The sequence below is a fragment of the Pteronotus mesoamericanus genome, unplaced genomic scaffold (genome assembly GCF_021234165.1).
Source record: "Pteronotus mesoamericanus isolate MK-2021 breed Mesoamerican mustached bat unplaced genomic scaffold, CSHL_Meso_final scaffold_21, whole genome shotgun sequence".
NCBI classification, from domain to species: Eukaryota; Metazoa; Chordata; class Mammalia; order Chiroptera; family Mormoopidae; genus Pteronotus; species Pteronotus mesoamericanus.
In genome coordinates, this window is record NW_026555310.1 from 30,117,873 (window position 1) to 30,189,961 (window position 72,089).

At 34.8% G+C, this 72,089-nt stretch overlaps 2 protein-coding genes and 2 pseudogenes across 2 annotated transcripts; 2 read left to right on the forward strand and 2 right to left on the reverse strand.

The window, feature by feature from the left end:
- The first annotated feature begins 4,778 nt into the window (after nt 1-4,778).
- On the forward strand, nt 4,779-14,978 carry LOC129084621 (NKG2-A/NKG2-B type II integral membrane protein-like). Its single transcript, XM_054590822.1, has 5 exons — nt 4,779-4,965; nt 5,335-5,430; nt 5,980-6,033; nt 6,523-6,695; nt 14,871-14,978. The coding sequence occupies exons 1-5, from the start codon at nt 4,779-4,781 to the stop codon at nt 14,976-14,978; spliced, it is 618 nt and encodes a 205-aa protein (XP_054446797.1).
- Nucleotides 14,979-30,269: 15,291 nt separating this feature from the next.
- LOC129084622 (NKG2-A/NKG2-B type II integral membrane protein-like) lies at nt 30,270-34,478 on the forward strand (annotated as a pseudogene).
- Nucleotides 34,475-52,686, reverse strand: LOC129084623 (syntaxin-7-like; annotated as a pseudogene).
- A 4,335-nt stretch (nt 52,687-57,021) lies between these two features.
- On the reverse strand, nt 57,022-57,321 carry LOC129084624 (60S ribosomal protein L29-like). Its single transcript, XM_054590823.1, has one exon. The coding sequence runs from the start codon at nt 57,319-57,321 to the stop codon at nt 57,022-57,024; it is 300 nt and encodes a 99-aa protein (XP_054446798.1).
- Between the last annotated feature and the right edge of the window lie 14,768 nt (nt 57,322-72,089).

Here is a 72,089-nt window from a genome sequence, read left to right on the forward strand (position 1 = left end):
AGTTTTGTGAAAAGCCAGAAGTCACAGGGGGCCAAATATGGGATATAGGGGGACTGAGTCACCTGGGTTATTTGATGTTATGCCAAAATTCTGCAGGATACATGATGCATGGGTGGTCACATTGTCCTGATGAAGCTGCCAATTACCAGTTGCCCATAGCTGCAGCCATTTTGGTTGTATTGTATCTTTCAACTGACAAAGAGCATTGAGGTAGCATTTATTATTAATTGTTTTGCCTGCAGGAGGAGGTGTGCTTGTGATGAACAAAACCTTCCCAAACAGAAAAGGGTTAACATGTTCCTGATCTTCCTGCAATTTTGCCACTACTTCTTTGAGTGTGGAGAAACCGGTGACTTCCATTAGGACGAATGGGCCTTTGTTTCTGGATCATAGCCATAGATCCATGATTTATCTCTGGTTATGACCTTATGAGGTTATCTGGTCCATTGGTAGTGGTGTCAATCAAGTCATTACAAACTGGAGCTCGATATTGCTTCTTCTCTGGTAGCAGAAGCCATGGAAAGAAATTTGCCATTGCTAATTTCTTGCCAAAATCCAACATCAAATTATCAGACACACTAGTTTTTGGGACCCCCAGATTAGCTTCCAGCTCTTGCACTGTCAGTCATCAATCTTTGTTGTTTGCAGGCCACACATATTCAAATGTTTATAGGCGTTCTGCTTGTTTCAGGCCTTCGAGAACATGGATCACTTTCAACAGATTCTTGACCATCTTTGAACTGTTTGTGCCACATGTTTTTTATGCTGCACTCATTGCATCATCCCCAAAGCCTTCTGAATCATTCAAATAGTTTCTCCGGAAGAATGTTGACGCTTAATGCAAAATTCCATGCAGATTCATTGCTCTATTTGCTTAGTCATCTTGAATGAGATGGCCACACGGTACACATATTCACTCAGCAGCATCTACTGCCTCCACTGACTAGAAGAGCAAAGTCACTACTGATCACAAATATACATTCCAGTCCATTCTCCTTGCCTGTCTGGTCACGTGATGTTGTGCAAACCATTCTCATTATGTTAACAATGGCTGGACTCTTTTTGGACACACCTGGTCTTATATAAGTATAGGCACATGATTTTTTTAAAGTCACATTGAGGCAAAAGGGTAGGTAATTACTATTATTATTTTTCAATAAATCACTCAAAGTTATACCTACTTCCTGTCTGATTGGCAAAAAATATATATTTTTTGGTGTGCCACAGGATTTTAGTAATTAGTTTATGTGTGCCATGAGATGAAAAAGGTTGAAAATCATTGGTCTATCTGATAACCTAGACATCTACAATGTGATTTATTGGTGGGCAACATATAAAGCATGAATATGCTATATATTTTTTATTTTATTTTCATTTTATCTGTATGAGAAGATGGATGTTAGCTGAAGTTATTGTGGTAATCATTTTACAATATATGTAAATTAAACGTCATGCAGTAAATTTTGTATCTTTTGACTATCATGTGTCATTTAATTTGTTTTTCAAAGTCAACATCTTCCACCCTTCCTATTTTTTAATAAGGAAAAATATCAATTGATCAATTGATTGATTTATCTTTTTATTGTTCAAGTACAGTTGTCTCCATTTTACCCGCACTGCTCTCCCCTGCCCCACCCACCCCCACCTCACACACTCAATCTTACCCCTTTTTGGCTTTGTCCATGAGTCTTTCATACAAGTTCCTTGATGACCCTTCCCCTTCTTTCCCCTTTTATCTCCCTTCCCACCCTTCTGGTTACTGTCAGTTTGTTCTTTATCTCAATGTCTCTGGTTATATTTTATTTTGTTGATTAGATTCCACTTTTGGGTGAGATCATATGCTATTTGCCATTCACCTCCTGGCTTAGTTCACTTAGCATAATTCTCTCTAGTTCCATCCATGCTTTCATGAAGGGTAGGAGATCTTTTTTTTCTGCTGTGCAGTATTCCCTTGTGTAAATGTACCATAGTGTTTTTGATCCATTCATTTACTAATGGGCACTTAGGTTGCTTCCCCACTAGACTAATTACCTTTGTTTTCCAGTTACATAGTAACACTTGTGCATTTGTCATTTACAACAAATATTCATATTAAATTATAGACAGTTATGATTTGAAAAATGAATCAACAATAATTTAATAATTTATCCTCTGCCAAAGTGATATAGTTCAATATTGTTTAATTTTTTATCCTTCACAGAGATATTATTTTTACAAAGAGAAATCTAAATAACATTTAATAACAATAAAATGAATAAGAAACTTTAAGAATTAACGCAGAGCAATTAAGAAGATAATTTGGGGATTAGTGATTGTTATGACAAGTGCCATAGAGGTGAAAATATAGTAATTTTTCAGACTATTGTGACAGATATCATTAAATACCTATTGTTTATGGAATTATTACTGTAGAATTGTTTTCATTGTAATAGAAATGTCATAAAGAGAGTATAAGGAAAAGAAGTATATAATGCCAAGATTAAATAATCCGATATAGGAGCAGAATTTAAACATCTAAGATATTCTTAACCAGGCCGAAGATTTAAGAGTTTGAGATTGAGATGAGAGTAATGCAGCATGGTGGTCAAGTCTTCTGTCTCTTGATATCTCTTAGATTAAGAAAACAATTTCTCAGATGCATTAGCCAATGGACGACCTGAATGACACATTACCAGCCCAAAGAATCCTATATTGTGGAGGTGTGTGATGAGATATACAGTCTTCAAAACCCAAGTGTAAGAATTTCCTGTTCAACTTTAAGTGACACATTAATGAGAAATCTGTTTTTTCCACCCATGCTTCACTGAGCCTTCACAAGACAGTCTGTGAAGACCACAGATATTGTTGTTTACAAGAGTGAGCTGGTCTCTCACTAAAGGATGCTGGGCTCTGGTCTACAGAAGGTATGTGTCTCTACTCTCCTCTCTCTGTCTTAGCCCATCTCATGTAGTGGGATATTACAATGCTAGATGTGACGCAAATGAGGCATGATTAATGTACAGTCAAGTCAAAGATAACATTGGTATCTTTATTTATAAGTTAGGGTAAAATATCAAGAATAAAATATGAAATATATTGGAGAATACCTTGAACTAATCAAAGTTTTGCCTGTGGAAAATTACTCAAGTGCATACATATATGCATAATTGAGTGTGTCAATTAAAACTATTTCAAGTAAAATCCTGTAAGAATCAAGAGAAGGAAAAGTTATTTTTTTGAGTTTATAATACATATAGATATAATTACATATTATTTTATATTTAGCCCTGTTTTTAAAAAGAGATTTTTAAAATGAATTATTTGAACTCATTGGAGGTCAAATATTACATTTAATACACTTAATTAGATCAAATATAAGTAGTTGGCTTTAATAAAAATCAGGATGAAATACTCCCATAAAATTCTAATTAAGCTTAATTATAAACAATCAAAAGACTTTTTTTAAAATTGAGCAACCATTGCTAGAAAACATACCACACTGATAAAGAGACTCCATCTAATGAATTAAGCCACAGCATTTAACTGATATGAATCAGAAATAACATGATATGCAAACAATTATTTGATTTCCATATGAGTAGGCACTCATTTTGTATTCTTTTTAAGCATCACCTAACATATTCTGATTTGTTTGCATATACTGCTATCATCTGCCCATTTAATAAAAAAAAAGAAATAACATGATAAATGTGTTCAAATAATAATTAGCATAACTAAAATATTACTGAGAGCTTATAAAAACAAATGAAATATTGAATGTTTTACATATATAATACCTAGATATTTTTATTCCCTCTTTATATTAGTAAACTAAATGGCTAGACACTAAGTCGCATTGGAAAGGTCTTACATTGCAAATTTCAAAGCCAGAATTAATTCTAGAATTCACTGGCCACACAGCTCATTGAAGAAATTATTATATTACATTACTTAATTAATTACTATTGCTTACACAACTGAAAGTTACCTCAATGACTTTAATATCTGTAGGAACTTTTCAGAAGTTTGAAATGACAGTGTTTTAATATAAATGATCTACACATTATTTAATCATATTATGGTTTTATATCTTTGCTCTAAATTGCCAATTTCTTGTGTAACATAAGTATTTTAGAAATGTTATTGTTGTTTTGTCAATACTGTTTAGGTTTTGAATGAGTTTAGTGTGAGTAAGTTTTTTCAACATATGAAAAATTTTTTGTTTGTAATATTTTACCATTCAAAATAAAAGAACATTAGATAACAACATATCCTCTTTAATAAATAAATGTATGTCACTAAATAATATTAATTTAGTTCAGAATATTACAATATATATGCCAACACAACTAGTGCCCCATCTTTAGAGCACTCAGTCTTTAATCAGTATTCAATTTCAAATTTATCCTAAATATTGTGTCTCTATATTCTAATACAGCATTTTATTTTTAGCACAAGCATACTAATGGTGTTATATATTTCTGTGGAATGTGACTTTAAATAAATGAGGACACTATGATTTATGAAGATGTTTATTCCTCAGTAATTTATTGGTTTTAATTACTCAAATAATAAATTATCAAATGTAGAATATCTTAAAAAGTGTGTACATGAGGCACTTGTTTAAAGATCTAAGAAATTTATAACCAGAACATTAGATTCTTCACCTGGGGAAAAAACCCAATACTCACCCTTACCCTGCCCAGTTTTTCTTTAAGTGATTTCTTCACTGCATGTACCATTTATTCATAAGCACACATACTGTAGAGCACAGTCTCAGACACCGCTCAGCTGCAGAGATGAGTGACCAAAGAGTAACCTACGCAGAACTGAATCTAGTTAAGGACTCAAAGAGACAGCAAATGAAACCAAAGGGCACCAAAGGCTCCATTCTGGGACCCAAACAGGAGATAACCTATGCAGAATTAAATCTTCAAAATGTTTCTAGGGATCTTCAAGGGAATGACAAGAATGGCCACTGCAAAGGTAACACTTTCAATAGACACACAGTATAACTGTTCTAGGATGTGCAACTGGGTGCAGAAATGTAGAAAAGAATTGGGAATACACATTTTTTTTTATGTTAAGGATTAGATCTTGAAGATGGAATAAGATATTCTAAGGTGAAAGCTGAAGACTAATTATATTCAGGCATTTCTGTAAGTTGTGGTCTTAGTCCACTAACTCATACAGCATTATATTTAGTGAAAATGCAATTATATATTCTGAAAGGAAAATTACAGTGGTAGATATTGGCTCTGGGTCCAAGTTTACATATATGTTCCTCTGTGTATAAGCTCTTCAAACAATTGTCCCATCTTTCCTTTCTCAGTGTTTGCATTTCCCTCCCTGCAGCAACCGTGTCTCCTCCAGAGAAGCTCATTGCTGGGATCCTAGGGGTCGTCTGCCTTGTCCTGTTGTCCACTTTGGTAGTGATAGCTGTTATTCACTGTAAGTCAATTATTGTAAGATTTTATGAAACTTTTTACTTGTATGTTTATCAGTGCCCCCAAACACTTCATAATATTTAGAATAGAAGTTTCATTTTAAGCTTTGTTTTTAGACTAAGTACAAAATTTTTTATTCTGAATTTGTCCAAAGTATAAATATCAGAATAATTTTAGGAAGTAATTTATAAATATATATATATATATTTACACATATATATACACACACATATATACCCCATGTATTCATATATATTTGTATTATAATTTCAAGCATTCTTAAGGATACTTTATTGAGAAATACAAATTAATTTTTCATATGGTTAATCCAAATACTGTAAGACTTGGTGGTTTTGTTCTCAAGGCTTTTGAAAGCCTTTTGAACATTTTCCCCCAAGTTATCATTACTTCATTAGTTTTTCTTGGTAAAATCAATTTTATTCCATATTATTTTAATCCTAGACAATATACCACATTTCAAATTAAGAAACAAAAGTGTAACGATTTATTTAGATCAACATTATTTTTTGTAACAATTACTTGTTTTTTCTAGTTAATATAACACTGGTGCAGAATAATTCTTCTTCAGTCACAGAGATCCAGAAAGGTATGTAATTATTTTCTACATTCTGATATTAGTAGCCCATGCTTTGTCTCTAACATACTCAAATTTATAGCTTTTTGACAGGGGGAACAAAAACTATACTGGATAATGAACTTACATAAATAATGAGTACAGAAAAATGTTTTTCTTATGAAAAATGTAAAGAAATACTGATTTAAAATCATTATACCCATTGTTGCTAATTGCCTCAAAGATAACTGTCGTTTTCTAAAACTGTGATTTCATTCATTGACATTCAGGACATATAGAAGGTGGATATTTTTGTTTGTGTGTTTGCTTCATACAGGCACATAAATTAAGGAATGAGAAGCTGACCCTTCTCTATGACTGTGTTTGAGCGTATATGAGTGCATCTTGCTTTATGTGTACCAGTCTGTGAGGGTTTGCATATATGCTGTGCACTAATGCGTCTGTGTCTATGCAAAGGTCAAAATTAATTTTCACTTTTAAATGCACATTGTTCTTGGATAATAATACAAAATCTTTCTTCAGCATATCATTGTGGTCATTGTCCACCAGAGTGGTTAATGTATTCCAACAATTGCTACTACATCAGTACTGAAAAAAAGACATGGAATGAGAGCTGGATGGCCTGTGCTGCTAAGAACTCTAGCCTGCTCTATGTAGATGATAAAGGAGAAATGGTAAGATTTTTAATATTTCTAACATTTATTTAAAATATCATTTTATATTTTAAATATAATTCATTCACATTTTATATATATTTGCAGTTTATTTAAAGAATATTAATATTTAATTTGACTCTAAAATATTTTATTTCTATTTTATGCCATTAATGTGCATTATATCATTTCAGGTCTTAATTTTCCTAGACAACAATACTTCTATAAATGCTTTTTATAGCTTCTAAGAATGCTTTTTTTTGTAAAATAACCTTGCTACTTAATTTTGCCATACATCATGGAAACTAAAGACACCATGTCTGTGTATATTACAAATAAAAAGACCTATGTAACTTCAAGTGAGATCATGAAATAGATGTTTCCAGTCCATTCCTGTGCACTCTCTAATAAGTTCTCCCCTCTCCTCACTTAACCACTATTCTGATATTTTAGATAACAAATTATCTTTGCTTAATTTTGATTTTTATATAGTGAGAATCATTCAGTATAATTTTGTCTCCTTTAACTCACAAATGATATTTTTAAAATTTATCCATATTATTGCATTAACCTGTAGTTTGTTAATTTTTACTGCTATATAGTATATACAGAATATTTAATCTATTCTACTCAGAATGTAGATGATGTCTTTTAATATGTGGGTATTATGAATAATTATTTAGCAAAGATCCTTGTGTATGTTTTTTCAAATATTATATTGTATTTAAAATAATTTATAATATATACCAGTAATATATATTATATTTATATGCTACAAATGTTATATTGATAATAATATAATAATTTATAAACACAGATTTGTATCTCAAGGTTACAAATGCATGTATATGTCAAATTTTTAAAACTATCCCAGCATTTTTTGGTTTATTGTGTAAGTACACATTTTATTTAATAGTTCCATGATCCAAAACTTAGTACTGTTGGGAATTTTAATGCCATCCCTTCTGATCATTATATAAAAGTATCATTATGACATTAATAGGAATTTTTCTGGTTACTGATAAATAGAACACATATTTCAGAGCATTAATCATTATGAAAGTCTCCATCGTGGGAATGAGAAGTGCCTCTTGACCATTTCCCTCACATGTTACCTGTTTTCCTCCTTAGAAGATGTTAAATTTTGGATCTGAGCTACTTTTTGAATCTGTAAGCTGCAAATGGCTTTTTTGGCTATCAATTTATATTTTTGTTCTCATACTGGAGTCTTTTAATGACCTGAATTTATTAATGTTACCTAGTCTAATATCTCATTTTGGTGTTTGGAATTATTTTGGAATTATTTCAGGAGTTAGTCAAAGTTCATGAAAATAATCTTTCATCTTTTTTAAAGAAAAAAGATTTATTTTTTTTTATTGATTGACTTTTATGTTTAGGTTTATAATACTTTGAGACTTTATATTGTTTGATGCTGTGTTTGTGATGCTGCGTGACAGAAGTGAAGTTTATACTTTCCTACACCATTATCAAGTTGGTGCAGCATAATGTATGTCAGATGATCTCTTCTGCATAAACAACTTTATATACATGAGTCGGTATATTTTAACATAAAATTTAGAACGTTCATTCATTGTGTCTCAAAAATTTTTCTGACTTTGTCTTTCTTTCTTAGTCACAGACAATAATTACAGCTATGTCAGTTTTACTGATAAATTTCTAAAGGCCTCTGAAGCTCCATTAATTTTTCCCTCTTTTTCTCTCTACCCTCAAGAATTAATTATTTCTGTTATTCATCTTAATTTCATCAATTCTTTCTCCTACATCTTAAGTGTAATGTAAGTGTATTGAATTTTTTAATGTAGGTAATGTATTTTTCAACTAAGAATTTTTTATTCATTCATACAGTTTTTATTTTTCTAATTGTTCTGTCACTGTCATCATATTTTCATACGGTTATTTGAACTTAGTTTTCTTAAGTAATTTTCAAGGAAATACATATTTATAGTAATTACTATAAAATGTTTTGATAATAAATCCAAAATCTTATCAGTAAAATTTAGATTCTATTGAGTGATTTTTCCTCCTGATTATGGAAGATATTTTTTCAGTTTCTTTGCATAATTTTTTTAAAAATTTAAGTAAATATTTTTGATAATACATCCTTCTTAGATATTTTTTGTAACTTCAGTAAAATATTAGAGTAGAATATTGTCTTTTGAAGTGTGATCACTCAATTTTCAAAAGTCTCATTATTTTATTTTAAGCCTGGCTTACTAGGGATTCCCCCTGCATATGCATAGCTCAGTTGACAACCAATGATTTTTTTAAATGTATTCAGATACCTCAAGTCCCTATAGCTTCCTCCCGCTGTTGTTTGATGTATTTGTGTGTGTGTTTAAGAGAGTGCTCATAACTTTAAAATCAGTACTCAAATCACATTTGGTTTTTATTTTTTACTGGACCATCGGTACTTCTTCTACACATGTGCACATTTTTTCCATCATTCAAGCATGTGTGGAGAGCCAGTTACATCTCCCGTCAAGGCACATATATAAAAAGCAACCAGTAAAGGTATAAATAAGTGGAACAACATATTGATTGCTCTCTCACTCTCTCTCTCTTACTCTCTCAAATCAATAAAAACAAAATAAAAACAAAACAAAATAAAAAAACAAATTGATTTAAAAAGGCAAGTGAGTTAATGGACAAACATCTAATTATTTTTCAATGAAGAGTGGTAAAAAATGGTTATCTGTGTATGAAAATAAAGAACAGCTTAAAAGCTTGTACGTTTTAAAACTTTTATCTTAATTTGTTTTCTAAACTGTCAGTTATAAAACCATCAAAAAATGAAAAGCACAACATAGAGAATATCACAAACAGTATTCTAGTAACCATGCACGGTGTCAGATGGACCCCAGACACAGTGTCATGGCCACCTTCAAGGAGTACAAACGGCCAAAAAAATGCTGAATGTCAACTGTAGCAAATAATTTCTTTAAAAGTTGTTCTTCAAACTGAATTCTCACAAGATATCAATGTGACATTTTTTCTGAGGCAATATTATTAGTGTCCAATATCATATTCATTGTTTTGGTATTTTAAATATTTTCATCGTGTTCAGTTAGAGTTCTCTATTCTCCCCATTACTTATTACTTTCCCCTACATTCAATCCTTCAACTTGTTGTCCTTGTCTATGGGTCCATTGTACATGTTACTTGACCCTTCCCCTTCTTTACACAAAAACCCCCTCCCCCATCCCCTCTTGTCACTGAAGTTTGTTCTTTATTTCCATGTCCCTGGTTCTGCATTACTTGCTTATTTGTTCTGTTGGTTAGGTTCCCCTTATAGGTGAGATCATATGATATTTGTCTTTCATCGCCTGGCTTAGTTCACTTAGCATAATGCTCTACAGTTCCATCCATGCTGTCATGAACTATAGGAATTCCTTCTTTCTGTTGTGTAGTATTCTATTGTGTAAATGTACAATAGTTTTTCCATACATTCATATACAGATGGCATTGAGGCTGCTTCCAGAACTTGGTTATTATAAATTACACTGCTATGAACATTGGGATGCATAAGTTCTTTCGAATTGGTATTTCAGGATTCTCGGGGTGTAATGCCAGCAGTGGAATTGCTGGGTCAAAAAAGAATTTCCACTTTTAGTTTTTTGAGGAAATTCCACACTGTTTTCCACAGTATCTGCACCAGTCTGCATTCCCACCAACAGTGTACTAGGGTTTCTTTTTCTTCACAACCTCACCAACATTTGTTGTTTGTTGATTTAAGATGACCATTCTAACGTGAAGTGACATCTCATTGTGCTTTTAATTTGCATCTCTCTGATGGCTAGTGATGCTGAGCATCCTTTCATATGTCTCTGGGCCCTCTGTATATCTACCTTGGAGAAGTATCTGTTCAGATCCTTTTTTAAATTAGGTTGTTTTTCTTCCGGAAGTGGAGTTGTGTGAGTTCCTTACATATTTTGGAGATCAAACCATTGTTTGAGGTACCATTGGCAAATATATTTTCCCATATGGTTGGTTCCCATTTCATTCTGCTGATGTTTTCTTCAGCCATGTGGAAGCTTTTTAATTAGATGTATTCCCATTTGTTTATTATTTCCTTTATATCTCTTGCTGTAGAGGACGTATTGGTGAAAATATTGCTGCATGGAATATCTGAAATTTTCCTGCCTATTTTCTCCTCTAGGACTTTAATGGTGTCATGACTTATATTTAAGTCTTTTATCCATCTTGAGTTTATTTTTGTGTATGGTGTAAGTTGGTGGACAAGTTTCATTGTTTTTCATGTAGCTGTCCAGATCTCCCAACACCATTTGTTGAAGAGACTCTTTTTACTCCATTTTATGCTTCTGCCCGCTCTGTCAAATATTAATTGACCATAGAGACGTGGGTTTATTTCTAGACTCTCTATTCTGTTCCATTGATCTATGGGTCTGTTCTTATGCCAATACTGGACTGTTTTGATTACACTGGACTTGCAATATAGTTTCATATCAGTTTCATATTGTGATTCATCCCAGGGATGCAAGGATCATACAATATCACAATAGATGCAGAAAAAGCATTTGATAAGGTACAACACCCACTTAGGATATAAAACACTTAGCAAAGGGGGAGTTGAGGGAGCATATCTCAAGGTAATAAAGGTCATATACAAGAAACTTATGGTCAACATCATACTCAACGTGAAAAAACTAAAAGCTTTCCCACTAAGATTGGGAACAAAAAAGTGTGTCCACTTTCACCACTTCTATTCATCATAGTATTAGAAATTCTAACCACAATGATCAAACAAGAAAAATAAATAAAAGGCATCCAAATTGGAAAGGAAGAAGTAAAACTCTCTTAGTTTGCAGATGACATGAGAGTGTACATAGAAAGCCATAGAAACTTATAAAGTCCACCAAAAAAATAACTTGACCTAATAAGTGAATTGGGCAAAACAGCAGGATACAAAGTCAATATTCAGAAAACAAAGGCATTTTTGTATACTAACAATGAAATATCAGAAACATAAATCAGGAAAAAATCCCATTTACTATAGCAACAAGAAAAATAAAGTACCTAGGAATAAACCTAACCAAGGAGGTAAAAGACCTGTACTCAGAAAAGTATACAACACTGAAGAAAGAAATTAAAGAAGGCACAAATAAATGGAAGCATATACTGTGTTCATGGATTGGAAGAATTAACATCATCAAAATGTCGATACTACCCAAAGCAATTGATAGATACAATGCAATCTCTATTAAAATATCAGTGACATATTTCACAGATATAGAACAAACATTTCAAAAATTTATTTGGAACTATGAACAACCTCAACAGCCTCAGCAATTTTGAGAAAGAAGAACAAAGGGAGATCATAATATCTGATATCATTGTTTACTGTTAACAAAAATGTATTCAAAATCTCAACATACAAATAAAAAACAAAGGCAAAATAATTTTAATATAGTTATTTAAAATATAAAGGTTGCTTTGACCAGTATGGCTCAATTGTTTGGGCGTCCTCCCTAAAGGGAGATGACACTCGTTCAATTCCCAGTCAGGGCATATGCCTGTGTTATTGCAGGATTGGTCTCCAGTGGGCACAGGAGAAACAACCAATTGTTGTTTCTCTTTCTTTCTCTCTCCCTCCCTCTATCTGTAAAACTAAATGAATAGAATCTTTAAAAGAATAAATAAAATAAAATAAAATAAAATAATAAAATATAAAAATTAATAATTTTGTTCTATTCTTCAATGCTAGCCATGTTGTAGATTTCTAGCTTTCTTTAATGATTTGTGCATATCACAGCAATAAGCAAGATTCTTTTTCTGATATTCTGCTGCCCTTGACAACTGCTATTGGCTTCTTGGACATTCATCCCTGCATTTTCAACTTTGGCCTCTATGCTATCACACCTCTTTGAGGGAGAGTTTAGCTTTTCCAGGACACAAGTTGACTTTCTTTTGAGCTCTCCTCAGGAATTTGACCAGATGCCCTGGAACTGGCTCCCCACTTGAGCAACAAACTCTTTCTCTTTCTTAGCAGCTGGCCTTTGGACCTTTGGAAAGTTAGTCAGTGATGTTGTAAATTCAACCAATAAGTAATCTCTTGTAATTTCCTTTCATGCTGTTCACTGAGGGTGGTGGTGTAACGGGGCACAGCCAGGCCCCACCAAAGGGTATTTTGTAACGGAGTCCAGAGATTGGGGTGTCCAAGAAAAATATATTCTTCCCACCCCAGGGCGGGCCGCCATGGGGGATGGGAGCCTTGAGCAGGGCCTTTGAGAGTCAGTTTGCATGTCAATAACAGGATAGCTTTCTTCCTCTTTTGCAAAGAGGATTATTTGGCATATCACTAAAGCTAATCAGGAAGGTTTAAAAGACTTAATACAGAATGTAACTGGGAGAGAGGGAGGAGAGAGAGAGAGGCCTGCTGGAGAGACAAAGGGACACAGATTCTGGGGAACAGTGTGAAGACCAGTGGGCTGGGAGAAGGTGCCACATGGTTATGGATTAAGAGCTGGAGATCGCGGCGACGCAGTGGATGGTGCTGAGAACCGCGAGAGGCCTGCCTAGCCGAGCCCCGGACTTCTGTTCTTTTTTTTCTTCTGAAGGACGGGTACCCCTGACTGGCCTGACTGGGCAAAGGGGAGAAGGCAGGACAGTGTGTGTGCTGGTGGTTGTTTTGAAGGGATTTTGAGATTTAAGGGTGACATTTAGCCATTAATCAAACCTGTATAACTTTTGAATAAATACTTCCTTTTCCTTTTCACCAAACTCTGCCATTCAGAGCCATAATTCCAAGGGTGGGGGGCAAAGGACCCACAACCGAGGGGTCCCGGGGAAGGAGGGTGTCGTTGTTTTGGTAATAGCATCTGGCCATCATCCCCGCAACGGGTCCTTTTTTTTTTTTTGGTAACAGTGGGAAGAGATTCAAGCTGTTTAATGGATTTATCTGTTTCTTTGGCCAGTTGATTAGGATACTGCTGTTTTTATTGCAGCCATTGCCTCAGTTCAGGTGAATCTTGAGATGTTCCATATTGATTCAGATTCCTTTATTTTTCTACAGAATGCCATTTGATCTTCTAGATGTTGGATTATTGGGTCAGCTAGGCAGGGTTACCCCTTGAGTGCAGGTGCCATGGGGGGCGCTGCCCTGGGTGCTCGTGGATCTCTGAAGATTACTGTCCAGAGCCAGTTTAGGAGGGAGTGGGGCTCTGAATCCCACAGAGACCATCCTGGGGTTGTCACAGATGGGGGAATAAACACGAGTCATCACAAACACTTCTCTGTTTGCCAGGACAGGGGACAGACAGGGCTCTTCCTGCTAGCGGAGAAGGCGCCAAGCCCCCGTTTCCAAAAGCTTTTGTTGAGAACCAAATGAACAAGGATATACAGCAAAGCTCATCAATCAATGTCAAAAGGCTGTGTTTACAGAAAACAGATGGAGATCATAGATAATAATTGGAGGAACACAAGAAATCTGCCTCAGGTCAGGGTCTAAGAATAATGTAAATCTCCCAGTCTGAGCCGGTTATCATAGCTTTTGAAAGAAGAACAAAGCACGCTTCAAGGAACTTCTAGGCTTAATTGTCCCCTGGGTACTGCTTGATCCAGTTTAGGGCTGTACCTGCCTTTAGTATTGTTTCAAGCCTGAGCCAGGTGGGTGGGGCAGAAAGACCAAGAGATAAGGAGACGTCTTTCAGATAGAATGAGGACTCCGGCCATGCCCAAGCTGAGTTGAGGGGTGAGGGCCTTTATGCCCTTTCTCCATGTCCCCCAAGTCCTTGTCTGCTGTCCATATCAGCTGTGCCTGGCTTAAGTTGTCCCTCCTCATCAAGAATCTTACCCATCTTTGACTAACTGACGTCACAGGGCCAAGAAGGGTAATGTGAGGGAGACAGGGGCTGTGGCAGGGATAGGTTTCGCCTCCTCAGAGGCCTGTTTTCCCAAGGCCTCCTTAATTATTTCCAGCCTCGGGGGCCCTCTTGCCTGTCGGTGAGGCTACAGTCTCTGAAACCAGACAGGGTGTTTCCCAACATGCAGGAGGTGGTTGATTTGCTCATTCACTAATTGTGTCAGATGTTGGTGGGCTGTGCAGTTTATTTAGCCATCACCTCCTCCTGCACTGCATGCCAAGTTTGTTTGTTTTTACCAATTCAAATTATTTTACCAGCTTTTACTTAATTTCTCATGAAATGTATTTTCCCACAGAATTTTTTGAATATTTTCAAAACATTTCTATGGATTGGACTCTCCTGCAGAAATAATAATGATTCTTGGCCATGGACCAATGGCTCAACTTTCTCTCCCAAAATGTAAGCTTCTTGAAAACTCATATATTTTATTCTTTATAAATCAGAAATTAACCTTAGAAATAAAAGGCAATGTGTTAACAATTATATGAATAAACTATTAAAGTGTTTTTGATGAAAATAATTATAAGAAATATCTGGATTTAGTATGTAACAAATACTCTAAATAAATTGTTTATTACTTAAAATATTAATTTATACGTTACCAGATTAATGATTTATTATCTTTGTATTTCAGGTTCTCAATAGCATCAAAGCTGGACAATAACTGTGCATGTATGAATTTTTTCAAAAACAACACCTATCCTGTATCCTGTACAGAAACAAAAATATATGTTTGTAAACACAAGGCATTTTAGCTTCCTATATTTGGAATAATCATACTCTCAGTATTTCTAAAATACACATTTTTAGTTTCTTCAAGAACATTGCAATTATTTTTGTGGATTTTTTTAAAAGATATTATTTTGAGACAAGTTTATTAATGACAATATTAAGAGGAAAATATTGTGATTTCCCATATTTCCCCTGTCCCCCATTATCAACCTCAATACCAGAGTGGTATATATGCCACTATGCATGAGCCTACATTCACACATTATAGTCACTTAAAGTCCATAGTTTATCTGAATCTTCACCCTTGCTATTGTAAAATTATTTTAATATCTACATTTATGTTAATTTTTAAAATACATATCCAGGTACATATACATTTTAAAGTTTCTGTTATTAATTTAAGTAAATCATATATAAATTTTGAATTATAATATCAAGAACTGTTATTTTTAAATCTATATTAACAGGAACAATTTTACACACATTTTCAATTTCATTGATTTGACCTTGCTTTAATGTTGGGAACAAGGACTGAACATCTTATGGTGGCAAGGTATATAAGTCAGCTGAGTTAGGAGAGAGAAATGTTAAATCAAACTTTAACATTTGACTTAAAGAATTATTAACTATTTGGGGACAGCCTGCAGAGAGGGATAGAAGAAAATTATAAAATCTACCATAGGTTAAAGAAGAGGACCAAAGGAAACGATCATATGGAAGCCCAGCCTACTTCCTCAGGGATGGCTTTCAGACTTTTAAGGAAGACAGTATCACTACAGAAAACGTTATGAACTGCTCTAGGACAGTGCACTACTTAGTCTGCAGGCTGGCATTTGTGAGGATGGCTCTCACTCTAGGGCTGGAAAGCATAAAGACCTCCCTGCCAAAATGTCAGCAGATAGAGGTTGGAGGAAAGGGAATGATAGCTGTGACTAGCCACCAAACTTGCTGGAGCCTGAATCTCACAGGAATGTCCTGTATGCATGTAGCTGCCAATTACACCTCTCTGGCCTAAGGAAACAAAGCACCATGAAACTAGGAAGAGGAGGCCTTTCTCTCTAGTGCACTTTACTGACAATCATCAAGCCACCTATCTGACAGGGGAAGGAAGGTTATACAATCTAGTGTCATTATCTCAGAAATGTCAATAAAGAAATTTGGAACAGAGGGTAATAATTCTAATTGACACACAAAGTTACTATGCAATAACCCCAAGTTTTCTATAGCAAAACCATGTAAGTATGCCTCACTTGCTCAAAGAAAGGAACAGACAAATTTCTTCTGAGTCTACTTGCTCAAAGAAAGGAACAAACAAATTTCTTCTGAATCTACTTGGGTGTAGCTCTATCAATGATTAGAAGGTTTTTTTGTTGTTTGTTGTTGTTGTTGTTTTGGTAGAGACCAGTGGTTTCATTGAGTAATAATCAGTGTCCTTTGATATTATTTAATGTATTTTCTTTTCCTCTACCCGATTTTATTTATTTTGGAAGGTACCTTGTTTTGTTAAATTCTCTTTTTCTGTTTTGACACTCTTAATTACTGTGCTTAGAGAAATACTTTGATGGAATAAAATATTGTTAAATAAGGAAGAAAATAAAAATTAAGAGGATAAAATATCCATATGAATCAAATAGTTATTGAAGGAATATGGGATAAAATTTAGTAATTTCACAACATTCATAGATATTTTCACTCTAATTCAATTACAAGTGGGAAAGATCCTATACCCACTTATTATTTGAAAATTATTAATAGCACTATACATTCATCTCTTGAATATATTGTCTTTATATTTTCTATATTCCTTATATTCATATAGGGAAATATGTGAATATTTGATATTAATTTCATATAATATGTACATTGCAGCTGTATTTAATTGCTGAAGTTGTGTTCAAACAACCCTGTTGCACTGACATTTAAAAACTAACATTTATTGTATTCATTTATTTCTCATTTACCTATTTATGGGTTTTTTTTAGGTTTTTTTTTCATTTGATATAGGCTAAGCATGTACAGGCTTAGCTCCTTACCACAGATTCAGTTCTGATTGTTGTCATATATTTTATTTTCTGAACAATGGACTACCTTGTATGTGACCTTCTCATAGAAGTTATTAGCAACTTTTAGCAGGTATAGCAGAGGTGTGTTTCTTAATAACTGTGCTGAGAACTCATAAACTGTTACCTCTGTAATCATATTATATTATCAAAACAAATCACATGGCCAATAATTTCTTAACTGTGCTGAGAACTCATAAACTTTTATCTTTGTAATCACATTATATTATCAAAACAAATCTCATGGTTAATATTATTAATTTCTTGCAAAGTATACTCTTCTCATAGTGGTCAGAGAAAAGAAATGTTGATTCACCAAAAAATAATCTAGTCTACAATAATAGCCATAATAACAGGTTCAGGAGAGAGAGAGTGTGTACCAGCAGTTATATCCATCTGTAGGAGTTAAGGACGTCCCAGAAGTTAGAAGATAACATATCCCCACATGTACTGTAGAGCTATATTGTTCCTCTTATCATTTCAATATTGCCATTTTCTTTGTATTTTGACTAAATTAATTAACAAATTAATATAAATATTATTTCATGTTAGAAATATTCAACTTAAAATACCAAATTGTAGAGTTCCAGTCATGATTGAGGCATAGATAAACATGCTTCTCCTCCTCATGCAACAGCAAAATTTACAACAAAACCTCAGAACAAATAACACCCAGAACTGTCAGAAAATCAGACTGTATAGAAGTGCATCAACCAAGGATTTAAAGAAGTCACTTTCATTTAAATGGGTAGGAGAGGTAGAGTTGTTGAGATAAGTAGAGAGGTGAGGAGATGCTGTGTGGCCCTGAGAGGCAACAGTGGAGGCAGAAAAGGCGGTTCCACAATCTTGTGTAGTGGATGAAAATCAGGAGGGATCACCTTGGAGCAAACAATCCCAACCCGTGGCCAGACCATTCAGTCCAGGGTTCCAGTGTCAGGAAGAGAAATACCAATAACTTCTGGCCATAAAAACCAACGAGGGTTGGGGCAGTGAAAGAAACAGCTGGATTTTCAAGAGAGTCCACATACAGAACTTGCAATAACTTAAAAGTTACACAAGCTCATCCACTCTGGGATTCACCACCAAGGTGGCAGCTGGAAAGGCACCAACTGCATACGGGAAGTGGGTAACATGACTGGAAACAAGGCAAGTGCGGGGAAAACCTCTAGGAACCAGGCAGGGACATTGTGCCCTCTCCAAGCACTACCCCCTGACAGAACCACAATGTGGCCAAGGGGGTTTCCCAACCCTAGTGATTACCTAAGGCTCCACCCCATGCAACTTAACTGATATGCTAAGACGGGGCATCAAAGCAGCTCTACTTAGCACACAGAAACAAATCCAGAGAGGCTGCCGAATTGAGGAAATAAAAAAATATGGCTCAAGTGAAAGAACAGAACAACACCTCAGAAAAAGAGCTAAACAAAGAGATAGCCAACATATCAGATACAGATTCCAAAACACAGGTTATCATGATACTCAGGCTAATTGAGTATGACAACAATATAAAGGAAGAAACGAAGGTTACACTAACTGAAATAAAGAAAAATCTACAGGAAACAACAGTGAAGGAAAAGAAGCTGGGATTCAGATCAATGATTTGGAACATAAGGAAGAAAGAAGCATTCAACCAGAACAGAAAGAAGAAACAAAAATTCAAAAAAAAATGAGGATAGTATAAGAAGCTTCTGGGAAATCTTCAAATGTGCCAACATTGAATCATAGGGATGCCAGAAGGAGAAGAGGAAGAGCAAGAAATTGTAGACTTATCTGAAAAAATAACGAATGAAAACTTCCCTAATTTGGTGAAGGAAATAGACATACAAGTCCAGGAAACACAGAGAATCCTAAATAAGTTGGACCCTAAGAAGACCACACTAAAACACATCATAATTAAAATGCTAAAGGTTAAAGATAAAGAGGGAACCTTAAAAGCAACAAGAGAAAAGCAGAGAGTTACCTACAAAGGAGCTCCCATAAGACTGACAATGGATTTCTCAAAAGAAACTGCAGGCAAGAAGGGATGGGCAAGAAGTATTCAAAGTCATGAAAAGTAAGGACTTACCACCTAGATTACTTTATGCAGCGAAGCTATCATTTTGTATGGAAGGGCAAATAAAGTGATTCCCAGATAAGGTAAGCTAAGGAGTTCATCATCACCAAGCCCTTATTACAGGAAATGTTAAAGGGGCTTATTTAAGAACAAGAAGATCAAAACTATGAACATTGGAATGACAACAAATTCACAACTATCAATAACTAAATTAAGAAAAATTAAGAAAACCAGGACAGGAACAAAATCATAAAAATGGAGTTCATATGGAGGGTTATCAGCGGGGAGGGTAAAGGAGGAGAATGGAGGAAAAGGTGCATGGATTAAGAAGCATAACTGGTAGGTGCAAAATAGATAGAGATTAAGAATAGTACAGAAAGTGGAGAAGCCAAAGAACATATATGCACGATACATGGACAGGAATTAAAGGAGGATTTAAAGAGGGGTTGCTGCAAGGAAAGGGGTACCAGGTAGAGGGGGACAAATGGGGAAAATTGTGACAACTGTAATAGTATAGCAAATATACTTTTAAAATAAAACAAAATACCAAATTGTAAATACAGAGAAACAAACAGAAATCATGAAACTTTTGAGGGGACATCATCAAACCAAATGATCAGGAGAATAAGTCTGAATAGGAAATTAATTGAGAAAGCTAACGTTTCCAAATAAAAGAAATGAGATGTCCTGGGATGATCTTGGGAAAATGGTGACTTGTGTGTGTACACTTAAAACCCCGTTCGTCTCAACAGCTACTTCTCTAATATAAAATGATTATGACAGCAGCATCACAGAGATTGAAGAGTTTGTCTGAAATGCTCTAACCTTCACAGATGTTCAGCACAACTAATAAAAAGAAATAAGAAATTATTTCTTATGGGAATGGAAAATGTCCTTGGGACCATAAGGAAGACAAATATTTTGTGACAATTAGGAGCAAATTTATCAACATGCTAGTTTTCACACCAACTTCATGTCTTTGTTCAAATATTACATTCCAAGTGAATCCCAAAGGAATTCCAGTTTCCTCACAAGAAGGCACTACCAGTTCTAACTTTGTTCAAAATGTTTTCATGCAACATGTATACCTCATAATATCATATGTTTTAATGTTTTCTACCTTACGCAAAAAAATATCTATCATGTCATAGTTCTGGAAGCTTAACCTTTGAAATTAAGGTGTCAACAGGGCTATCTTCACTGTGAAGATTCAGGGGAGATTACAGAACATTCATGTCTCTTAGTTTTGAGGTGTAGCCTGTCTTTGGCATTCCTTACCTTACAGACATTTTACTCTGATCTCTGCCTCTGTCATCTCATTGTTCTCCCTGTGTATCTGTTTCTGTGTCCAAATGTTCCTCTTCTTATAGGATATCATATGCATTAATTAAGAGCCTTCCTACACCAGTGTAACCTTATATTAACTTAATTATATTTGCAAAGGTCTTATTGCCAGATAAGGTCACATTCTTGGACTCTAGTAAACATTAATTGGGGGTTGAAGGGGTGTGAGCATGTGATACTAGAAAACGACTGTAAAAACCAGGTTAGTGTCCATATCTTTTGCTGAGTGTCATTGTCACTGGAAACAGTATTTGGGTTGGTGTTCCTGAAAACTCCATTCCAGTCGTGTGTGTTAAAGGTGGGAGTGTGACGTGAAGGCTCTCAGAGGAGAGGGAGAAAATGTCCTGTCACAAAATTAGAACAGTTGACTGAGAATTCATGTCTCCATGACATTTCAAATCTTTCAATATTCTTAACACTTTTATCTATGAGCAAATCCCCACATAAAGTGGTTTAATTAGAGAATAATGATAATGATTTTGGAATAATACACAAGTGTACATTATCACATTTTTCACAACACTTAATTTTCTTAATTTTATCAGCATTGTGTGTTTTATTCTTTCTACAATTTAAACTCTTCCATTCTTTAAGAAGCCAAAGACAGAGTATGTAACATTTAAATAAAACAAACCAATGTATAAAAGTATCACAAAAATGAATGATAATAGAGACCAGTTAACTAGAATTTCTACCATAAAGGGGTGGGAAAATCCATCAGATATTTAAAAATCCACAAGATATCTGTTGATGTAAAGTTACAGGATCTCATCTGGATCTAGGTATTCAGCTTTTTATGGTTAACTCAAAATATTCCAGTATGAACTTCCTTAGCAGACTGTGATTTCCTTCACTTGAGTTAATCTTAGATTTGAAAATGTTAAAATTTTATTTTGACTTAAAAGAAAATCTTATCTTTAATATACCACATTTTTCAAAGACAGACTCACATTTTTTAAAATTGTGACTTACAATGCGTTTGTCTCATGACCTGCTTACGATGACCAACTACTATTTTCATAGTTTCTTTATAACATTCAGCACCTGTCAATGTTAAAATTTGTTTGAAAGATACTTTTGAACTAATCCCATAGAAGTGGAGAAACCAGACCGATTGGTGATTCTTTGCCTATATATGTTTCTGAGGGTACAAGACCATGTTTTCACTACCCTAAAACATTGACTATTTTGAAAGTTTAGGGACAGAATGGAAAAGTAGAGACAAAAATAACGATGAAGGAATGGCAACATATGTGGTACCCGAGACTAGGTAATTTTTTTTTTAGTGAAAATCTAGGTATCTCATTTTAGACTAATACACACTGCTAAACCCTTGGTTACAAAGTTAAAACATCAGTCAGAGTATGAGTCTTTCTCCAAGCTGTAATGTAAATATTTTTGATGCCATTAATAAATTTCTTCATTTTATATTTTAAGAAAATTTAAAAACTGATGGCACAAAAATTAAGCTTAAAACTTTAAATAATTTGCTTTATCCTCTGAAAAAAAAAAAACTTCTTCTACCTTTTTTTTTCCCCAAATGTACAAGCATATCATAGCCTTAGAGAATATGTTTGCATTGGCTTTTCTGTTCTTTTGTGTGAATGAAGTGCATTTTTAAAAAAAAATATTTTATTTATTTATTTTTAGAAAGAGAAGGGGAGACAGAAGAGGTAGAGTAACAGCAACGTGTGGTTGCCTCTCATGCACCCCCTACAGGGGACGTGGCCCTCAGCGAAGGCATGTGAACTGACAGAGAATTGAAGAGCTGACCCTTTGGTTCCCAGGCTGGCATTCACTCTACTAAGCCACACCAGCCAGTGCGAAGTGCATGGTTTTAAGGCCATACTTTTCATCCCATGGTTTCTGACCTCAGTTATTTTCAGAATATAACAGGTAATAAGTAATTATGTTCACAGGGCTTTCTTTCAAAAATTGCACTTACACAATGAGATAAAACCATATTATAGAATATTTTGTCTTTGCAAATGCAATTTTTATTTTTTATTTTTTCAATTATAGTTGGCATTCAATATTATTTTATAGCAGTTTCAGGTGTGCAGCATAGTGGTTAGACATTTGATTACTTATAAACTGATCCCCAAATAAGTCTAGTACCTACCTGGCATTATATGTAGCTTTTTCAATATTATTGACTATATTTCCTATGCTTTACATCCCAGTGACAATTTTGTAATTACCAGTTTGTAGAATTTTATTGTAGATCTTCTCATATTCAGCAGGACTGTGTATCAATTAAATTTTTAAAATCTGTTGTTTTTTGTTATCTTTTTCCCCTTTGGTGAGGACCTTTAAGTTCTATGCTTTAGTAAATTTTAATTATACAGCACAGTGTTATTGAATATAGCCACCAGGTAATATATTAGATCCTTAGGATTCTTCATCTTATAAGTGAAACTTTGTACCCTTTTACTAACCTCCCCTTATTTTCTCTACGCTTGGCCCCCAGCAACCACTGTTCTCTAAATTTGTTATTTTTAAATTTCACATAGAAATGATACCATGAAGTATTTAGTTTTTCCATGTCTCTCTTATTTCACTAAGAAAAACGCCAGGGCTTATCCTAATCACAAATGACAGATAATTTTTATATTGTTGTTTCTTTTTATTATTGCTCTAGGAAATATTAAATGAGGATATATTATACCCTCATTTTCCCCTGCCATATCCACCCCCACCTCCCACACTCAATCCTAGCCCTCCATTGGCTTTGTCCTTGGGTCCTTTATATATATTACTTGAACCCTTCCTCTTCTTTCCTCTATTGCCCCCCTCACCCATCTACTCTGATCACTGTCAATTTGTCCTTTATTTCCATGTTTCTGGTCATATTTTGCTCTCATGATTGTTTTGTTGATTAGGTTCCACTTAATAGGTGAAATCATATGATATTTGTCTTTCACTGCCTGGCTTATTTCACTTAGCATAATACTCTCCAGTTCCATCCATGCTATTGGAAAGGGCTGGACTGACTTCTTTCTTTCTGTTGCATAGTATTCCACTGAATAAATCTACCACAGTTTTTTGATCCACTCATTTACTGATGGGCACTTAGGTTGCTTCCAGCTATTGGCTATTGTAAATTGTGCTGCTATGAACATTAGGTGCACAGGTTTTTTCATTTGGTGTTTCAGGATTCTTAGGGTATAATCCCAGCAGTGAAATTGCTGGGTCAAAAGGCAGTTCCATTTTTAGTTTTTTGAGGAAATTCCATACACTAAGTGGCTGCACTAGTCCACATTCCCACTAACAGTGGACTAGGGTTCCCTTTTCTCCACAACCTCATCAACACTAGTTTCTTGATTTGTTTATTATGGCCATTCTGAAGGGTGTGAAGCAGTATCTCACTGTGGTTTTAACTTGTATCTCTCTGATGGCTAGTGATGCTGAGCATCCTTTCCTTTGTCTGTGGGCCCTCTGCATGTCCTCCTTGGAGAAATGTCTGTTCAGGTCCTTTGCCCATTTTTTTAATTGGATTGTGTGTCTCCTGGTGTGGAGTCATGTGAGTTCTTTATATATTTTGGAGATCAAACCTTTGTTTGAAGTATCATTAGCAAGTATATTTACCCATACACTTGGTTCCCTTTTTATTTTGCTTCCTCTTTGGAGAAATATTTATTCAGGTCTTTAAATAATCTTTCATAGTGACTTGTATTTTACAACATGCATACCTTACTCATTAAAGTCTAATCAATTTGTACTTTAACATTCTCACAAAAGTAACCCTGCCATCTACTTTTATTTACTGCTTCTGCCATATTTGCTCCCTTGAATTACAATAAAATATTTACTTTAAAATTTGAAACTTCATCATTAATATTTTTCCTGTCAATATCCAGATAGATACATCCACATAATTTATTTATGCAACTCTTCTTTCTGTATACCCACATTTTCATCTACAAAAAGTGTTTCATCATTAGAAGCCCATTAAATGTTTCCTTTACTAAGATTCAGTTAACAATTTTCTCTACTTTTGAAATTCTTTGAAAATGAATTCACTTGCCATCATATTAAATGGATGTTTTCATTTGGTATTGAATTTCAATTTGACTGTCTCTCTTAGTTTACTAGGTATTGTAATTATTGAAAACAGTTGTAATCAAATATAGTCATAGACATTTATTATATATTAATATCATATAGAATCAGTTTTAACTACTCATTATTTTGAGTGATTTTTATGTGTCTTTATATTGTCTGAGTACATATTTCAATAAAATAAATACCATAAAAGCTGTATTTTCACATGTAACAAGGGACATGATATATACAACATTATTTAATTTGGAGCATGAATGTGAATGACTGTAAGAATAAACGTAATAGTTTTATAAAGACAACATAAGTGAGATTTACATTATTTGACATTATTAATAAATGACTTGATATAACTTTATCATGTAGTAATGGAAAAGAAAAGGTTATTGGCTTACTTTATAAAAACATAAAATACCATAAGATCTCACCTATAAGTGGAGCCTAATCAACAAAACAAACAAGCGAGCAAAATATAATCAAAGATATTGAAATAAAGAACAAATTCACAGTAACTAGAGGGGATTGTGGAGAGAGATAATGGGGGAAAATAACGTAATGGTCGTCAAGGACCATGTATAAAGGACACATAGACTTTGACAGCAGGGGTAAGTTCGAGGCAGGAATGGGGATGGTTGGAGCAGGGAGAAGTGGTGGAGGGAAAATGGAGACAGCTGTGCTTGAACAACAATAAAAAAAAATGTAAAATTTCTAGAAACAGGTGGAATTGGAAACACAACATGCCAGAACAAAAACAAATTTAAGAAGGAAGTTAATATCAATGAAGCAAGAAATATCCCAAATAAACAACTTATCTCTATGCCTTAATAGAAAAACACAAACTGAGTCCAAAGTCAGTAGAAGAAATGAAATAAAGGTTAGAACAGAAATAAATAATTGAAAAACAATGTAATAGATAAACCAACCTAAGAGTTGGATTTTTTAAGAAAAAAAAAATTGACAAACCCTTTGCTAGATTAATCAAGTAAAAGAGATAGAACCCAAACCAACAAAATTATGAATGAAAAATAAGACAGTATAGTTGAAACCACAGATATTCAAAAGACCATAAACGACTATGATGAACAATTATATGCCAACAAACTGGACAAAGGAAATGGAAATATTTTAGAAACATACAATTTACCAAGACTTAATCAGAAAGATGTAGAAATTCAGATAAACCAATCACTAATAAGGAGATTGAATCATTAGTGAAAAACTCCCAGTGAAGTTAAGCCCAGGACCATATGGCTTCACTGGAAAGTCTTACCAAACATTTAAAAGAAAATAACACTCCAAAGGAAACAGGGAGGGGCAAGGGAAAAAAAAAAAAAAAAAAAAAAAAAAAAAAAGAAAATTAACACCAACATTTATCAAACTCTTCTAAAAAATTGAAGAGGAGGGAACACTCCCAAACTCATTTTATGAGGCCAGCATTATCCTGATACCAAAATCATAAAAAGACACTACTAGAATAAAACATTACAGGTCAATATCCATGATAAATGTAGAAGCAAAAATTCTCAATAAAATACTAATAAATCTAATTCACATTAAAAGGATCATTCACCCTGAGCAAATAGGATTTACACCTGGTGCACAAGGATGGTTTAAGATAGACAAATTAATCAATGTGATACATTACACTAATAAAATGAAAGAAAACTATATGATTATCATAATAAACTCAGAAAAAGCATTGAACAAAATTCAACATTTACTATGATAAAAACTCAAAAAATATTCATAGAAAGGCTAGAGCTCAACAAAATCAGAAGCGTTTCTACACAGTAGCAACAAAACTTCTGACAAGGAAATAAAGAAATCAATTCCATTTACAGTAGAATCAAGGCCAATAAAATGCTAGGAAAGCATTAAACTAAGGAGGTGAAAGATCTCTACACAAGAAACTATAAGATATTCATGAAAGAAACTGAAGACACAAGTAAATGGAAAGATATTCCAAGCTCATGAATTAGAAATATTAATATTGTTAAATTGCCAGTATTACCCAAAATCATCTATAGGTTCAATGCAATTTCTATCAAGAGTCCAATGTCATGTTTTACAGAAGTAGAAAAAAACACCCCTATTTATGTGCAACCACAAAAGAACTTGAATAGTCAAATACATCTGAGGAAAAAGAACAAAACAAGGGGCATCACATTTCCTGATTTCAAGTTATACTATAAAGCTATAGTCATCAAATACTGTATGATCTCATATGTAGAATTCAAAAACAACAACACAAAATAAGTCCATAGAAAAAGAGTTCAGACTTGTGGTTGCTAAATGTAAAAGGCATTTAATAAAGTTGTATCTTACTGGTCATGTCTCATGATAAGCTCACATCTGATTGGTTAATACTTGGTACAAAAAATCCTTATAAACATGTATACACACCAGATTGCAAAACAACTCAATTGGCAGCAAAAAAGGTAATTACTATTAATATCTTTTTTACAAAAGGAATCAAGATTAAACAAACTTTTTGTCAGTTTGGAAAAAAATGTATATGTGCTAGTGTGCCATAAAATTTTAGTAATTAGTTTATGTGTGCCATGAGATGAAAAAGGTTGGAAATTGTTGGTCTATCCAGCAACCTAGACAGCTACTATGTGGTTAATGGGTAACATATACTGTATGAATATGCTGTATCTTCTTTATTTTCTTTTTGTGTTTCCTATATAAGAAGATGGATGTTAGCTGAATCTATTGTAATCATTTTGCAATACATACATATATCAAGCCATCATGCAGTAAAGTTTTGTATCTTTTCATGCTCATCATTTAACTTGTCTTTTAAAAGTCTTTTTTCTGCCCTTCCTATATTTTAATAAGGAAAAAAATTTAAATTACCTTTGTTTTCCCCTTACATAGTTAGATTTTAATATTCCTAATAGGAGTATTAAAACAAATATTCCTATTAAATTGCAATGAGTTATGATTTAAAAATGAATCAACAAAAATGTAATTAGTAGTTATATAATAATTTAATCTCTGTCATGGTGATATAGTTCAATATTTTGAATGTTTTATTCTTCACAGAAAAATTATCTTTACTGAGGGAAATTTTAAAAATTTAAAAAATTCAGAAGATAGGTTTGGAATTAGTGATTATTGTGACAGTTATCATAAAAGTGAAAAGGTAGTAACTTTTCAGACTATTGGTGACAAGTATCATTAAATACCTATTTTTTGTGGAATTATGATTTTAGAATTGTTTCCATTATAAATAAAATGCCATAATGAGACATAAGGAAAAGAAATATGTAATGCCAGGATTAAGTAACCTCATCTAAGAGTAGAATTTAAACATCTAAGATATTCTTAACTAAGCTGAAGATTTCAGAATTTGTGATTAAGATGGAAGTAAGTTCACAGCATGGGTGGTCAAATCTTTTGTCCCCTGATATCTTTTAGAATAAGAAAACAATTACTCAGATGCATTTGCCAATGGACAAACTGAATCACACACTACCAGCCCAAAGTCTCCTATGTTGTGGAGGTGAGTGATTAGATACACAGTCTTTATAGCCCAAGTGTAAGAATTTCCTGTTCAAACTTTAAGTGATACATTATTGAGAAATCTACCTTTTCCACTCATGCTTTACTCTGAGCATTCACAAGGCAGCTTGTGAAGACCACAGATATTGTTTGTTTACAAGAGTGAGCTGGTCCCCCACTAAAGGATGCAGGACTTTCTGGCTTCCAGAGGCGTGTGTCTCTACTCCTGTCTGTCTCTTAGCCCATCTCATGTGGGGGGGATTACAATGCTAGATGTGATACAAGTGAGGTATGATTATTATACAGTCAAATCAAAAAGAACATTGGTATCTTTACTTAATTAATTTAGGATAAAAAAACAAGAATAAAGTATGAAATATGTTGGAGGATGTCTGGAACTTTTCAAACTCTTGCCTGTGGAGAATTACTCAAGTATGCATAATTGAGTGTGTTAATCAAAACAATTTAAAGTAAAATCCAGTAGGAATCATGGAGTGTTTTTTTAATTTTATAATCCATATACCTATATATAAAAAATTTATGATATTTTATATTTAGCCCAGGCTTTAAAAAGAGATTTTTTTAATGAATCTTTTGAATAATGGAGATAAAACATAATATTTTATATAATTAATTAGATTAAATAAAAGTAGTTAGCTTTTAATAGAAATCAAGATGAAGTAGTCCAATAAAATGTTATTTAAACTTAATTATAAACAAGCAAAAACTTTGTAAAAATTCAGTAACCATTGGGAGTAAACATAACACACTGTTAAAGAGACTGTCTAATAAATTATGTTACAGCATTTAGCTTAAATGAATCAGAACTAACATGAAAAATGTGTTCAAATAATTAGCATAACTAAAATATTGAGAACTTAAAAAGTAAGATTAAATGTTGTTATCTATGCATTATGTATACATGTTTTTATTCCTTCTTTATATTAGTAAACTAAGTTGCTAGCTACTAAGTAGCTTTGTAAAGGTCATACATTGCAAGTTTCAAAGCCAGAATTAATTCTAGAACTCACTGGCCATTCAGCCCATTGACTGAATATTAAATTACATTATCTCATTCATTACTATTGTTTACACAACTGAAAGTACCCTCATTGACTTTGACATCCATAGTAAGTTTTTGAGCGTTTGAGACAACAGTGTTATACTATAAATGACCTATATATTTATTTATCATTTTATGGTTATATAACTTTGTCCTTAATTGCCAATTTATTGTGTAACATAAGTATTTTAAAAATTTCATTTTTGTTCTTTTTTGGTCAATATTGTTTAGGTTGAATAAGTTTAGTGTGACTAGGTTTTTAAACATATGAAACATTTTAATATCTATAACTTCACAATGATTCAAATTAAAGATCATGGATAATAACTAATCCCCCTTAATAAATAAATATGTCACCAAATAAAATTAATTTAGTTCAGAAAATTACTATATATATCAACATGACTAATGCCTCATGTTTCAAATACCCAGTCTTTAATCATTATTAGATTTCAAATTTATCATTAACTTTTTGTCTCTTTTTTCTAATATAGCATTTTAATTTTTAATACAACATTCTAATGGTGTTAAAATATTTCTGTGGAATCTGATTTTAAATGAATGAGCTATGGATCTGATTTTAAGTGAATTAAGATGTTATTATTTATGAAATTCTTTATTCCTCACTAGGTTATTGCTTTTATTGCTCAAACAAATAATATATTATCAAGTGTAGAATATCTTAAAAATTGTATCTACTATGAGTCACTTGTTTAAGGATCTAAGAAATTTATAACCAGAACTTTAGATTCTTCAACTGGAAAGTAAGCTAAGTACTCACCTTCTATCCCACCCAATATTACTGTAAAGGATCTCTTCATTGCATTTATCATTTATTCCTAAGCACAGTCTCAGATACCACTAGTTGCAGAGATGAACAACCGAAGAGTAACCTATGCAGAACTGAATCTGGTTAAGGACTAAAAGAGAGAGCAAATGAAACCAAAAGGACACCAAAGGCTCCATTCCAGTAAATGAGCAGGAAATAACTATGCAGAATTAAATCTTCAAAATGCTTCTCAGGATCTTTAAGGGAGTGACAAGAATGACCACTGCCAAGGTGACACATTCAATAAACACACAGTATAGGTGTTCTAGGATGTGCATATAGGGTGCAGAGGTGTGGGAAGGAGTAGGGAATATACGCACATATTTTTTTTTTCATCTTAAGGATCAGAACTTGAAGTTGGGATATGGTGTTCTAAGATGAAAGCTGAGAGCTTAATTTTATTCAGAACTTGTTGTTTGTTGTAATCTTTGACCAGAAACTCATGAAGCATTATATTTAGTGAAAATGCAATGATGCATTCTGAGAGGAAGATTAGAGTGGTAGATATGGATTTGGGGTCCAAGTTTATGTATGTGATTCTCTGTGTGTAAACTGTCCAAACACTTGTCTCCACCGCTCCTTCCTCAGTGTTTCCATCCCCCTCTCTGCAGCATCCCCGTCACCTCCAGAGAAGCTCATTGCTGGGATCCTAGGGGTCGTCTGCCTTGTCCTGATGTCCACTGTGGGAACAATAGCTGGTAAGGGCTGTAAGTACATTTTTGAAAAGTTATATGAAATTTTTTACTTTGATGTTCATCAGTGCCTCTAAAAAACTCATAAAATTATAGGATAGAACTCTCATTTTAAGGTATGACTTTATTACACACAAAATTGTTATTCTGAATTTGTCCAAGGTATAAATATCAGAACAATTTTAGAAAGTAGTTTAGAAATATGTATACACATACATATGTATGTATACATATATCCCATATATCCATATTTATTCTGATGTTAAAATTATGGTGTGCTTTAGAGTACCTTATTAAGAAATACAAATCAATTCCTTATATTAGTTAATCCGAATGCTGTAAGAGGTGGTGAAGTTTGGTTCTATAGGCTCTTGAAATATTTTTACTCCAAATTATCTTTGCTTCATTACTTTTTCTTGGTAAATCAATTTTATTCCAGACTATTTTAATCCTAGGCAGTGTACCATATTTCAAAGTAAGAAACACTTCATTATGCTTTATTTAAATCCATACTTTTTATAAGAATTACATTTTTTTCTAGCTAACATAATACCGGAGCAGAATAATTCTTCCTTGATAACAAGGATCCAGAAAGGTAAATGATTACTCTAAATTGTGATAATAACACAGTTCTTACTTTGTCTGTAACATAGGGTAGTCAAAATAATAGATATTATTATTTTTTGGTGGGTGGGCCATAAGTTGTAATACCAGACAATAAATGTTCATAAATAATGAGTATAAAAAAGTGCTTCTTTTATGCAAAAATATGGAGAAATATTCTCTTAAAATCATCATACACCATGTTGCCAATTGGCTCAGGATAATTTTGGTATTCTAAAAAAGTGGTTTCATTTATTGACATTCAAGACTTGTAGATAATGGATATATTTGTGTGTTTGCATAATATGGGCATATAAATTAGTGAATGAGAAGCTGACTCTTCTCTGAGAGTGTGTGTGAGTGCATTTTGCTTTATATGTACCAGTCTGTGAGCGAATATACATATGCTATGCACAGATGTGTCCATACCTATGCAAATGTTGAAATTAATTTCCATTTTTAAAATGCACATTGTTCTTGGATAACAATTCATAATCTTTCTTCAGCATATCCTTGTGGTCATTGTCCGCCATAGTGGTGAAAGTATTCTAACAATTGCTACTACATTAGTACTGAACAAAAGACATGGAATGAGAGCTGGGTGGCCTGTGCTTCTAAGAACTCTAGCCTGCTCTATGTAGATGATAAAGGAGAAATGGTAAGATTTCCAATGATTTCAACATTTTATTTATAATATTATTTTAGTTTACATTTGTAAGATTCATTCATATTTTTGTATACATTTGTACTTTATTTTAAAGGTTGTTAATCATTGTTTGACTTTAATATTTTATTTATATTTTCTGCCATTAATGCACTTTTGATAATTAAAATTTCTTGCTTTTCATAGACAAGCATTTTTCTAAAACTGCATTTTTTCCTAAAGTAACTTTGCTACTTAATTTTACCATGCATTGTAGAAGCTAAAGATATCATGATTGATAACTTCTTACTATGAATGAAAAGACCTATGTAATTGCAGATCAGATCATGAAATAGATGCTGCTAGTTCATTCCTGTGCGCTCTTTCATAACTTCTTCCCTCTCACTCAACCACCATTCTTATATTTTATATTACAAATTATCTTTGCTGAATCTTCAACTTTATATAATGGGAATCATTCATTAAGCATTTATGTGTCTCCTTTAACTCCCACATATTTTGAGCAATTTATCCATACTATTGCATATTCCTATAGGTTGTTAATTTTCATTGTTATATAGTCTATACATAACATTTAATCTATTCTACTCAGAATATAGATATTTTTTAATATGTGGGTATTACGAATATTTTATAAAAATCCTTGTGTATGTCTCTTTTTCAAATATTATATTGTATTTAAAATAATTTATATTATCTACAAATAAGACATATTTATATACTGTATCTATAAAAATAATTTAATAATATATTTATGTTATTATAATTATATATGTGTATAATCATAATTTATTGTTTTTTATGTGTCAGAATGAAATAACAGGATCATAAGTATATGTATATGACAAATTTATTAGATTATCCCAGCATTTTCTAGTTTATTATGTAAATACACATTTTATCCAATAGTTCCATGATCTAAAGCTTAGTTAACATGGCCAGGAATTTTAATGCCAGAAGTTTGGATCACTATATAAAAGTATCATTATGACATTAATAGGCATTTTCCTGATTACTGATAGACTGAACATCTTTCTGTTTACTAATCATTATGAATTCTCTCTTGTGAGGATGAGAAGTGCTTGTTCATATCACTTGACCATTCCTCCTGTATGTTGCCTGTTATTTTCCTTCTTAGAATTTGTTGTATTTTGGATATGAGCTCTTTTTTGAATTTGTCAGAAGCAAATAGTTTTTTGACTGTTAATTACACTTTTCTTTTCATATTGGAATCTTATAAGGACCAGAATTTATTAATGGTACCATGGTCTAATTTCCCATTTTCGGTGTTTGTGATTATGTTGGACATGTTTCAGAAGTTAATCAAAGTTCATGAAGGTAATCTGCTACATTATTCTTTAACTTTTGCTTTTTTTTAATTCATTAACTTTTATATTTATATCTATAATAGTTTGAGAGTATATATTATTTTTGTGATGCTCTATGTGTGATGCTGTGTGATAGTTTATACTTCTCTACATTATTTAATTGATGCAGCATAACTTATAGCATATTACCTCTTCTTCATAAACAACTTCATATACATAGGCCTTGTAGGGTAAGCGGAGGCAGTCTGGCTTCCTCACCCAGGCGTCTGGGTAACTAAGGGAAGCAGTGTCTCACAACCTTGAAGGGGCCTGATCAAGGGGTGATCTCACAGCCTTGAAACTGGGACTGATAAATGGTTCCCATAACATGAAACAGGCTCACATTTGCAGAATCATGCTATGTTATATAACATTTTGGCTTTTTGCCTGCTTTGTTGTCTCTAGTACTTAAGATGGTTGTGGGGCTCACTGGACACACAGACACACATGCACAGCTTGCGAGACGCGTGGCTCGCCCACCCTTTAATAAAGGCCTGTCAAGCATCCCCTCGGCTCTGTGAGTTTTATCCCATCTGCCAGAATCTAGAGTGGGCCTGCCAGGCCTTGACCATGTGCAACACAGGTCAATATATTTTTAACATGCAATTTAAGTTGTTCACTTACAGTGTCTCAAAAATTATTTTTCAATCTTTTTCTGTCTTTTTATTCTCAAACAATATTTACACCTATGTTGGTTTTCTTCATAAAGTTCTGAAGGTCTCTGAGGTTCTGTTTTCTCTCTTTCTCTCCCTAGCCTCAGGAAGTAATTATTTCTATTAATTTCATCAATTTATTTTCCTCTGTATCTCCAAATTTATGTAAATGTATTGAATTTTTAATGTAGGTAATGCATTTTCCACTCAGAATTTGTGTTTGGCTCTGTCTGGTGTGGGGGATGGTGAAGGCTGGCATCAAAAGCCAGGTTAAGCGCTTGGGAAGGCCACGCTTGACCGCTTGGCATCTGCAAGGCAGAGCAAGCAGGCAGCTGACGGCAGCCGGAGCCTGTGAGGGTTGGGAAGGAAATAGTTAACTGCAGGCTTCAGCTGAATGGGACTGCAGCCTTGACAGAAGAAAGCTTTGTCCTTTCGGTAGCCTGGGAAACCAATAATCTTCACCTGCAGCTGCAGAAACATCCTTGACTTCATCTAACCAACCCCATAAAATAAACAGGGAGACCTAGTTCAGGGTCATTGTCTTTCCATCAGAGGACAATGTCCCACCTGGCCCCTGCTTTCCTCTAAAATGTCTTGTGTTGTGTTTTTGTGTTGTGTTATCCTTTTCTTAATCTCCCGCCGCCCCCACTCAGGGACCATCACTCCGCATGGGTCACGGCAGTCTGGTGTGGCTCAGTGGATTGAGCGTAGGCCTGTGAACCAAAGGGTCACTGGCTCAATTCCTGGTCAGGGCACATGCCTTGGTTGTGGGCCAGGTCCCCAGAAGGAGGCCTTCAAGAGGCAACCAAACATTGATGTTTCTCTCCCTCTCTTTCTCCCTCCCTTCCCCCCTCTACTCTAAAAAAAAAAACCAAACAGGAATTTATATTTGATTCATTCATGCAGTTTTTATTTCTCTAATTGCTCTGTAACTACCATCATATTTCATATAGTTATTTGAACATAATTTTTAAATAATTTATTTATAGCTCTGGCTGGTTTGGCTCAGTGGATTGTGTGCTGGCCTGCAAACCAAAGGGTCACCGGTTCAATTCCCAAGTCAGGGAACATGCCTGGGTTGAAGGCCAGGTCCCCAGTAGGGGTTGCTTGAGAGGCAACCACACATTGATGTTTCTCTCTCTCTTTCTCCTTCCTTTCCCCTCTCTCTGAAAATAAATAAATAAAAACTTTAAAAAATAATTTACATATAAATATATTTATAATAATTACTAAAAATGTTTTTATAATAAATTCAACATCTTCTTCCAGTAAAAGTTAGGTTCTACTGACTCATTATTCCCCTTGAGTATGAAAGATATTTTTCACTTTCTTTGTATGTTTTTAAATTTTTTGTAATATATATTTTTAACAATATGGTATAGTGAATGTGGATTCTCCATTTTTATTAATTTATTTGTAACCTGAGTAAACTATTATATAGAATCTTCCCTTTCGAATTATGCTAACTCAGCTTTTAAAATTCTCATTATATATTTTCATTTTTAGCCTGGCTTACTAGGTATTCTCATGTGTATGCACAGCTTAGTTGACAACCAATGATTTTTTAAAATGTATTCAAATACTTCAAGTCAGTATGGCTCCACTCTCTGCTATTTGATGTGTTTGTATATATATGAGTATAGGGGAGTGCTCCTAATTTGAAAGTCCTCTTTGGTCTTTATTTTTTACTGGATCATCTTTGTTTCTTCTACATGTGTGCACATTTTTCCCATTAGGCAAGCACATGTAGAGAGCCAATGTCATCTCTTCTATTGTACCCTCATTTGGAGGACCATTCTGTTATATTTACGGTGAGCACTGTGCTTGACAAAATGGAGAACACAACCTTGTACTAAAAAAAGGATGGTTTGCTTCATTTTTAGCCTAGTAAATTCAGCACTTTGGGGTGAGAAAGCAGTGGGCAATTGAACAACTGTTGTACTGCTAATCAAGTCTGCCCCTGTGGCAACCACCCTATTGATACTTGACTATTCCCCAATTTGTAAAAATTACAGTTCCTATTAAGCTGAGATAAGGACCACGAGATACATGGGAACGGTCCTAGGAAGAAGACTACAAATTTCCTGTCTTCCTACTTGAATCTCTAGCAGCTTTTCCAATGACATAATTATGTTATTACTTGTCGATCAACTTTAAAAACCATGAAATTGTCCTTTTTGTCCATTTTTCCTCTTCACTTAATCATGTTAATACATTTTCCTAATGTGTCCAATGTGTAAGAATATATTATAAATTAAGACTATAACTTAGATTTAAATTTACTTGTTTTCATTTTCATTTTAAAAATCGTCTATATTTTAAAAAATATTTTAGAGAGATAGTAAGGGAAGGAGAAAGAGAGGGAGAGAAATATCAGTCAGTTTCCTTTGGCATGGCCTCAACTAAGGACCTGACCTACAACCCAGGCATATGCCCTGACTGGGAATCGAAATGGCGACCCTTTGCTGTGCGGGACAAGTCACAACCCACTGAACTACACCAGTTTTGGGAAAATCATCATTATTTTGGTTGCAAATAAACAATTTGCTTAGTTGCTTAATACTTTATTACTTCCCATTTGACGGAAGTCTCATAGCTTGCCATATAAAACATTGTCTTTACTATCAGACTGCTATATAACATTATAAAATACAAACTATAAACTAAGATAACCATCTTTACAGCATTCAGATTAGTACATTGAAACAACATTGATATAGGTCCTAGCAGGGTGGTGGGTAGGTCAGCTGGTTAAATAGCATCATCCCAATACACTAAAGTTGAGGTTTTGATCTACTGTCAGGGCACATAGGAAGCAACCAATGAATTCAGAAATTAGTGGAATTAGTTGAATTCTCTCTCTCCCTCTCTCTCCCTGTATTAAATTAATAAAAATAAAATAAGACACAAAATAAAACAACATTGATTTAAAAAGCAAGTGAGTTAATTGACAAACTTCTAATTCCTTTTTAAATTAAGAATGTTAAAAAAGAAAAAAAATGTTACCTGCGTATGAAAATGAAGAACAGCTTAAAAGTTTATATATATTTAAACTTTATAAAAAGTTGTTCTTTAAAGATCCAGTAACAAAAACAGTTACAACAATGCAAAGCACAACATAGACAATAGAGTCAACAATAGTCTAATAACCATGCAAGGTGTCACATGGGCCTCAGACCCATGGGGGGGGGTCTTCAGCTCTCAAAGTATATAAATGATCAATCGCATGTTGTATATCCAAAACCAAAACAGTACTGAATGTCACCTGTAACCAAAAAACATTTTTTTTTAAAGTTTCCCTTTAAAATGAGTTCTCTAAATATATAAATTTGGCATTTTTTTGTAAGGTAAATTTACTATGGGGAGGGCACCAAAAAAAATCACAATTGTCTTCTGGAGGTCAGAAGTACAGGCTTCCCTGCTAGGTGAGAGTTCTAGGAACACATCTGCATCAGTTTATTACTAACATTGTGACAAGAGGCTGCGGTGGACTTCAGTTAATTTTTTTTTTGAAGATTCAACACATTTGCTTATTTCTTGATGGGTGATTTACTAGCACACCTGCCCACACCACGCTGCATGTTCGGCAGTTTTTGACCAAAAACAGCATGACACCTGTGCCCCAACCTTCCCTACTCACTCAATCAGGCCCTAAGTGAATTTTTTTTTGTTTCCCTGGTTGAAAAGTCCTCAAAGGGAAACATTTCAGCAACGTGGAAGAGGTAAAACAAAAAACAGCAGAAACACTAAAAGGCATTAAAATTGAGGAGATCAAAAACTTTTGAGCAATGGAAAAAAAATGTCTGGATAGGTGTGTTGCATTAGATGGAGAGCATTTGGAATGTGACTGTAGTTTAAACATGTAAGAATAAATACACAATTTTTTATAAATAAATTCTCGGGTTTTTTGGGTCCCTCTTTGTGTTAGTTTCAAAATCATTCTCATTGTTTAATACTATCAGATGCTGCATTCAAAATCACAGCATACAAATAAAAAGCAGAAGAAAAATAATTATAACACAGTCAATTAAAATATAAAGGTTAAAAGTTTTGTTCCATTCTTCAATGCTCTAGCCCAGCTGTAGATTTCTAAATATTTTTAATGGCTCTGCATCTCACAGCAACATACAGTATCCTTTTAAGATATTCTGCTGCACTTGACAGTTGCTGGTTGGATTCTTGGACATGAACACTTGTATTTTCTTCCTTGCTCACAAATTATCATTCCCAAATCTTTAAACAGTCTATTAATAACCATAACATCAGCTTCAAGTTGCCTAGTAGAAGTCTTTCTTTCAGGACAAGGTGGAGGTCATCCTCTACCATTTCCTCATCCTGCACCTTCACTTGAGGGTGAGTTTGGCTTTCCCAGGACACAGGATTCCTTTCTTTTGAGCTCTCCTCAGGAAAACCACCAGATACTCTGGGACCTTTTTCTCAGCAGCTGGCCTTTGGACCTTTGGAAAGTTGGTCAGTATCATTGTAAAGTCAGCCACTAAGCAACCCGACTGTATTTTCCTTTGATGCATTTCACTGGGGGTGATAGACAGAGATTCAAATGGTTTAATGGACTTAATCTGTTTCTTTGGCCAGTTGGTTAGGATACTGTTGCTTCTGTTGCAGCAACTGCCTAAATTCAGGTGCATTTTGAGGTGTTCCAAGTTCATTCAGAGTCATCTGTACTTCCACAGAACGTTGTGTGAAGTAATGTTGGATATGCTGGGCCAACTGGGTGGGGCCACCTATAATTCCTGGACTGCAGGATGTGGTTGATTTGCTTATTTGTGAATTTCACCAGATGTTGGTGGGTCATGCAGTTTCTTCAGGAATGCTGCAATTATTTTTGTAAACTTTTTTAAGAAATTATTTTGAGACCAGTTTTAATTTCATGACAAAATTAAGAGGAAGGTGCTGAGATGTCCCATATTCCCCTGTCCCCCTGCGTGCAGAGCAGCCCCATTACCAGCGTCACCCCCCAGGCTGGGGCATTTGTTACTGAGAATGAGTCTGCACTGACACATCATAGTAACTTAAAGTCCAAAGTTTATCTGATGCTTCACTCTAGTATTGTAGAATTGTTTTAAACCTATATTCATATTAATTTAAAAAAATATATATCCAGGTTCATATTATACATTTTAAAGCTTCTGTTATTCATTAAAATAAATCATGTATAAATTATTATTTATAATATCAAGAATTGTTATTTAATAACAATTGTTATATAATAACATGAATAATTTCACACACACTTTCAAATTAATTGATTTGCCTTGGCCTTGAATATTGAAAACAAAGACTGAACATCTCATGGTGAAAAGGTGTATAAATCAGTGGAGTCAGGAGAGAGAAATTAGGGGAAGTTTGGCTTAAGGAATTATTAACTATTTTTCGGGGACAGCCTTCAGAGAGGGGAGAGAAGAAAATTACAAAATCTACCATAGGTTAAAGAAGAGGACCAAAAGGAAGAATCATATGGGAGCCAGGGCTACCTCCTCAAGGATGGGTTTCAGAATGTATGGCAAACTGTGTCATTACAGAACACATTGAACCAGAAACATTCACTGGACTGTTCTAGGAGAGAGCAGTTTGGGGTGTGTGGCTGATATTGGCAAGGACGGATCTCACACTGTGACTGGCAAGTAGGAAGCCCTCCCTGCCAAAATGTCAGCAGGCAGAGGCTGGAGAAGAGAGACTACGGCTGTGACTAGTCACAGAAACTTGCTGGAGGGTGAATACCACAAGAACTTCAGCATACATTTAGCTGTCAACCACAGCCCTGCAGCCAAAGGAGAGAAAACATGATGAAACCACAAAGAGGAGATTTTTCTCTCCAATGCCCTTTACTGACAAAATTTCAAGTGAGCTGACTGGAAACAAAGTTATGGGAATTGGTGCCATTATTTCAGAAAGGGCAATGCATATAGATTTGGAGCTGAGAGTAATAAATTCTTAATTGGCACTCGAGGTTACTATGCAATAATCCCATGGATTCTATAGAAAATCCTTGTGAAGACGCCCCTCTAACTCAGAGAATGGAAGCAGCATTGTGCTGCAGCCTCCCTAGCCTGGGCAGGTTTGCTTGGGGCTCAGGTAGACAGAAGATGCATGGAGCCATGGGGATGCATGAGATGCCTTTATTCAGGAGGGTCACATAGGCCACAAGCCCGTGTCCAGGGAAATCACACAGGCCACAAAATCCGTGTCCACGCTGCACACAGGCCATGAGCCCAGGTGGAGGGAGTCACACAGGCCACAAGCCAGTGTCCAAGTCCATACCCCAACTCCCCACCTCATCCAAAGCTCCTATCCCTTAAATACTAGCCCTAAACAAAGCAGACTGCAGGCCAGAAAGTGAAGTAACTGTTATGAGCTGCGCATGTGAGCCTACTCAAGGCTATAGGGCGATTTATCGTGTCCAGGCTTAAGGCTTTGAGACCTGGGCTCAAGGCTGTGGGAACACCACTTTATCAGACTCCTTCAAGGTTGTGAGGAGCTGCTCCCTCCGGTTACCCATGCATCTGGGTGAGGGAGCCAAACTGTCTCCACCTACCCTACAAGCATGTATCTTCTGAATTTATTTTGGTGTAGCATTATCAATGATTAGAGTCATTTTTTGATGCAGACTAGTAGTTTCATTGAGAAAAAACCAATGTCCTTTGGTATTTTTTACAGGTCTGTTTTTTTGGGTTTTTTTTTTCTCTACTGGTTTTTAAGTATTTTGGAAGGTACCTTGTTTCATTTAATTCTCTCTCTCCTCTTTTGACCTTCTCAATTACTATGCTTAAAAACAGATTTTGATGAAAAAAGAAGTGTTAAGTGTTGAGAAAAATTTTAAAAGGATAAAATATCCATGTGAATCAGTTAGTTATTGACAGAATGTGGGATGAGACCTAGTAATTAACAATCACTCAGAGATATTTTTACTATAATTCAATTACAAATGGGAGAGATCCTATACCTGCTTATTATTTGCAAAATAAATTAAGAGTTCTTATACATTTGTCTCTTTGAATATAGTCTTTATATTCTCTATATTTATTTCTTATATTCATATAGAGAAAATACATGAATTTCAAAATTAATTTCATATTATATGTACATCTTAGCTGTATCTAATTGCTGAAGCTGAATTACAAACAACTCAATTGTATTGACATTTAAAAACAAGTATTTATTTTATTCATTTATTTTTTATTTACCCATTTGTGGTTTGGTTGGCTTTCAGTTGATATACACTGGGCATGTATGGGCTTAGATCCAGACCACAGATTCAGTTAAGTTCTGTATGCTTATTTTATTCTCTGAACAATAGGCTACCTGCTATGTGACTTTCTTATTGCAGTGTTTAGCAGTTCTCAGCTGGCATAACAGAAATGTGCTTCTTAATAAACGTGCTCAGAACTCATGAACTGTTACTTGCCCAATCACATTATATTGTCAAAACAATTCACATGGCCGACATTACTAATTTTCTGCAAATTATACTCTTCTCATACTAGTCAGAAGAAAAGAAATGTAGATTTACAGAAAAATAATCTAATCTGTAATAATACCAGAGAAACATATGGAGAAAAGAGTAATGTAACCGTGCTACTGGACAGAACCAGCGTTCCCTTGCCTGCCACCTATCGTCAAACTCCAGAGACAGAGATTTGGTGGAAGAAAAAGAGGTCATTTATTAAAAAGCTACACAATTTTGAAAGAATGGCAGGCTTCTGCCTTAGAGCCCCTTCCCTGCAGAACACCCAGAGGAAAATAACCCTGCCACACTGCCACGCCAATCCAAGGCTGAGCAAGGAGTTCCTTCTTCCATTTAAAAAAATACAATCCTTGGGAAAATTGCAGGAGTTGGTGGTGGTGGCAGCGGCAGCGGCTGCTGCTTAAGTCGGGGGGTTAGCTTGTTTCTGCTTCATGCTTCTCCCTGGAGTCTGCGTATGCATGACCTGGGCTGCAATACCGCAGCCAGCCACTTCCTGTGCAGGTGGCTAGGCACCTGCTGCCTAGCCACAAAATTTCCAGTCAGCAAGTCTGTGCTGCAGAGGCTCTGGCCCTCAAGGTGAGCCACGTTGGAAGAAGGGGGTGTGTGTGTCTCCCTTCCTTCTGTTTAAAACTCCCTGCTCAAAATTCTATGCACTCTGGGAGGGTTCTGCTCTTCAACCAATACAGGCCATTTCCCAGGCTAGACTGGCAGGTCAGCAGCTCCACCTGCCTCCATATTCCAGAAGGGAGTAGGAGGGTTTTTCCTTCCATCAATCGGCCTCACACAGACACCAACCAGAGCCCCCTCCAACCATGTTTCTGCCTGGGGCTAGTGATCTGTTGTCACGCCCCACCCTAGGGGCACTGGGCTTCACACCCACTCTCTCTGCGTTGCCTGCTACCCCTTTCTTACTCCTCCCTTCTGGCCTACAGCATGGTCATGCCTCATATATGTCTATCTGTCTCACCAGCAGTTATGACCCCCTATAGGGGTTATGGAAATCCCAAAAGTGGGAATATAAAATATCCATGTGGAGAGCCATAGGTATACATTGTAAAGTCACATTGTTCCCTACATCATTTCAATACTGCCAGATATATTTTTGTATCTAATTAATTAACAAGTTAATAGAAATATTTCATGGAAAAAATAATTTCTCAACTTTAACTATACAATAACAGACAGAAATTGTGAAACTTTTGAGGAGAAATCACCAAATGAAATGATCAGGAGAATAAGTCTGAATGGGAAATTAACTGATCAAAGCCAATATCTCTGAAAAGAAAAAAGTAGTCAGACTTTTTTGGATGATCTTGGATTAATGGTGACTTGTGTGTGTATAGTTAAAACCCCATCCATCTCAATAGCTATTTCTCTGGCATAAAATAACTAGGACAAGCACATCATAGTGATTGAAGAGTGTGTCTGAACTGCTTACTCCTTCACAGATATTCAGCATACATAACAAAAAGAGAAATAAAAAAAACAAGGTATGGGAATGGAGAATGTTTTTGAGACCACAAAGACTGATATTTTGTGAAATTAGGGGCAAATTTATCGACATTGCTAGTTTTCACACCAACTTCATGTCTTTGTCCAGTACCTTCCCAGTGGATCCCAACTGAATTGCGATTTCCTCGCCGATGGCACTCCCCGTTATTCTTCGTTCCAAATGTTTTCATGCAACATTTATTACTTCCTGACATCATATATTTTAATGTTTTCTGGCTTACACCAAAAATATTTATTCTATCACAGTCCTGGAGGCTTGATTCTGCAATCCTGGTGTAAAGAGCTCTGTCTTCACTGAGATGATCCAGGGAGGTTGTATAGTATGCATTTTCTTAGTTTTGGGTGTAGCTCTGGGTGTTTAGCATTCATTCCATGCTTAACAAACATCTTATCCCAATCTCTGTCTCTGTCATTTCATTGTTCTCCCTGTGTGCCTCTGTCCCTGTGTTCAAATATCCCTTTTATTATGGGATATCCTATGTATAAATTAAGGGTCTTCCTATACCAGTATGAACTCAGCTTAACTTGATTACATTTACAAAGGCCTTATTGCCAAACAAAGTCTTATTCACAGTCTCTAATAAACATTAATTTGGGAGATGGGAGGGTGGTGTCGGCATGTGATACTAGAAAATGACATTAAAAAGCAAGCTAATATCCAAATCTTTTATCTGAGTATCATTGTAACTGGAAATATTATGTGGTTTGCTATTTGTGGAAACTCAACTTCAACCATATATATATTAGGGGTTGACAATGTGAGGTGAAACCTCTAAGAAAAAATGTCCTGTCATAAAATCAGAAGCAACATTAAGAATTCATCTGCCCATGGCATCTCCAATCTTCAACAGTCTTAACACTTTAAAATATAACAACCAAAACCCCAAATAAACTGGTTTTCTTAGACAGTAACAATAACTATTTTGGAATAATTACCTCATATACAGGTACACATATATCGCATTTTGCATGACACTTATATTCCTTAATTTTTTATATTTTATCTTTTTTAAAAATTAAAGCCTTCCATTCTTTTAAGGGTCAATAGGCACAGTATATAACATTTTAATGATACAAACCAATATATAAAGGTATCATAAAAGGTGAATGGTAATAGTAATCAGTTAACTAGTATGACTACAATAAAGGGGCAGGAAAATCCAGAGGATATGTAAAAATCCACAAAATATCTGATGATGTAAAATTACAGGATCTCATCTGTATGTACATTATCCAGCTGTTTTATGGTTAATATAAAAATCTGTAGTTTGAATTTCCTTAGCACACTGTGATTTCCTTAATCTGAGTCTATCTCAGATTAGAAATGTCAAAATTTTAATTTGCTTAGAGGCAAATCTTATCTTTAATATACTCATTTTTCAAAGACATAGACTCACAATTTATATAGTTTACAATGTGTTTGTTTTATTACCTGCTTAAGTGATGAACTACTCTTTTCATAGTTTCTTCATAACATTTAGGACCTGTCAATGATGAGATTTGTTTAAAAGATTCTTTGTACTAATCCCATAAGAAACGGAGAGACCAGACCAAATGGTGATTTTTTTTTTTTTTGCCTATTTATGCATCAGAGTTTAAAAGGCCATGTTTTCACTATCCTATAATATTTACTGATTCTGACAGTTTAGAGACAGTATGAAAAAGCTGAGAGGGAAATAACTACAAAAATGACATCATATATGATACCTGAGACTAGGTAATTTTCTTTTCAGTGAAAATCCCAGATAATCATTTTAGACTAATTCACACAGCAAAGCCAAATGCTTACAAGATAAAATCATTCATCAGATTATGGTTTCTCTCTCCAATGCTGTAATAAAAATAATCATTTTGATGCCATAAACATATAAATTCATTTTGGGAGGGAGCATAGCAGTATCTCAGTCTATCTTCATTGTTTTTGTTATTTGAATGTATCTTTTTCTTTATAAGTATCAGCAAACCTGATAATAGTTACTGAAATTTATAAGCTTTCCCTCAGAGAAGTGTAATAGATTATTTTTTAATTCTGTTTTTGCTGTACCTTAACTTGGATGCCTATTTGTGTTTATAGAAATGTGCATGGGTCTGGTACAATAGAGACATGCAAAATTTATAAGAATACAGTTGGGTCACATAAAATCTCATGAGAGAGTAGAAAAATAATTTTAGTATATTTATCAAAATTTCAATTTATTATTCTGTGGGTTTAAAATCAGCAATCTAAATAATGTAAGACATATCTGTTAAAATTCTAGGTTTTGGGGGAAGAAATCCTTTTTTTAATTTTTATTTTTTTCATTTTTTTATTGTTGTTCGATTACAGTTGTCCCTGTTTTCCCCCCATTACTCTTCCCTGCCCCATCCACCCTGAACTCCCACACTCAATCCCTCCCTTGCCTTTGTCCATGGGTCCTTTATACATGCTCCTTGATGACCTTCTCCTTCTTTCCCGTGTTATCCCCCTCTCCCCGGCCTTCTGCTCACTGTCAGTTTGTTCTTTATTTCCATGCCTCTGCTTATATTTTGCTACCTTGTTTGTTTTGCTGATTAGGTTACACTTATAGGTGAGGTCATATGGTATTTGTCTTTCACTGCCTGGCTTATTTCACTTAGCATAATGTTCTCCAGCTCCATCCATGTTGTCACGAAGGGTAAGAATTCCTTCCCTCTTTCAGCTGCTTAGTATTCCATTGTGTAAATGTACCACAGCTTTTTGATCCACTCACTTACTGATGGGCACTTAAGCTGTTTCCAGCACTTGGCTATTGTAAATTGTGCTGCTGTGAACATTGGGGTGCATAGGTTCTTTTGAATTGGTGTTTCAGGATTCTTAGGGTATAGTCCCAGCAGTGGACTTGCTGGGCCAAAAGGCAGTTCCATTTTTAGTTTTTTTGAGGAAATTCCATGCTGCTTTTCAGCCTGTAATTAAACCAGCCTGCATTCCCATCAACAGTGCACTAGGGTTCCCTTTTCTCCACAGCCTCGCCAGTACGTGCTGTTTAATCTCTAAAATATGTAAATAACTCACACGACTCCACGCCAGGAAGGCAAACAATCCAATTAAAAAATGGGCAAAGGACCTGAACAGACACTTCTCCAAGGAAGACATATGAAGGACCCAGAGATACATGAAAGCATGCTCAGCATCACTAGCCATCAGAGAGACGCAAATTAAAACCACAATGGGATACCCCTTCACACCAGTCAGAATGGCCGTCATAAACAAATCTTCATTTTATTATTTAATATAATTAAGTACTGATGGTACACAAATTAAGCTTACAACTTTAAATAATTTTGTCTTTTCCTCTCAAAATAGAAAAATGTTTGCTAAACTTATTTCTCAAATGAACAAGTGTATTATGTCCTTAGGGAAAGAGTTTGTGTTGGCTTTTCTGCTCTTTTGTGTTAATGAAATTCATGTTTTTCAGACCATACTTTTCATCCTATGATTTTTCTGACCTCCATTATTTTCATAATATAACAGATACTAATAAAAAATAACAGTGTACACAGTGCTTTCAAAAGATGCACTTAAAAATGGGATAAAACCCCATATTATAGACTTTCTTTTTTATCTTTTGCAAATGCAATATTATTATGGTTTTTTTATTTTCCAGTTACAGTTGACATTAAGTATAATTTTACATTATATTATTTCAGGTGTACAGCATAGTGATTAGACATTTATATAACTTATAAAGTGACCTCCAAGGAATTGTACTACCTAACTGGTGTTATCTATAGTTATTTCAATATTATTGACCATATTTCCTATACTTTACATCCCCATGGCAATTTTGTAACTACCAAGTTGTAGAAATTTCTTTTAAAACTTCTTGTATTTAGCGATATTGCATATCAATTGAAATTTTTATAATCTGTGGTTTATTTTGTTACCTTTTCCCCCCTTTGGTGAGAACATTTAAGTTCTATGTCTTAATAAATTTCAATTATACAATATGGTGTTATTGACTATAGCCACCTTGTAATACATTAGATTCTTAAACCTTCTTCATCTTGTAAGTGACAGTTTGTACTCTTTTACCGTTAATTTCCCTTTGTTTGTTCCCTTATTTTCTCCACTTCTAGCCCCTGGCAACCACTATTCTATGAATTTGTTATTTTTAAATTTCACACATAAATGATGCCATGTTTATTTCATTAAGGAAAATGCCTTCGGGTTCATCCTGGTTGCAAATGCCAAAAATTTCTTTTTCTCATGTCTGAATGTTAATTCATTGTGTGCGTATAACATTTTTTTAAATACATTCATCCATTGAAGATACTTAGGTTACTTTCATACCTTAATTATGGTGAATAATGATTCAATGATTTACTCTAGAAGTAGAGACATCTCTTCAAAATAATTGTATCATTTTCTTTGGATATACACCCAGAAGTGGGATTGCTGGACCATATTGTACTTCCAATTATAACTTTCTCACCAATGATAGATAGACATTTCCTCTTTTCTTGATACAATATTAAAAGGATGAAAAGAATTCTATTTGATACACACTAGATAATTCAGATTTAATGTTTTATTTTTTCTGATTTTCATGTGTCATTTAACTTGTGTTTTCAAAACCCACCTTTTCTGCCTTCCTTAGTTTTGTTTATATGAAATTTTTAAAAATTACATTTGTCTGGCAACAGATTCATAACTATCAGCAACTGAATCTAAAAACACTAAGCAAACAAGGACAAGGACACAATCATAGATATGGAGATCATTTAGAGGGGTTATCAGCTGGGAGGGAGAAGAGGGAAAATGGGGGAAAAGTTGCAGGGAGTAAGAAATACAAATTGGTAGGTACAAAATAGAGAGGGTGATGTTAAAAAAAAAAAAGTATAGGAAATGGAGTAGCCAAAGAACTTAACATGCGTGACCTATGGAAATGAACTAAGGGGGGCTTTGTTGGAGAGAGTGTGGGTACCGGACAGAGGGAGGCAAAAGGGAGAAAAATTGCAACAACTGTAATAGCGTAATCAATAAAATGTATATTTTTAAAAAATAAATAAAAATTATGTTTGTTTTCCTCCTACATAGTTGAAATATTTTTTATTTTGGGGTACAAATTTCTGAGTTCCATATCATCTCCATCATTGATTGACACTTTCCATAGAAGTAATGATCATCCATAGATGTTGATAAATGGTTCAACTCACAAACTACAGTAAGTTTTTTTTATGCTATATAGAAGAAAAGTATAAAAGAGGACAATTCAGAAGAGTATTAATACATTTGTTTAAGTTGAATTATAAACATACCTAATGACATTCAAAGTTAATGAAATTTTGATATAAATATTAAAAAATGACTACCTAGTTTTCTTAGTAACCAACTCATACTAATATATAAAAAATATCATTACTCATTTTCAAAATATTCTCCTTTTACAGTTACATGGAAAATGTTATTTATTGTTTCATGGATTGCCATCATACAATGTAACATCAAAATTATGCATTTTTCTCCATTACAAGATAACAGACTTATCATCTGGTAAAAGTAAAAAGCTACGCTCCACACATATGGCCTCACATCAAAGAGTTGCAGATCTCCAAAACTATATATTTGCAAATATAATCTTCAGAGTTAAAACACTTGAATTTGAATTCTGTCAGGTAACTTGATTTTTCATTAATGGAAATGGTATTATGATTGCATAAGTCTTCAAATGAATTATATTCTTTGTTCTAATAGTAAAAAAATTTACATAAAAATTATTGGAAAATAATATATACATCCAAAAGTACATATATTACTTCTAGCGTCTGGAATTTTTTTGTTCAACATTATATTTGTAGCATTCAACATTTCTAAGAGATCCCATGTTGTATGAGTCAATTTAAATGAAATATAAAGAATAGGCAAACCCACAGAGTGAGGAAGTGGTTTAGTGTTTGCCAAGGGCTGAGAGTATATGGAAATAGAAAATGACTGCTATCAGTTCACTACTTCTTTTGGAGGCTTAAAAATTCCAAATTCCAATACTGGTGATGGTTGCAAATTCAGTGAATATAATAAAAATCACCAATATACATATTCTAAGTAGATGAATTTTATGCTTTGTAATTTATACCTCAAAAAAGCTGCTAAACACTTGAAGTTCTATTTGGAAGTGCATTTAAACTTCAAGTATTTTATAATAATTAGTCATTTTACAATAATGACGCTTCCAATAAATATCATGTTTTATTTTTCAATGTATTCTTCTTTATCAACTACATTTTATATTTTCTATATTCAAGTCTTTTAGAAATATGAATATTTCATAGTTATGATTTTGTAAATGACATACTTATTTTAAATTTTTCCTTAGTAATTTTTGCTGCTTTAAACAGAAATGCAGTTGAGGTTTACATGTGGCTTTTATATCCAATAACTTTACTGATATTTTTATTTTTATTAAATTTATTTAAGTAAAATTCATTAATAACATTATGTTGGTTTCAAGTATATAATTATATGATACATCATCTGTATATCGCATTGTGTACCCACAATCCAAAGTCAAATATTCTTCCATAACCATGCACTCCACCCCCTCTACCATTCACTACTTCCAGCTCTTTCTTTCTGGTAAACATCGTATTTTTTGTTTCTATGAGTTTTTGTTTGTTTGTTTATCTTCATTTGTTTATTTCTTGCTTTCAGTTTCATATCCCATGTATAAGTCAAATCATGTGGTTCTTGGCTTTTTTTGTCTGACTTATTTTGCTTAGCATATTCTCAAGATCTATCCATGATGTCACAAAAAACAGTATTTCATCTTTTCCGATGGCTCAGTTGCATTTCATTGTATATATGTATCACATCTTCTTATCCAGTCTTCCACTGAGGAACATCAATTGTTTATATGTCATGGTCACGTGAATAATGCTGTGCCAAACATAGACGTGCATAGGTAGTTGTGAATAAATGTTTTCAACTTTTCTGGGTAGATACCTTTAAGATGATACCCGTAGATACCTATAAGAGGGGTTACTGGGTTATATGGTAACTCTATTTTTAATTTTCCAAGGAACCTCCATACTGTTTTCCATAGTGGCTGTACAAGTTTACATTCCTGCCACCAGCAGTGAATGAGGGTTTCTTTTTCTCCGCAACTTCCCCAACACTTGTGATGACTTGTCTTGTTGATAATAGCCATTCTAGCAGATGTGAGGTGATAACTCATTGTAGTTTTGATTTACATTTCCTTAAGAGCTAGTGAAGCTGAGGATCTTTCCATGTATCTGTTGGCCATTTGGTATGTTTTTTTAGGGGAAGTGTCTGTTCAAGCCTTCTGCCCATTTTTTAATTGGATAGTTTGTTTATTTTTTGTTGAATTATATAAGTTCTTTATATATTTCAGATAGTAATCCCTTGTTGAAGCTGTTGTTTGCAGGTATCTTCTCCCATTCAGTTTATTATCTTTTTGTTTTTTTGACTGTTTTTTTAATTGTACAAAAGATTTGCACACGTAGTAGTAAGTGACAACTTTAAGCAGTCCAACATTCTCTTCATAGTGGTACCAGAAGGAGAAGAGAAAGAGCAAGAAATTGAAAATGTATGTGAAAAAATAATGAAAGAAATCTTCCTTAATTTGGTGAAAGAAATAGATGTGCAAGCCCAGGAAGCACATGAAGTTCCAAACAAGGTGGACACAAAGAGGCCCACCCTAAGTAAGACACATCATAATTAAAATACCAAAGGTTAAAGATAAAGAGATGGGGGTGGAGTGGGAGAATGAGTGAGAGGTGAAAGGATTAAGAAGTACAAATAAATAGTTACAGAATAGCCATGGGGATATAAAGTATAATGTAGGAAAGGGAGGAGCCAAAGAACTTACACGCATGACCCAAGGACATGAACAAGGGGATTGCCTGAGGGAGTGAGGGCTCTTGGATGGAGGGAGCAAAGGGAAAAAATCAGGGCAACTGTAATAGCATAATCAATAAAATATAATAAAAAATACTGCTTATGTTTTGGATAATCAATCTGTCATTATGAAACATGTTCCATCATTTCTAACATGGCTATTATACTGTGATAGTACATTAACCATAGCCATTTTCTACTTATTTGTGCCACACGGTACTTTTTTTATTCATTTTTTACCGTGATATTTACCTTATTTTGCCATGTATAATGTACACTTTTTTGCCCAAATTTTTGAGGGAAAACTAAGGATGCCCATTTTATATGGGTAGTACTAATTCTATATCTATATAAATGTTTTAAATTATTTTATTTACACATACATTAAAAGTGTAACTCTAGAAAGTAACAACGATATTTGTATGCAAACTAATACCCTGAAATACAATAATCAGTTTTGTTTTTGAGTATAAATAAATAAAAAATTGAATTAAAAAATTAAACAAAAAAATTTTTCCCTGAAAGTGTTAAGAGGAGAGACCTGGTTCTTCTTGCAGACGCGTGTAAAGAATTACGTATCAGCAAATCGTCCTTGAGAAGAAAACAGAAGTCCAGGGCTTAGCTAGGCAGGCCCCTCACTGCACTCACAGCACTATTGTAACAGGGCACAGTCAGGGCTCCCACAAAGGGTATTTGTAACGGGGTCCAGAGATTGGGGTGTCCAAGAAAAATATATTCTCCCGACCCCAGGGCAGGCCGCCATGGGGGATGGGAGCCTTGAGCAGGGCCTTTGAGAGTCATTTTGTATGTCAATAACAGGATAGCTTTATTCCTCATATGCAAAGAGGGTTATTTTGCATATCACCAAAGCTAATCAGGAAGGTTTCGAAGACTTAATAGAGAATGTAGCTGGGAGAGAGAGAGGAGAGACAGGGGCCCGCGGGAGAGAGAAAGGGACAGACTCTGGGCAAGAGTGTGAAGACCAGGCGGGAAGAAAGAGGGGAGAAAGGACTCTTGCTAGTGGGCCAGGAGAAGGTGCCACATGGTTATGGATTAAGAGCTGGAGATCGCGGCGACGCAGTGGATGGTGCTGAGAACCGCGAGAGGCCTGCCTAGCCGAGCCCCGAACTTCTGTTCTTTTTCTTCTGAAAGACGGTACCCCTGACTGGCCTCACTGGCCTAACTGGGCAAAAGGGGGGAAGGCAGGACGGTGTGTGTGCTGGTGGTTGTTTTGAAGGGATTTTGAGGTTTAAAGGTGACATTTACGCATTAATCAAACCTATAAATACTTGTGAATAAATACTTCCTTTTCCTTTTCACCAAACTCTGCCATTCAGAGCCATAATTCTAAGGGTGGTGGGCAAAGGACCCACAACCGAGGGGTCCCGGGGAAGGAAGGTGTTGTTTCGATAAAAGCGTCTGGGCACCACCCCTCCACCGGTCCTTTTGTTCGGTAACACTATCAGCTGTGTCACCGCTACTTCCAGTTCTTAATCCAAACCCTCGAGGCACCTTCTCACGGCTCACTAGCAAGCATCCTTTCTCCTCTTCCCTTCCCGCACGGTCTTTGCGTTGTTCCCCATGGCATAGGGCGAACCATCTCCGAGCTCCCATGCTCACGCTCTGCAACTGGGGGAGTTGCCTACATGGCTTCTACGTCTTGCTTTCCTGCTTCCCAAAACCGCGTGGTCAAAAGCCTTGGGTCCAAACCCTGGCGTGAATCCTCCCCTGCAATCCCATCTCTTACTCCTTTAACAGGCACTGATACCAGGGGAGCTGCTGGCCTAGTTGCATCATTGGTTAAACTTCTGCAAACCTTCCATGTGAGCCTTGTTGATATGCAAAATAATCATCTTTGCATATGAGATCTGAAACCATCCTGCTGTTACTGACGTGCAAAATGACTCAATGTCTCTGCTTCAAGTCTCCCATCCCCAGGGCTACCAGCCTTGGGGGGTGGGGGGGCTGGGAGAATATCTTATATTTTTCTTGGACACCCCAAGTCCTGGATCCTGTTACAAGTCCCCTCTTTGCGGGGTTCTGGCTGTGCCCAGTTACAGTACATTTACTCAGCCATAAAAAAGAAGGAAATCTTACCTCTTGGGACAATATGGATACTCTTGAAGAGTATACTGCTAAATGAAATAAGTCACTCAAAGAAAAATGAATACCATATGATTTCACTTAAATGTAGACTCTAATGAACAAAATAAACTAACAAACAAAATAGGAACATTTTTTTTGATACATACATACAGAGAACAGACTGACAGTTCCAGAGAGGAGAAGGATTGGGAGGCTGGGAGAAAAGGTGAAGGGACTAAACAGAATCTTTTTAATTTTGACGTAGTTCCACTTGTTTATTATTTGTTGTTGCCTTTACTTGTGATGTCAATCAAAAAAATCATTGCCAATACCGATGTCAAGGAGCTTAACCCCTGTATTTTCTTTTAGGATTTTTTTATGGTTTCACTTTTTATGTTCAAGTGTTTAATCCATTTTGACTTATTTTTGTGTATGATATAAGCTAGATAAGGGTTCATTTTATTTTTTTGTATGTAATTTATACAGTTTTCCCAGCACAGTTAAAGAAGACACTGACCTTTCCCCATTAAGTATCTTGGATCCTTTGTTGAAAATTACTTGAGCATGTATGCATGAGTTTATTTCTTCAGTCTCCCTTTCGTTCCATTAATCTCTGTTCCTGTTATGCCAGTACCAAAATGTTTTAATTACTATTCCTTTATAATATAGTTTGAGATCAGAAAGAGTGGTGCCTCCAACTTTTTCTTTCTCAAGATTGCTTTGGTTATCCAGGTCTTTTGTTTCTGTACAAATTTGTTTGTTTTATTTATGTGAAAAGTGCCATTGGAATTTTGATAGGGATTGCATTGAAGCTACAGATTGCTTTGAGTAGTATGGATGTTTTAACAGTACTATTGTTTTCCTGTCCATGAGCACAGAACATCTTTTCTTTGTGACCTCTTAATTTTTATTTCATTAATGTCATGTAGATTTCAAAATGTAGGCCTTTCATCCTCTTGGTTAAATTTATTTCTATTTTATTATTTTTGATACAATTGTAAATATGATTGTTTTCTTAACTTCTCTTTCTGATAGTTGTCATTAGTGTACAGAAATGCAACTGACTTTTGTGTGCTGATTTTATATCCTGCAACTATATTGAACTCATTGGTTAGTATTGTACTAACAGGTGTGTGTGGGTGTGTGTGTGTGTGTAAACGTTAGGGATTTCTATACTGTCAGCCAATGGTCATTGGCACCAATTCAATGCCAACAGGATTCCCCAGTTTGGGGTAGGGTAAAGAAGGAAACTTTATTCAGTGCCAAGCAGCTCAATTGTGATACAGCACTGCTGTGAAAAAAAAAGATAAAGGAAAAGGAAAAGAAATATGCCTGTTAGGTGACCCCGGAGCCAGGCAGCCCTGGAGCCACATCCCTCCCCAGTTAGACAGCTCTGCTCCTTGCTGATCTACTTTGCTGCGCTCAGTGTTTGTCTGCATTATGCTGCTAAGATCTGCTTTGCTCTGTGCCAGTCTGCTCTGTCCTGCTTCAGAAAGACATGGGGCGGCAGACATCTCTGGTGTTTCAGCTCAGCTGGGAAATGCAGTTTTCAGGTTTCAGTGGAAAGGGAAACTGAGTTCTCAGAATCAGTGGGAAGCTGTCTAATGTGGATAGAAGTCCCTGCCCCTGGTCCCTGATGAATCTGTCCTCATGCAAATGAGGGCTCTATATCCTTGAAGTTTGATTGGTCCAAAAGGTGGTGTTTCAACTGGTCAGAATAGAGTCACTCTGGTTGGTTGAAGCTGCACAGCTCTGACGGAGGAAAAATGCGAGGGTTTCAGTTCTATTGGCTGATACAGGAGTCCAGGAACGCCTTGATGAGGGCTGGCTCAGATGTGAGAAACACAGTGCAGGCACGCATTAAGTGCAGGCTTCTCCCTGCAGTGCAGTTTGCATGAGAAGACCCTGTGTAGAAATGGTTGCTATGCTCTATTTTTTAAAAAGTTAGCCCATTTAGCCACCAGAAGCGCTTATTAGGTGCCTCATTTCTCAAGGTTCACAATACATAACACCATGTCATATGCAAACAAAAACGATTTTACTTCTTTGTTTCCAACCTGGATGTCTTATTTCCTCTTCTTGTCTAATTGCTCTGTATAGGACTTCCAGTAGTATGTTGAATAAAAGTGGTGAGAATGAGAATTTTTGTCTTGTTTCCAATCTTAAAGGACAATCTTTCAACCTTACACAACTGCGTGTAATGTTCATGTGATTTTTTTTCTGTTAAAATAATTGTTTTTATTTTTATATTTTTGTTTATTGTATTTTTTCCATTTTCACGTAGTTCTTTTATACTCTCCTCTTCCCCAAAATCACTGTTGTCCATATCCATGAGTCCTTTTTCCTTTCTGCTCAATCCCTCCGCCTCCCCTTATCTGTCACCCTGTCCTCTATCTATGAATCTGTCTATATTTTGTTAGTTCAACTTGTTCATTAGATTCTACATATGAGTGAAATCATATGGTATTTGTCTTTCTCTTAATGGTTTATTTCACTTAACATAATGTTCTCTAGATCCATCCATATTGTCACAAAAGGTAAAAGTTTATTTTTTATGGCCAAGTAGTATTCCATTATGCAAATGTCCCATAGTTGTTTTATCTGCTTATCTGATGGACATTATATGACTTTTATCCTTTATTTTGTTAATATGGTACCTCATATTGATTGTTTTTTAGATGTTGAGCCATCATTGCATCCCAGAGATAAATCTGACTTGATAATCGTATGTAATGCCTTTGAAATACTGTTGAATTTTTTGTTAATATTTTGTTGAGGGTTTTGAATTTTTATTTTCATCAGGGATATTGGCCAGTAATTTTCTCTTCTTGTAGTGTTTTACTGGCTTTGGTATCAGGGTAATGTTAGGCTCATAAAATAATTTCAGAAATGTTTTCTCCTTTTCAATATTTTTTGGGAGCATTTGAGAAGGTTTGATATTAATTCTTCTTTAAATATTTGGTAGAATTCACTATCAAGACATTTTTTCCTCTGCTCAAAACAGTTTTTCAACTCATCACTTTTGATTCCTTTAAGTGCTTTTGCCATTTTTGTTCCACCTCTTCCACATCAGCAAAATGTTTACCTTTGAGGACATTTTTCATACAGGAAAACAAAAAGAGTCTCTCGGGGTGAGAGCAGGTGAATAGGGAGGGTGGGGCATGGGGGTCATGCAGTTTTTGGTTAAAACTGCTAAACACTCATTGCATTGTGGGCAGATGAGTGCATAAATTGGCAAATGTGTTGAAAGAGTCTTCAAAAAAAATTCTCTGAAGCTCAACACAGCCTCTTTCAACAATGCCAGCTGGTACACTGATACAGATGGATTCCTAGAACATTCACCTAGCTGGGAAATCCTGTACTACAAGGGGTCCAGCTTCCAGAAGATAATTCCAGGTTTCTTTATGTGTGTGTGTGTGTATGTGTGTGTATAATCTGTTAGGTTTGTGTGGCCTAATATATATAATTCAAGTCTGTATTGTTTTCTGTATTTTGTTGAATAAGCTTTTTTCTTGTAGCTCAATGAGCTTCCTTTAAACAGCTGTTTTGAATTCTTTATTGGTTAAAACACTAATCTCCATGTTTTGGGGATGGGTTACTGGAAATGATTGTGATTCTTTAGTGGTGTCATTTTTCATGCTCTTGAAGTTTGTGTTGTTGCTATCTTGAATTTTTGTATTTGAAGTAGAAGCCACCCCCTCAAATCTTTTTTTTCTTTTCCAAACATCCTGCCTTAGGTTTATTTGTACAAAAAGCACAGGGGGACAACAGCCCCATGAAATCAGCAGCTCAGGGGTCAGACAGAGGCCCCTACTATGAAGCCTTCATGGGGACCTGGGCACTTTTGGGAGCCTGAGCCTGAGCTTAAACCTCAGCTTGAGTCTGAGCGGCAGCTGCAGTCATAGCCTGGGGAGTGGTCTGAAACTTGGCATTGGACTCTAATACTGAGACCTCTGGCAATGCAGGCAAGAGCACATTTCCCATGCTTGGGGTGAGCAGTGTAGGCAAGTCAACTGAGTTTGCGGCTGCCACCCTTTGGGATCTTGGGCTTGACCTGGGTTTTGCTAAGGCCTTGATAGCCCTGGCACATGTGCTCACAGCCTTGGCATTGTTGGCCTGCATCTTCTTTGGGCCTTTCTTCTTGTGATTCTTGGCAAAGTGCATGTTCCTTAGGAACTTGGGGTCTAACCCTCTTAAGAGATTCATATTTTTGTTATCAGGGTTTCTTGATGCAGTTTCTCTACCATTTTTGGGACTGTTTGTGTGTGGTGTGGTTCTTGGAATCGGCCCTATCTGTACTGAAGCCTGCAGCTCCCAAAACTCCTGGGGCCAGAAGAGCTCCTCTAGTCTTTACTAACCGCTTTTGGGAGAGAATTCTCTTCTATCACGCCTGCTGTAACAGAATGGAAAGCATATCGTCTTTTTACAATATTGTGCTAACCAGAATTAATTGTACTAACAAATAAGTCTGTTGGAACAAAAACAGGAATCAGATTTTTTGCAAACAACCTCTATATTAGCCTTTATAGTAGTACATTCCAGGGATCAGCAGTTCTAGTTTCTATCCAGATAGGAGCTGACCAACCTCAAGAATTCAGCTAATGCACAAGGTCTCAACAGCAAGACTTTGGTTGGAACCAGCAAGAACACTGCCTGGATGCCCCTACTTCACTTCAGTCTCCTTATAAAAGCCACCTGGCTTGATCAGAGATATTAAGATGGATTTTAAGACAGGAGCCCACCATCTTCTCAGGTCGTCAGCACCTGAATAAACCTCTTTTCTTTTCATCAGTACCTGTCGCACAGGTATTGGCTATGGCTGTGGCAAGCAACTGAACCTGCATTTGGTAACACTGCTAGTGTTTCTGAGGCTTTCTTGGACCTTCAGTGAGTGCACCTACTGCACACTTCTTGCTCCCTCTCGTGGCAGAACTTTGAAGCTTGTTCACCTTATCTTAACCATGCAATACACCAAGCTGGGTGCTAAAAGGCTTCCTTTTGTTTTCCCAAAGGTCATGCTAAAGACCAAGTTTGTGGTTTCTTTACAGTTTGCTGAGTCAGACAGGGTTTCTGCACTTACTCACTGCCTACCTGTTAAAGCTCTCTCTCTTTACGGCTGTTGGGAGCACCCACAGGGAGGTGGCTACAAGATGGGTGTGTGTTGAAGTGAGGTGGACTGAGTACTGGTGGTGCCCACAGCTAGTTGGGTTGATCCACAGGGGAGACACTCTCAGTAGCTCATGAGCAGGCTTCCTGATGGAGTTCAGGATACAGGTAGTAAGTTCTGCATCCCTTTAATGCCCTCTGAGGGTCCTATCTATTGTTTTCTCAGCCTCTACCTGCCCCATCTCCAACCCCATTTAGGCACCTCATGATTTAGGAGTCTGGATGGGAAGAGAGAGAGAAAAGCCTTTTTTTTTTTTTTTTTTTTTTTTTGGCAGCACACTACATAGCTAGAAAAGCAGGGTGTTCACTCACACTCTAACTTGTCCCAGTGGGAGAAATCATAGGCAGTGAAGATCCCCCGTGGCAGTAGTTGTGTGACTTTGGGAGAAGGGTAATGTGGGTAAAGTCAAATTGCTCCCTTTACCCCCTTTAATGCATCCAAAATCACTTTTTTTGCTCCAGTGATGGGTTGGAACGTCTCCTCTGGAGACCTGGACTTCTACATGGGCTAACTTGTCCATGGGTGATTGTCTATGACAGCATTTTCAAGGACTCCTTCCTTGATCACAGTGGAGAGGGGCTGAAGCTGGTTCACAGGCAACAACTGGGACAGAATTCTTAATTTCAAATTATATGTGACGAACGCCAAGAACACTCAAGACAATATTGATGAGGGATATGACAGCATATTTTGGTGTTAATTGAAGGAACTGAATAAAATTTTGATTTAAAAAAAATGCCTACAGATATATTGAACAATAAATGTGTGGCTGCAGAGGCGGCATTACAGACTCTGAGAAAAAAATGGATCATTCAGTAAAGGTGAAGGGAAAATAATGATTACGTGTGGAAAAATATTGACTGTCAAAGATCTAATTATGAAAGAAGCCCTCACAAGTTTAATAGAAAATATAGTAAAATGCCTCAAGACCCTTAGTTAAGGATATATTTCTCAATCAAATTCCCAAGTTATCATATTATAAATGAAAATAATACTATAAAAGAATAATTCAATAAATACCTTTATTTTCTGGACAGTAAACAATATCATTAAAATTGGAATGCTGCACCCAGACAAGCACAAGTTATACAGTCAGTGAATTGTGTGCTGGATCACACTCACAGCTGACAATAAGAGATTGTTGTTAAATGTTTAGGAACTTTTGAGGGCCAGTTTTAAACAGAGTTATTATTAAAATTCAATTATATAAGATATTATATATTATATCTAATTGACTATATATATTCAATTATATTAAATATTATCAATTATATAATAAAAGAAATATACTCAAAACTCATTACTTTTTAGTTACTCTGTTAAATTTACTATACTTATAAAGTTATTTACATCTTTTATATCTGAGTCACGGGAACACTATATATTGGTGTAATATTACAAATCTCTCCCCCTCCCAATACTGTACTAACTGATAAAATGTTAATTGTTTTTAATCCACTGTGGTCAGAGTTTTTATACAACTAAAACTGGCAAACACTACAAATAAATTCTTCTGCCACCAGAGAGCTGGTTAGTAAACAGTTACTAACCTACCCTGGATGTACTTGAGAATAGAGTCCATCTGGAATATGTAAATTGTAATCAATTCAATAAAAAAGCAAACAACTTAATGTAAAGTGAAAAAATATGTACAGAGAATTCATAGATAAGTAGATTAGAATACCCCAGAAGCTTTTATTTTGATGAAGTCCCATTTGTTTATTCTTTCCTTTACATCTCTTGCTCTAGGGGACATATCAGTGAAAATATTGCTTCATGGAATATCTGAGAGTTTCCTGTCTATGTTCTCCTCTAGGACTTTTATGGTGTCACAACTTATATTTAAGTCTTTTATCCATCTTGAGTTTATTTTTGTGTATGGTGTAAGTTGATGGTTAAGTTTTAATTTTTTGCATGTAGCTGTCCAGATCTCCCAACACCATTTATTAAAGAGGGTATTTTTACTCCATTTTATGTTTCTTCCCCCTTAGTCAAATATTAATTGGCCATAAAAACATAGGTTTATTTCTGGGCTTTTTATTCTGTTCCATTGCTCTATGTGTCTGTTCTTATGCAAGTACCAGCCTATTTTGATTACAGTGGCTTTGAAGTATAGTTTGATATCAGATATTGTGATCCCTCCTACTTTGTTCTTCTTTCTCAAAATTGCTGCAGCTATTCAGGGTCATTTATGGTTCCATATACATTTTTGAAAAATTTATACTAAGTGAAATAAGCCAGGTGGTGAAAGACAAATACCATATGATTGCTTTATGAGTGGAATCTAATCAACAAAACAAACAAGCAAGCAAAATGTAACTAGAAACATTGAAATAAAAAGCAAACTGACAGTAACCAGAGGAGACGGGGGAGGAGATAACAGGGGGGAAAAATAGAAGTGTCGTCAAGGAATATATATAAAGGGCACATGAACAAAGCCATAAGGGGGTGGGATTGAGGGTGAAAAGTGGAGATGGGTGGGGTGGGGAGAGTAGTAGGGGCCAATGGAGAAAACTGTATTTGAACAGCAATAAAAGTTGTTTTTAAATGCCCCATAAAGATATTATTATAAATGTTAAATATGAATATTAATCATGGAAAAGTAAATTAAAAAACTCTAAGACAATTTGGTATCCATGATATTAAGAAAATTAAGATTATAGATAATCATGGGAATTATATGGAAAAATAGAAGATATCATATACTTTTGCTTGTGGCAACAGTAATACAAATATTTGGAAAGCAATTTGTCAATATTTAAAATGTTTTGAATAAACACTCAGCAAAATGGGAATAAATGGGGCATTCCTCAACGTAATAAAGGCCATATATGAAAAACCTACAGCCAACATCATATTCAACGGGCAAAAACTAAAAGCTTTCCCACTAAGATCGGGAACACGACAAGAATGTCCGCTTTCACCGCTTCTTTTCAACATCGTATTGGAAGTCCTAGCCACAGCAGTCAGACAAGAAAAAGAGATAAAAGGCATCCAAATAGGAAAGGAGGAAGTAAAGCTATCATTGTCTGCAGATGGCATGATAGTATACATAGAAAACCCTGTAGACTCCACCAAAATCTACTCAACCTAATAAGTGAATATGGCAAAACAGCAAGATAGAAAGTCAATATTCAGAAATCAAAGGCATTTTTGTACACCAGCAATGAAATAGAAGAAGAAATCAGAAAAAAAAAAACCATTTGATATAGCAAGAAGAAAAATAAAGTACCTAGGAATAAATTTAACGAAGGAGGTAAAAGACCTGTATGCAGAAAACTATACAACATTGAAGAAAGAAATTAAGGAAGACACAAATAAATGGAAGCATATACTGTGCTCATGGATTGGAAGAATTAATATTATCAAAATGTCCATACTACCCAAAGCAATTTATATATTCAATACAATCCCCATTAAGATACCAATGACGTATTTCACAGAAATAGAACAGATATTTCAAAAATTTATATGGAACCATAAACGACTCTGAATAGCTGCAGCAATTTTGAGAAAAAAACAAAGTAGGAGGGATCACAATACTGGACATCAAACTCTACTACAAAGCCACTATACTCAGAACAATCTGGTACTGGCACAAGAACATACCCATAGACCAGTGGAACAGAATAGAAAGCCGAGATATAAGCCCAGGTCTATGTGGCCATCTAATATTTGACAAAGGGGGCAGAAGCATAAAATGGAGCAATAACAGCCTCTTCAACAAATGCTGTTGGGAGAGCTGGACAGCTACATGCAAAAAATTGAAATTGGATCATCAGCTGACACCATACACAAAAATAAACTCAAGATGGATAAAAGACTTAAATATAAGTCGCAACACCATATAAGTCCTAGAGGAGAACATTGGCAGGAAACTCTCAGATATCCCACATAGCAATTTTTTCACTGATATGTCTCCTAAAGCAAGGGACATAAAGGAAAGAATAAATAAGTGGGACCTCATCAAAATAAGAAGCTTCTGCTCAGCTAAAGAAAACATCAGCAAAATGAAAAGGGAGCCAACCCTATGGGAAATTATATTCACTAATGATACATCAGATAGAGGTTTGATCTCCAAGATATATAAAGAAGTCACTCGACTCCACTCCAAGAAGACAAACAATCCAATCAAAAAATGGGCAAAGGAGCTGGGCAGATGCTTTTCCAAGGAGGAGATACAGAGGGCCCAGAGACATTTGAAAGGATGCTCAGCATCACTAGCCATCAGAGAAATGCAGATCAAAACCACCATGAGGTACCACCTCACACTGGTCAGAATGGCCATCATAAACAGATCCACAAACAACAGGTGCTGGCGAGGCTGTGGAGAAAAGGGAACCCTAGTACACTGCTGGTGGTAATGCAGACTGGTGCAGCCATTGTGGAAAGCAGTGTGGAATTTCCTCAAAAAGCTTAAAATGGAACTGCTTTTTGATCCAGTGATTCCCCTGCTGGGACTATACCCTAAGAACACCAAAACGCCAATTCAAAAGAACCTGTGCACCCCAATGTTCATAGCAGCACAATTTACAATAGCCAAGTGTTGGAAGCAACCAAAATGTCCATCAGTAGATGACTGAATCAAAAACCTATGGTATATGTACACAATGGAATGCTACGCAGCAGAAAGAAAAAAAGAACTACTAAACTCCGCGACAGCATGGATGGACCCCGAGAACATTCTGCTAAGTGAAATAAGCCAGGGGGCGAAAGACAAATACCTATGATCTCACCTATAAGCGGAACCTAACCAACAATACAAAGATGCAAGGAAAATAAGACCAGCAACACTGAAAGGAAAAGAAACCAACAGAGACGAGGGAAGGGGAGGGGGGCGGGGCAAAAGGAAGGGAAGGGGAAAGTCAAGGAACATATAGCAAGGTCTCATGGACAAAACCAAGGGGGAAGAGGGGAGGGAGGGAGGGAGGGGTGGAGGGGCCAGAGAAGGTGGTGGAGGGAAGGCGGAGACAAATGTATTTGACAAAATAAATAAATAAATTTAAAAAAAATAAGAAAATAAAATGTTTTGAATATATCTATCCAGTACCCAAAAATGCACTTCCAAGTTCTTAGGTCTAGAGACACTCTCCTGTACATGTAATTAAGAAGAGGTGTTAAAGAATATTCAAGACAGAATGATAGCAAAATGAAAAATAATAGAAGAATCTAAAAGTACCCTTAGATAAAAAGTAGGTAAAATATTATGCTATATTGAAGAACAGACTACATTATATATCAAAAAAATAATTAAAAATACAGAAAACTCATACTAATATTTATTCTGCTCTTACTATATAGTACACATTATTCTATGTGCTAAAGATACATGAGTGAACAAGACAAACCTCCTGTTCTTTCAGTGTTTCTATTCTGAAGAGAAAGGAGTATAAAAAACAAAATAAACATGTTAGGAAAAATGATACAAGTAAAAAATAAAAAAGAAAACAACATATTAAAATTGATAACAATATATTCAGGAAAACTTTAAAAGATATTTAAACAGAATATGAAGAAAATAATGTATCTATTGAGTAAATGAAAATGATGAAGTTAAAAACAAATGTGTTAAGTTAGAAATAAATGGTGTTACTGAGGAACTAGTTAAAAGAGGTTAGAAAAAGATAGAAAGGAGGTGAGTGATATGTCAAGAGAGAAGAAATATTGTTATTGGCTATTTTACCATTTCAGAATATTAAAGAAAAACAGAAAATATGTACAGATTTTTAAAGTCATTTGTAGATGGTTTGCATTTTTTGACTGCATCACCCTCTGGCTATAAACATGAGTCACTGCTATAAAAGATACAAACATATATCTTTAAAAACCTAAAACTACATCTAATTACAAGGAAATATTTTGACTTCTTTTTAAATCACATTTGGGGGCCACCACTTAAATACTATTTAATGTTAACTTTAGGAACAGTTTTAAAATTTCTTTTTAACTAATCTTCTGTACATTCCTTACTAAGAGAAAATTCTACAAACCATAGAGTATTCTTTAAATAATATACCTAAAATTAAAGATATTTAGAAAGTGAACTTTTGTTTTTAAACCATAAAACTAAAGTCCATAAGGTACATTTGCATTTTAAAATAAAAATCTATTGAAAACACCCACTGGCCTTTCACCTTATTGCATCCACATGTCCGGTCATCAGCACCTTCTGTAAGCTGGTTATACTAGCATCCTCTGTGCTAGTGGTGCTGCCATCATTTCATTCAGCAGAATCTGGAAACATGTATGTCATTCTTATCCTTTGCTGTGTCCCATTCTTGCCTTCACCTATTGTCAGATTTAGTGTCACCCACTGTGTCCGTTTACACTCCTAATTAGTGTCAACTTCACTATTTCTAACATCACAGTTCTGAGTAAAAACACCACTTCTACTGTCCATAAATATTGTTTTTGCTTGTAATTGTTTTTTTTTAATTGTATTTTTTCCATTACCATGTAGTCCCCTTATACTCCCCTCACCCCTGCAATCACGCTGCTGTCCATGTCCACAAGTCCTTTTTCCTTTTTGCTCGATCCTTCCACCCCCAACCTCCCCATCCCTTTTGCTCTCATCTTGTTCTCTATTTATGAGTCTTTCTATTTTGCTTGTTAGTTCAGTTTGTTCATTCGATGCTACATATTAATGAAACCATAGGGTATTTGTATTTGTCAGACTGGTTTTTTCCACTGAGCATAATGTTCTCCAGGTCTATCTATACTGATGCAAAAGGTAGAACTTTCTTCTTTTTTTAACAGCCAAATAGTATTCCATTGTGTAAATGTCCCATAGTTGTTTTATCCAGCCATCTTCTAATGGACACTTGGGCTGCTTCCATATATTGGTAATGGTAAATAACACTTCAATGAACAGACAGGTGCTTATGTTCTTTCAAATGAGTGTTTTGGGTTCCTTCGGACATATTCCCAGAAGTGGAATAATGGGGCCAAAAGGAAGATCTATTTTTAATTTTTTGAGATACTCCCATACTGCTTTCCACAGTGGCTGCACCAGTCTGCTTTCCCAACCATCAGAACAAAAGCGTTCCTCTTCCTCCACATTTTTGCCAGAACTTGTTTTTCATTGATTTATTGATGATGGCCATTACAACAAGTGTGAGGTGACATCTCATTGTGGTTTTAATTTGTACCTCTCTGATGGCTAGTGATGCTGAACATTTTTTCATATGTCTATTGGCCATCTGTATGTCCTCTTTGCAGAAGTGTTTATTTAGGTCCTTTGTCCATTTTTTAATTGGGTTGTTTGTTTTTTGGTATTGATTTTGTAAGTTCTTTATAAATTTTGGGTATTAACCCATTATCAAATAAATTTGTTATCCTTTGAGCAGGTCAAAATGTCTATCCAAAACATGGAAATCTAGCCTTGTCAATCCTTGCTTAAAACTTCTCAAAGGGTTTTTATTGACAACATGGTATTATTCAAGCAACATAGCTTAGTTTATTAATCTTTCTTCTTCTTGCTTACATCCATTTCTTGTCATTGTAGACTGTTCTAGGCTTCATCCTCATAACCCCACTTAACAAACCAATATGAATAGACTGAATATAAGTGTCTTTATTCATATTCTTGTCTCTTTCTTCTATGTCTTTGACATTTCCATCTTCAGTTCCTGGTATGTTTTAACCCCACTCATCTTTATATCTAATATATTTTTTAAAATGCTTCCCCAAAATCACTTAATCAAGCATACCTTCCCTAACACAATTTTTAAAAATATTTTTGTGTATTTTTAGACAGAGGGGAAGGGAAAGAGAAAGACAGGGAGGGAAACATCAGTGAATGGTTGCCTCTCACATGACCCCTACTGGGGATCTGGACTGCAACCCAGGCATGTTTCTTGACTGGAGATCTAACCAGTGGCCCTTTGGTTCACAGGCCAGTGCTCAGTCCACTGAACCACACCAGCTAGGGCCCTAACTCCATTTTTTATATTTGACTTTGACAAGCCATTGTAAAATTGCTGTCTATGATCTTATCTTCTACAATAACCAGTAATTGTGTCTACCACTGCAAATCACATATTTAAAAGCATAAGCTTATATCTATACCTTAGATTATGAATAACTAGATGACAGACATTGTGGTTTATACTTTATCCAACGATGTATGTCCACTGAAAAACAATATGCTTGCCACAAAGAAGTTCTCAATAGCTACTAACTCAAATAGTAGATAGGAAACAATGTTCATAAAAATATCAGTAATTTTCTTTTTCTTTATTTTCATATTTTGTGGTGCTATGGTATTCTTGTGTCTGTGTACAGCAATAGGAAAAAAAAAATAATGTAGTATATGAAGGATCAAGGAGATTGGCTAAAACCACAGAAGAAACATTGTTAATTTTAGCGATTATTCTCTTGTTCTCCAAGATGTTGATGTAAGAATTGCAGAGTTTAAAGCACAAGCATTTTTATTTCTCTGTATACAAATGAAGGTAATAGTGATAAAGTAAGAAATAACAAGTCAATGAGAATTACATCAACTGTTAGGTGGTTTTTTAAGAAGAAGTTGTGACTTGGAAGATTTGAGTTCTACACAGATCTGCAACCAATGAGCCTCACTCTTTTGGGAAAGTGCTGTCTGATACCTGGGTCTATCTCCACAGCCACTTGGGATAGACAATGTTCAAGTTCTATGACAACTACAACATTCTGTGATTCTTTGATATTTAAAATACTGAAGTAAACATAAAATCCATTGCATGCAAGATAAAGAAATTGTAATAAACATCTTTCTTTTCATGAATATGCACATTACCCCTATAGTAGGAAGAAAAAAAAAAACTTTAAGTGCAAGAAATCAAACAAAGAAAAATAACCATGATGCTAATGGATATTTGAAGTCATCTGATTTTTAAGTCATGCATATGATTTACTTCAAAGCAATTTTGAAAAGATTTACTATCTGTATGATTGATTCTTTACAATTTTGAGGATAACATCATAGGAGAGAAACTTTTCTGTTTCATTATATAATATAGATTGGTATTAAAAAACAAAAAATAAAGTTTTCCAGCATGGGCTATGTTAACATAATGAAAACATTTCTTTGTGAAAGAAATGACACCTCAATAGAACTGCTTATTTTTAGAATTATAGAAAGATCATCTGAGATGGGGCCAAGACATTATTTCTCCATTACTAGATCATGAAATTGTGCTGGGCAGTATTAGTTAATTGCCAGGATGGTGACCTGTTCTTCCTCCTGTCCCAGCAAAGTATACATTCAAGATTAATGGGATCTCTGTCATGTGTTCATCCTATTACAATGCTGCAGTTGGCATTGCATGTGCCTCGCCCAATGCATCGTACTTAGCTGGGTGATCTGAATGAATGTTTTAGGTGCTGAGTAAATAGGTCCTAAATAAATCTGTTCTATAGTATGTGTGCAGATTTGTTTACTGTTCTATTGCTCAGCTCGTCACTTTAGCTCCAGCATGGTCTTCATGTCCAGACTCAGCTCTGTTTCTTCCAGAATCTTTTATGTACTTAATTGCTCATATGACTTTTAGAATTTGTCTTTTGACATGTCTTTTTAAAATTCAAACATATTTATAGAAAAGCCTAAGCTACAACAGTTTAATATTGTCATAACAGCACATCTTACCCTTTTATTTCCAGATGGCTATCTGGTAAACACTTCTAACCACATAGATTTCATGTCACCACTTGAAATGAACATCCTGCCAAGAAGACTGTTTCTCACCATGAAGTTGCAGTGTGGTCTCATCATCTCGCCTTGTGTTAGGTACACAGGAAGAACTTAACATGTGCTCAGCCATGTAAGTTAACCCATATCTTATTTGCTAAGAGTGTCAGTTGATTAGGCCTTGTTGGTTCTTATTTAAGAAATGAAATCTCTAAATATTTCACTGAGGTATTGGTGGTGGTGGTTCTCAGATGACTTGAACCGAGGTTGTTTGAGAAACATCATAACTTTCTTTCTCTAGTAGGTTTAAGAGGTCGAAAAATATTTACACATGAGGCTCATACATGTATTTTTGTAGTCACATTATTTTTTCCTACATAGATTAATTTTGTTGGTTTTATTGTCTTTATAGAAACTATGTGTTCTGAGCGCATTGTCATGTCTTTTTTGCAACTTCACGTATCACTGAAGCCTCACTAATGTTCAGCAAATCCTCAATAGATATAATGTCATGACAGATGCAGAGTATATGCTCAGCAATGAGAGTTAAATCAAATTTCTTTATACATAGTATTTATTTATACAAGTAGGTTTATTTCAAATTCCAGCCCGCTTTTAATTTTTTTAACTCTACACATTAGACTCAGAATCTGCCTCTCTCAGAATCCTTAAAGTTGGATATTAATTAGAATTATTGTGATGATCATTTCTTAACATATACAAATTCATTATTTTGTAAACCTAAAACTAATATGATGTGTCAGTTACACCTCAGTAAAATAAAACTAATAACTTACAATTTTAATAAATTTATTTTAATTATCTATAATTGAATAAAGTAAGAAAGAGCATACTTCAGAAGTAGTAAGCATTCCTTGCATTAAGATATTCTATTCAAACACTCAAGAAAAATCAAAATTATCTTGTTGTGTAATATTTTTAGAAACTTTCTTGTTCAAACCTCAAGAATTCTTCATTTGTTGAATAATAGTTGTTAGAAACACAAACACACAGAGAGACCCACATCTTATAAGAAAAGGAATGTCCTGCTTGTTGTAAAAATTTAAGCATGTCCTGAGTTCCCAGTTTAGAAATGATACAAGAGATATTCAATCAACTTTAATCCCCAAGAAAAATATGACAAACACTAATCTAATCTCATTTTCTTCTTGAAAAAACAGCACAGATCACAGGACTTCCTTCTGCCCCTTCATTACATAGAACATTTTGCTAATTGATGAAATAAATGTTAGTCCTAACATCATCTATGACTTGAAAGTGATTAATTCAGTGATAAAAATTGCCCCAAGGTTTTGAGAAATAAATGGTAAAATTACATAATCTCTGATTCAAAATTTAAAAATATATATATATAACAATGCTTATAAGTACTGTGTGAAAAAATAACAGAAGAAAATTAAACTTTTAAATGATCCTGTGCACATGCTATTATAAATTTGAATGGAATGAAGTATTCTGTATCATGTAAGTTAGAAGTATAGAGATATATTTTTCCTATATGTGAACATATATATATGCTCACAAACATAAAGACATAAATGTATGTCTACATATGTGTCCATACATGATCTTCTGTCTGGATTGCTTACTTGAAATTCTCAAGGCCTAGAAAAGCACCTCGCAAGTGGTAGTCACTATAAATTGGTCAAACAAACTTGTGTATTGACCAAGTTGAAATATACTACCACACAAAGTTGTCTTTTTTTCCATTCTTAGTATATATTTTAATATTGAAGTTTAACTTTAATTTTCCTTAAGTTTTATAGCATTTGATTATCCATTTTTACTTTGTATTTATCTCAATATTTTGAGTAAATGAATATCAACAAAGTATCTACAAACCTGTCTTCTTAATTGGTATCAATCTCATCTATTTACTTACTTTTTATATATACCAGGGGTGTGTATTGAGTTTTCTAATACTTTTGCTTATGATGTATGTATGATAGAGGTCTATTTTTAATTTTTTATGTTGTTATACAAAACTTCCCAGCACTAAGGATTTAATAGTGTCTTATTTTCTACTTTATCTGCAATGCTAGCTCATACATATTTTTTCACCCATGCATGTAACTTTTTCATGTCTGTATTTTTCTCTTTTTTGATTCGTTAATTTGTCTATGTTCTCATATCACTTTGTTAACAAAGTTTTAGCAAGGTCTTAATGTCTAGCTGGACAAGGCCTCAACATTTTCTTTTTCTTCAATAGTTATAGGCTACTCTTGGCTCCTTGCAGTTTATTAAATGTTTAGGATTCTGCTTTGTAAGGTTCATAACAAAGTCTGAGATATTGCTTGGAATTGATTTGACTCTCTAAAATATTTTAAAATCATTGAACAATTGTTAGCTTCAGTACTCTTATCAAAATTTAGTTATTTTTGAAAATACTTTTATAAAATTATATAATGAGTTCCACATAGATACAAACAAAGCTAAAAGAATGATCTTTACATGTAGGAATAAAAAATAGAAATTCAATTTGAATTCTCGCCCTCCCAAGCTTTGTGCTCTTATGCACGGCTCTTACCTTATATGATATACAACTTTACTTACAAAATAAAACAAATTATATCTGTTGCTCACAATTACTTTACAGTGTTTTTATTCTGGTTGTTAATGATATATTAAAAATTGTTTCTCTTTATTATTGACCTTTAATATAATAGTTTTTGAAAATTAATGCTACATATAGCTATACTGATATTATTTCTATTAAGTGACCATTAAGTTGTTTTTTGTTTTTTTTTATGTAGAGAAACATATCATCAGCAAAGAATTTAAGTTCTTATGTCTTTTATGTCCTGTGGTTGTCTTAAATGTGGTAAAGAATCTCCACAATGATGTTGAAAAGAAGTAGTATTAGTGATCACTTTGCCTTCAGGATTTTCTAAAAGACTATTAATATCTTGAAGTTAAGGATGATGTTGCCATTTGTAGCATTTATCATGGCTGACAAAACAGGGAAACAACCAAAGTTCTATTCAATAGACGATTGGGTAAATAAGATGTGGTATGTACATACAATAGAATACTACTCATCCATAAGAAAAGATGCAATACTATCATTTGGGACAACATGAATGGACTTTAAGAATATTATGCTAGACAAAATAAGTCAGACAGAAAAAGCTAATCACCATATGATTTCATGCGTATGTGGGATATAAAACTGAAAATCATAGACAAAGAAAACAGTATGGTGGTTACCAGACGGAATGGGAAGCAGGTGGTGGTAAAGGGCAAAGGGGGTCAAGTATATGGTGATGGAAGGTGATTTGACTTTAGGCGATGGGCACACAATGCAGTACACAGGTCATGTATCATAGGATTGCACACTTGAAACCTATATAACCTTATGAATCAATATCATTTTAATAAATTATATTTTAAAATAAAATAAAGTAAAACATACTCCAAGAAAAAGAATGATGTTTATATAGATCAGTGATTTTCAGTTGGTACATTGCAGCAAGCACACTGGTGGCCACATGAGGCACACTGGTGTGCTGTAAGAATTTTTTAAGTATGCAATACCTGACTATTAGTCAAGTGCACTGCCCTAGTATCCCTTAGATTGTCTAATTTTTTTAAAAAAGAAAAAGGGAAAAAAAAAAACAAGAATAGCCGGCATAACAATAGCCATCTGCAATGAATGAATCAAATTATAGCTATTTTTTTGTCAGATTGGTAAAAAATATAATATGTTTTTTGGTATGTTGCAGAATTTTAATAATTAGCTTAGGCATGCCATAAATTTTAAAAGATTGAAAATCTCTGATATGGACTGTAGTGTGTGTGCTCAAGGAACATGTATAAAGGACTCATGGACAAAGCCCAAAGCAGGTAGGATCGAGGGTGGGAGGCGGGATGGGTGGAGTGGAGGGGAGTGGTGGGGGATGAAATGGACACACCTGTACTTGAACAATAAAAAAAGTAAAAAAATAAATTAAATAAGAAACAAGATTGTTTTTATTATAAAAAGGTGTTGAATTATAGTAAATTTGCTTATCATCTTGATGCAATTACATTTTTCTGTATTTTAATCTATTGTATACAAGTTACACTTAATGATTTTTC

What these genes read in the sequence shown, in the direction of transcription:
- LOC129084621 (XM_054590822.1), top strand. Translation starts at nt 4,779, where the DNA reads ATGAGTGACCAAAGAGTAACCTACGCAGAACTGAATCTAGTTAAGGAC. An exon ending in CAAGAATGGCCACTGCAAAG is followed by an intron (nt 4,966 to 5,334) that starts GTAACACTTTCA and finishes CCCTCCCTGCAG; the next exon opens with CAACCGTGTCTCCTCCAGAG. An exon ending in AGTCACAGAGATCCAGAAAG is followed by an intron (nt 6,034 to 6,522) that starts GTATGTAATTAT and finishes GTTCTTGGATAA; the next exon opens with TAATACAAAATCTTTCTTCA.
- LOC129084624 (XM_054590823.1), bottom strand. Translation starts at nt 57,321, where the DNA reads ATGCACTTTGCCAAGAATCACAAGAAGAAAGGCCCAAAGAAGATGCAG.